The sequence below is a fragment of the Chelonoidis abingdonii genome, chromosome 2 (genome assembly GCF_003597395.2).
Source record: "Chelonoidis abingdonii isolate Lonesome George chromosome 2, CheloAbing_2.0, whole genome shotgun sequence".
Lineage (NCBI taxonomy): Eukaryota > Metazoa > Chordata > Testudines > Testudinidae > Chelonoidis > Chelonoidis abingdonii.
The window spans coordinates 160,584,981-160,642,122 of record NC_133770.1 but is presented as its reverse complement, the minus strand read 5'-3'; the positions used below and the strand labels follow the sequence as shown (position 1 = coordinate 160,642,122).

The 57,142-nt window shown below is 43.1% G+C and overlaps 2 protein-coding genes across 4 annotated transcripts in view; both read right to left on the bottom strand.

Annotated features, from left to right (window-relative positions):
- The window catches only part of LOXL2 (lysyl oxidase like 2), a 90,939-nt gene extending 83,532 nt beyond the window's left edge, over positions 1-7,407 (bottom strand). Inside the window, exon 1 of the mRNA XM_075062753.1 lies at positions 7,268-7,407. The gene's annotated coding sequence lies outside the window, so the exon portion shown is untranslated. The remainder of the gene's footprint in view (positions 1-7,267) is intronic.
- Positions 7,408-28,417: 21,010 nt separating this feature from the next.
- Positions 28,418-48,408, bottom strand: ENTPD4 (ectonucleoside triphosphate diphosphohydrolase 4). Of its 3 annotated transcripts, none has more exons than XM_032782491.2 (14): positions 48,292-48,408; positions 45,444-45,554; positions 44,825-44,947; positions 42,707-42,901; positions 40,943-41,148; positions 39,114-39,264; positions 38,916-39,019; positions 37,476-37,535; positions 35,256-35,410; positions 33,293-33,459; positions 31,550-31,874; positions 30,946-31,031; positions 29,946-30,107; positions 28,418-29,582 (listed from the first exon to the last, which is right to left on the bottom strand). In XM_032782491.2, the coding sequence occupies exons 3-14, from the start codon at positions 44,830-44,832 to the stop codon at positions 29,354-29,356; spliced, it is 1,848 nt and encodes a 615-aa protein (XP_032638382.1). In that variant the 5' UTR covers positions 44,833-44,947; positions 45,444-45,554; positions 48,292-48,408; the 3' UTR covers positions 28,418-29,353. The 3 variants fall into 3 exon arrangements, with proteins under 3 accessions (XP_032638382.1, XP_032638383.1, XP_032638384.1); XM_032782492.2 differs by having other exon boundaries at positions 45,444-45,528; XM_032782493.2 differs by having other exon boundaries at positions 35,280-35,410; positions 48,292-48,407.
- Between the last annotated feature and the right edge of the window lie 8,734 nt (positions 48,409-57,142).

The window sequence follows — 57,142 nt, the reverse complement described above, 5'->3', positions numbered from 1 at the left end:
GGTGACAGTGACAAAAGGCAAAATGGGCTGCATGGTTGCCGTGCTATGGCGTCTGCCAGGGCAATCCAGGGAAAAAGGGCATGAAATGATTGTCTGCTGTTGCTTTCACAGAGGAAGGACTGAGTGACGACATTTACCCAGAATCACCCGCGACACTGTTTTTTGCTTTGGGATCTCAATCCAGAATTTCAATGAGTGGGGGAGACTGCAGGAGCTATGAGATAGCTGTGGATAGCTACCTACAGTGCAATGCTCCAGAAATTGACGCAAGCTTGGTACATGGATGCACACGACCAAAATCATGTGCTTAGTGTGGCCGTGTGCACTCGACTTTATACAATCTGTTTTAAAAAATGGTTTCTGTAAAATCGGAATAATCCCGTAGTGTAGACATACCCTGAGATACAATATGGGGTGAACAATGCATAGGGCTTGCAAATGCAGCATTTCCAAAGAGATTACATGCCACCCTGATAGGCTGCAAAGTGCCGCAGTTTGGAATTTTTCCATAGGCAACTCCTGCTTGAAGCCACATGCCCGCAATTTACCTGTAACTGGATCCTCTTGGATTGGATTCAGTTTTGATCTAGTTATAGCTTGGTTAAAAAAAAGATAATGGTTGAGATCAATGTTATGTATTCCCATCAAGTTCACACCACTATGGCTGGGGGCACCTCAATCAACATGTCCTCAGACATGCTCTCATATGGCATCCAATCCCACTGAAATCAATGTAAAAGCTCCTACAAGCTTCAAAAAGATGCAAGGTCGGGTCCATGACAATAAAAGTGTAGTGCTCATTACAGAATTGAGCCCTGGTTTGTTGGATGCTGCAAGCTCAGTCTTGTCTGCAAACCTTTCAGTCAGTATTACAATATATTCAGCTAGTCATCACCTAAAATGAATGCAACTGTTCATATGAAAAAAGCCAACAGATGTTAGCAAGTAGCGTCGGGGGTTTTCATTTGCTTCAGTTCTGCCTGAACTATCATTAAAAACAGAAAACAGTTGACTGCCGGATAGCTGTTTTAGCAAACCCAGGATCTCAGACTGCTGCAAACTGAATAGGTCCAACTGATAACATCTTCCAAAGCAAAAGAGGATTTAATTCTAACACCACCCATCCACTGTGAAGCACAGATGAGTCTTGGGCATAGAGAGACTCTTGTGCTTCATCAGAGTTTTGCAGGGATGAGGTAACAGACATCGTGCTGTTCTATGGCACAAGCACCATCTGACTTGTCTCAGGATCTAGCTTGGCAAAGAACATAGGATTGGAAAATTACAAAAAGCTTTCTGGCCTCAGCTGCACATTCATATGTTAGGTAATGGTAAAAAAAAAGCCACTGACTTAATGAAATATGTACAACGCGGGGGGTGGGGAGAACCACACCCACAGAAACAAGACGGAGCAAAGTACTCTGCCGGAAGAGAGAAGCTGGAGGGATAAATGTATTTACAACACACACAACTTTTCACAACAAAGAAAAAAGAAGCCTGGGATTTCCCCTCGCCAGCTTTAGACTCAAAATCTGTGAAGAGCAGCTCTGGTGACTAAAAATGCACATTACCATTTTTCACGAGCCAGAGGTTCAACCACACAACTCAGCATTTAAGGAAGTCAAGTGACTGAACCCCTTTGTACCACCCAGAGAAATTCCACAGGTTCATACATTCCCACTGTTCTAGCATGCCCTTCAAATAGCCATGGCTCTCACAGTGTTTGTGTTACCAAGCTCACATAACTGAAAAGCCCAAAGAAGGGGCTAGGACGGGTGAGAAGCATAGGATCTCAAACTCACTCAGAAATTGTATGGGAACAGAAGCACTGCTGTGAACTGTAGTTGCTCAGGCTGGTTTTGACAATACCATCGTGGCTATTAGCTTCAATAATTAATTTTGAATTCCCTAATCATCCCTGAAGGTTTTCTGTTTCCTGTAATGTACCTGGCCTGAAGGGTGGGGTGGAAGTATGGAAAGATAACAAGAATGTGAATCTTAGCACCATGGCATCAGTTAGCACTAAAGTTCTCTCCTTTCTCTCTCTCACTGCACTAAAGACACTTAGGGTACGTCTACACTGCACGATTATTTCGAATTAGCTTAATCCGATATTACAAAACAGATCTAATAAAATGGGTTTAGCGCGTCCACAGTGGGATCACGAAATCGATTGTTGCGGTCCATGTCCAAGCTACCATCGATTTCAGGAGCGGTGCACTGTGGGTAGCTGTTCCTCAGCTATCCCATAGTTCCACTTCCGGGTTGAGAGCACAGTGCCTGATGGGCAGAAACATTGCCCCGGGTGTGCTGGGTACAGCCTCACCCCTCCCTTTGTGAAGCAGCAGGACAACCCTTTTTGGCGCCTTTTTCCCGGAGTGCGTTGAGCAAACGCCATAAGACAGAATCATGACCCTGAGTATCACCAAACGGTCATCCTGCTTTGTCAACACCTCGTACTCTCTGCCAGCCATTCAGTACACAGAGGTGACATTTACATACTCATGCGGAATTATTTTATTTTACTTCTCTTTTCACGTGCTGAGGGGGGGGGGAAGAGGATGAGAAGCCTGTCGGTGAACCACGCAAGACACGTGTATTAAGTGACAGACATTGGGCGCTCAGCCAAGAATTGCATAATGGTTTTCAGAGGATGCTGTGGAGACTGTAGCTGTATCCTCATACCCCCTCACCTCCCTCAGCATCCGTTTGAGTCTCTGCTTCCCGTTGCGGTTCGTCACGCACCGCTGTGTATTCCTGGAGTTTTATTTTCAAACGCTTTGGCATTCCTGTTCTCTTAATGGAGCTCGGTGATAAACAGACCCTTTGTGCTCACGCATTACCAGCGATCGTCTGTATCTCCCGTTAAGGTTCAACGCAGAGTACTTTTGCATTGGAAACTTGCATCACCACCAGGCTGTTCAGAGCTGGACACATGAAACCAGGAAAATGTCATTTCTAAAAGTCTTCGGGGCTTTTCCTGTTACCGGCACTCCGCATCCGAGTTCGGATTGCGGATACCAGAGCGTCAGTGTGCACTGTGGATACCTCTAGGAGGCCAATAATGTTCGATTCCGTCCACACGAACCCTAATCCAAGTTATCACTTTCGATTTAGCGCTACTCCTCTCGTCTGGGAGGAGTTCCGAAGTCGATTTAAGGAGCCGTTTAACTCGATATTAATGACGACGTCGTGTGAACAGGTACAGCGTTAAATCGGTATATCGGCCATTAAACCGATTTAAAGTCGCAGTGTAGACCTGGCCTTACATTTGCTCTCAGTTTTAGCCCTTGCTCTTTTTTTTTTTTTTTTTTTTTTTTTTTTAAAGATTCTCCTTTACAGCTAAGTAGAAAGAGTTTTTGTTCTGAGAACAGAGGGACAGATGTCAAGCCCCTCCCCCTGCCCCTGCACTTTCTAATGTGTGTTTTATTTTGGCAACAAATCTTCATTTTTCTCACCTCTCCAATTTGTTAAACAATGAAGGTTGAAGCCGAATGGAGAGCAACAGCCTCCGTGTTACAGCATGACTGACTTTCGCATACTCCTAGCCAATACTGGTTCTTGGCTATCCTACAGGTCTTGGTGACTAAATGGAAAATACTGTATGAAAAAAATCCAGCAACAGATATGATACTTATATGCTACCCTTCTAATACACATTGAAAATGATTAAGCAGAACTAAACTTTTGAACCCAACGTTATTCCAGTATCAGGGGATAGCCATGTTAGTCTGTATCTGCAAAAACGAGTCCAGTAGCACCTTAAAGACTAACAGATTTATTTGAGCATAGCTTTCATGGGTAAGTTCTATTTGAGGAAGTGGTTTTTTTACCCATGAAAGCTTATGCCCAAATAAATCTATTAGTCTTTCAGGTGCCACTGGACTCCTTGCTGTTAATGTTATTCTAGTTATTTATTGTAAGTTCCAGAAATATCTTATGGTTTCTTAAACTTTAGGACAATTAATCTGCTCAGACCCCTTATTCATTTTAACAGAAGCAGCAGCAACTTGAACCATGAAACTTATGTTTTTAGTTTATTAATAATACTGCCTAGCATAGTTTTCATCAGTAGATCTCAAAGTGCGTCATAAAAGAGTTCAGTATCGTTATCCCCATTTTACAGATAGGAAAACCGAGGCGTAGCATGGGAAAGCGACTTGTCCGTAGTCACGCAGCAGGCCAACTGGGAATACAGCCCAGGTCTCCTGAGTCCCAGTCCAGGACTCCATTCCTTAATGGCATGTGATTTGCTCATTATGAATAAGAGGCTACAATAGGGTAACACAATGAAATCCATAGCTGACATGCTTGGATTCATCGCAACAGAACATGTGCGTGCATGCACACACATGCTATGGATACACAGTGATTTTGTGGAATGCTAGGAAATATGAAATGCCATTTAAAAAAAAAAAAAAAAAAAAGGAAATCCCTGCATAATGCTGATTTGGTTTAAAGTACCTGAACCATCAATAACACATGCAGTCGCAGAACCGGAATAGTGACCTGGTATTTAGAGATGCATACATCTTTCTGGTTTTCCATTATGCGGATATCTAGCCCGTGTCACTTTTGGACTTTCACCCCTTGATGGAACAGCCCTTAATATTAATGGACATGAAGGTTGGGGTTTTCCATGAAGCCCAAGGGAGTTGGGAGCCTAAGTCCCACTGAAAATCAATGGGAGTCGGACCTAACTCTCTTTTGAAGATCCTAGTCTGGAGGTTTCTCCACTTAATAAGCATAACCACAGGGAAGAAACAAAAGAGCCAGCTAATACATTATACCACTGAATAAAGATATATAGTATTCTGGAGATCACATGCACAGGGATGATGTATACGGTCGCTCCACAATGCACTACAGTTTTCTGTCTGGGACTTGGTCTGATTTTTAATCTACTTTCCATATTTATTTTGCCATTGACTATTTGCACACTGTATATTTATAGATATCTATCTACATCCTCAAACGCTGGATTAAATCAATCCTTGGTGGAACTCTATTGACTTCAAGGGGCTTAGGCTGGACATCAATTTCACTCACAATATATATTTACACACATTCACAGTATACACCGTACCCAGGCACACACCCCATTCCTAGAGCATTTCACACTTCTATGCAGTCACACCTTTCATCCTGAAGTGCTTTACAAACAAAGACCGATGAACTGTGCAATCATGCCACCTACTACTGAAGAGTAGCCATTTCTAGGGTGGAACGTGGCAGCTATTCAACAGTGTACAGCGACACCATGCAAAAAAAAAGTTTAGGATAAGAATAATGAATTAAACACAAAGCTGGAAAGCTAATTTAGGGATGGAATGAAATTCAGACAGGAAACCTGGAGGTTAACAACATACAAATAGTTTCCAGGAAACTCTTATGACTGTGTGTGCCCTAGAGATCAGTTTTATTTCATCATTCAAAAGACAGCACCTCCAGCAGCAAGAACTGATCATTTAACAACATGAGTGGGGGGGCATGATTGTCTCATCGATTGAGTGCCACATACTAATCATTAAGTCAAACTTTCTGCAGCAGTTGGATTTCCTTAGTAGTACTAACCTGGACAGCCTCTGCTTAGCTTGTCAGATTTGACCAAGACCATAGCACAGGGCTACAGACCTCATTCAGATGTGCTCTTATTTGCTGGTAGCCAAGAAGTGCCAATGATGGAGAGGCTCGATGTTAGCTCTCTCTGTATCGTATGTGATCTTGACGTCATCCTGTTACTTACCTCCACCTGACCATCTCAAATGTTACAGCCAATGTTAAAAAAGAAAGCCCTTTTCTCATGTTCATGTAACACTAAGCAAGCCCAGATGAGATTCATTATTATGCAGCAACAACCAGCAAGCATACTATCCAGAAAGATGTGGTTTCTGCTTAGATTTTCTACTGTTACAATAGCTCATGCCAATATTTGCACTGTCTGATTTGTAACAGCACCTTAACCTCCACCTAAGCAGCACTATGTGGGTGGTATAATGTGGGTGCAATTAAACCAATGAGTGGAAACCCTAAAGCAAATTATTTTCGGTCTCCATCAAGCTGCAGTTTGAAAACAGCGCAATGTTGTCTTTAGCATCCCAGGTAGGAATTGGTTCATAATTGGTTTTCTCCCTATACTCCCAGATAACTGAGGCAAGTATTGCTTTAAGCTCACCTCTAAACTATTTGATCTCAGGTTCTCCTCTAGCACTGAAGACAGTGACATCTGTTGTATCAGCTAAGTAGTAGCCACTAGTCTGAAAAGAGAAGAGTAGTTTGCTTCTTTAACACCCTAAGCACAGGGTCCATATAAGAGCAGCATTCATTCCAGAAAGAGGTTATCACAAGTTTCAATGCTGAAACTTTGTTAGCTTGTATTCAACCGTGCATCTAGCGTTACCTCTAACTCCACAATTCTCTCTCATGATACAAGTGGAAAGTCATCCTGAATCCTACTGGGACTGCTGTGTGAGCTCGGGATAAAATGATCACTCTAAAGAACGAATTGTTCCGTGCAAGGACCACACTTCAAAGAACAGAGTGTCGGCTCAGATTTAACTGAATCTTAGCACAACAACAGAAAAATCTCCTCTTATGAAAATAGATCTCAGTATGTTTCACGTCATCCCTGGATGGGGAATATTTGCTTTTAAATGTTTCCTTTTGAGAATCATGTATTCAGGCAAGAGAATTTGAACTGCTTCTGAAGTTTGGTGACATTTACACAGGTTTATTGCATGGACTGTAGCTTCCTAGACTCAATCAGGCTAACAGTGTTACAGAAGCTATGCTGTCTAAACTTCCAGGCATTTAGCAACACGGCTTTTCCACTTCATTAGTTCAGTCCCAACTCATCCCTGTAAGTGAACAGGAGAGAAAGTTTTACCTGACCACAAACATCTTTGCCAAGTGATGGAAAAATTCTGCAGCTTTTAAAAAAAAAAAAAAAAAAAAAAAAAAAGAAGAACAAGTTTCCAAAGGAATACAAGAAGATCTGTTTTACTGGGTCTCTCCCACCCCTCGCCCTCCTTTCGAGATGTAGATGCTAAATAACCAACTGAAGTTAGAGAAATTATATTATAATAAATAAAAGATGTTCAAAAAGTAGTGAGGAGCCAGGTTGACTTTCAGCCTTGAAAGAGGCTATTTGGTTGGTTTAAGGTGGCTGTCAAACAACAAAAAGAGTCACACACACAAATCAATCTGGCATTACTTCTGTAATAATAATGCCACTCTTTGGATTGCAATGCAGCAGGACAGCACTTACCTGGAGATGCTTTGGTGGGAGGTGACCTCAGTTCCTGCTGCTCTCTTTGCACTGAAGTGGCTCTTCTGAGCTGGGAGTGCAGTTCGAGGGTTCCCCTTTGCTTTGGAAAATACTCTGCAGCCAAGGAAATGTGCTGCAGAAATCCTGGTGCTGCCTCTTCCTGGCAAATTTCACTGGAGCTATCCAAGCAAACCCCTCCCAGAGCCCACCCCTCCAAGCTCAGACACACCAACTAGGCTGATGGGTGATATCATGGGCTTTTGCTGTAATCTGAGAGCTGTGGCATTCCTTGAGCACTGCACTGAAATTATTTGCAGCCAAGGAGGAGAACAGGGAATGTGAGCTGCTTTCCAGGAGGCCCCTAAAGAACAGACCATTCAGGATCACTACCATGTATTATTATTTAAGAGCTATATTGCTGTAGTGCCCAGAGACTCCAGTGGGGTTCAGGGTCCGTTGTACTGAGTGCTGTACAAACACATAGTAAGACATGGTCTTACAGCAAAACATCTGTTATAATTACCTCCCTTTCTAGGGCTTTAGTTTTGCAACATTCCTCCTCCAAGGCTGTTTTCTGTGTAGGTCTCATCTCACTTTGACCCTTTCGGCATTATGTTCATCCCTATCTAGCACCTCCAGCTCTGTGCTGTTTTTCACCCTTTTTCATAGCAAGGGTAGTCAAATCTGAGGCATGTGCTCACAGGCTATATATCTCCTGGATCTGCATCATCAGTTACTCCAGAAAGTCTGATGCCCTGGGGATTAGCCAAGTCTCATTAAAGCTGTATTTCCCCTCCATCAAAACACTGACTCCTGCAGATACAGGAACACTAAAAAGACTGAATTCAGAGAGAGCCTCAGCCACTGAATCCAAATACACCTGAGAGTTGGGGGAGGAGGTGTTAAAATAAAATGTTGCCACTATCCTCTCTCGGGCCAGGCTATACCAAGATCCTTGAACCCTGGAGAGGTTTAAATTCAGATCATCTCATTTGCACAGTTCTCAGTTGTAGCCTTTGATGACTAATATTGTGTAGAGCTGGTCAAAAAATTGTGACGGAACAGTTTTCCATCAGTGTAGTTTCACTGAAATCAAGTCATTTTGTGGGAATACGTTGATTTCATCTAAGTTTCTGATGGAAGAAAGTTAAAACATTCTGTCGATAATGTTAAAATGTTTCATTTGGACTTCTATAATAGAACATTTTATATTGTACCCTTTCAACCTCATCACTCACTCACTCACGCCCGTCACCCCAGTCGGGGTATGGGCCGCCAACCACAGATCTCCAGAGTCCTCTATCCTGGGCCATTCGCTCTAGCTGGTTCCAGGTATAGCCCATTTTTTTGCTATCAGCCTGCCTCACGTTCCATGTGCCTATGGTAATCCTCCTGGTTGCAAGACAGGTAACTGGCTTAGTGGCTTCCTCACGGCTTTCACCACCTAGTGTCATGCATCTTCGAGTTGACCCTTCTTTTTCCAGGGTAAAAGTCTCTGTTGTCTCTGTTGTTGGCGTTTCTGTAGCAGGTTGATTTTTTACAGGGTGGAGTTGCTAGCCCCACGCCCAACCCTCCTCCTTTATCCTGACTTGGGACAGGCAGATGGCCCCAAAGGACAAAACAACAACTTTTGGAATTTCCGTTCCATGGGAAATTTCACCATTATGTCTTGAACTGGAACAAAAATAATTGATATAGTAGTATATCCCATAGAACAGAAATCCTGTTTTCTGACCAGCTCTGATACTGGGATTTTCCAAGGAGACTAGGGGTGTTTAAGAACTCAAAATCACACTGAAAGTCAATACTGACTCCTCAGTCTAAATGGGTATAGGTAGGACTTGCAAACGGTGACCTGCAGAAAAAGGACTAGAAGTCGAGAACTAAGAGCCTGAGCAAACAACCCACTAAGTCTGTGGGAGACTTTCCATATACTTCAGTAGCTTTGGATCAGACCCCAAAGTATTAAAAGACCTGCTGGCAATCCATTCCAACCCCACTCCACATGCACAGCCCCTGCCAGCCCAGGACTGCTCCCTACAGCTCATTCCCCAAGAGTTTAGTCCCCCTAGTTCTATATTAATTTCCAAATTCATTCACTTATTCTGAAAAGTTAAAACACTTCACGCAAACCTCTGATTACATTTTCAACAGTCAGCCTATAAATGTGTGAGAACAGACTCTTACATCAGATTTTTGCAATTTCCCGGCTTCTTGTCAATTAGCAGAGCCCCTTCATTTCTAAAACATTATTTTTTTAAACCAGATATGGCCATTATTCCTTACACAGGGAATACCACCAGTGGCCTTGCAATCGGGTCAATCAATTGTCTGTTCCTCATCCATATTCAGGAGTATTATTAAACTACCCATTCTAGCTGTTATTGGGGGCTCAGGTCAACCCGCAAAGCATCATCAGTCTCTGATTAGGTCTCTTATCCTAGAGCAGGCCTCTGAATGTTCTTTAGCACAATCATAAGCAGAGAGAACATATTGCTCATTTCCACCACGAAGCTTTAGTCAGCCAGGGAAAGTCTGTTAGAGTGATTTTAATATTAACTGCTGCCTCCTTAAAAACTAAACTGTGTCAGCTTAGATCTTGATATTTTGCCTATTACTACAAGCAGATTCTTATCCACAAAAGAGATGTAGTATGGATGACAGTAAGGAAGTTTTCCCCATACTGATGGGTCAATGTGCCTCAGACTCACACCAGTAGGGGAAATAGCTGGGTTCGGTCTCTACGACCCATTCGATCCTTGGCCTCTCTGTTAAGTAAGCAACAAGGGAAGCAATTATTTAAATTGGGGACCATCATTTTGTTCTGTGTTGGTAGAGTTCTAGCACAGTGGAGCCCTGGTCCATGACTTTGGCTTCTGGGTGCTAAAGCAACACACAACGCAACAAACAAGAACAGTGCCAGCTGCCCAGTTGCTAGTTTTATGACATGGACCGTCAGCACCAATTCATTTCACACCCTGGATACCAGAGCAGCCCTCAGATGGTGGTAACTTGGTTATAGCTTGGGCCAGGAAGCTCTGTGTTCTCATACAGCTACACATATGTAATATGTATTTCATAACACTCCCCCCCCGCCCCCAATGGGGGTTTCTTGCTTACACTTAATGTTGATGTTCAAAGAAATCTGTGGGGTAAGTGCAAAATTGGCTCAGCTGCATTCAGAAAGAACAGACCCCTAAGGAATGAGCAGCATGAGCCAGCAGCCAGTGAGACAGATGGTATCAAACTACTACATAATTAGGAAGAATACAACCAGACTCATGATAAACTGTACCACCCACTGGTGGATGGAGACTTCTCCAAGCTGACCTCATTCTTCTCAGTGCAATGGACATCTCTCCACCTTCGTCAGTACTTTGAGCTCACCCACTCCTCTCCCATTCTCTTCCCAACTAGTTGCTGCTCTGTTCACTGCTCATTCTAAATTCTATTACCATTACACCACAACTTTACCCCTTTACCTGCAATCAAGCAGCAAATATTGTTATGGACACCTTATGCTGTAATCATATTACATTTCAGCAAAGTAGAGGTGGGCCTGGTTAGCATTTGGATGGGAGACCTCTGACGAACCCCAAGGTTGATGCAGGAAGTGCTCTCTTTTTGAATAGTCAGCACTGAACTGATCACCCAGCAGCATCATACAGGGTTATGTGCTGAAGAAAGGAGCATCTTTCATATGCAATCTGTGTTTTGTTTTTTTAAAAAAAAAAGAAAAGCCATGACACTTTTCTTTTAAAGTGTAGCTCTTTTTGGTGCAAGGCAGAATGTGAGCAAGCAACGAGTTAAACCCAGACCAACAACCTAGCCAAGTTAGAGTTAAACCTCTGGCCTGATACGACAAAGTTAAGAAGAGTTTAAGAAGGAAAGTAGAGCAGCATGAATCAAGGGCATGTCAGCAAGATAGCTGAATAGCTATGCTCCTGTGGACCCCTGATACTGCCAATTTCCACCTTGATCATTTTGTTCCCTTCAGCACTGGGAACTGGTAGTCAAGAAGTGAAAAATAGTGATGATATAAACCAGCAATTCAGAGTCACCAGTGACTAGAGTGCCACCTCGTGGTCTAAAGCTCAATGTGGGGGCTCAGCTCACTAAGACGGGACTAGTGAAGCAAAAATGTATCTCAACACAAGCTCTGAATGGCAGACCTATTTCATGCTGTCAGGAAAGTGAAGTTAAATTGGCCAGAGGATGGAATGTGTGAGCATTTGCTAGCTTAGGCACACAGAAATAGGACTGTCCACAGCAGGAAAGTTTGCAGCATGCCCAAGGAGGTGTTAGTGCCGTTATATACGGCGCTGGTGAGACCCCACCTGGAATATTGTGTGCAGTTCTGGTGTCCCATGTTTAAGAAGGATGAATTCAAACTGGAACAGGTTCAGAGACGGGCTACTAGGATGATCCGAGGAATGGAAAATCTGCCTTATGAAAGGAGACTCAAAGAGCTTGGCTTGTTTAGCCTGGCCAAAAGAAGGCTCCGGGGGGATATGCTTGCTCTATATAAATATATCAGGGGGATTAACGTTAGGGAGGGAGAGGAATTATTTAAGTATAGTACTAATGTAGGCACGAGGACGAATGGGTACAAACTGGATATTAGGAAGTTTAGACTTGAAATTAGACGAAGGTTTCTAACCATTAGGGGAGTGAAGTTCTGGAACAGCCTTCCGAGGGAAGTAGTGGGGGCAAAAGACTTATCTGGCTTTAAGACTAAGCTTGATAAGTATATGGAGGGGATGTTATGATGGGATAGTTTAATTTGGGCAATTGATTTTGGATTATCGGCAGATAAGTCTGCTCAATGGTCTGTGAGGGGATGTTGGATGGGATGGGAACTGAGTTACTGCAGAGAATTCTTTCTTGGGTGCTGGCTGGTGAGTCTTGCCCACATGCTCAGGGTTTAGCTGATCGCCATATTTGGGGTCGGGAAGGAATTTTCCTCCAGGGCGGATTGGCAGAGGCCCTGGAGGTTTTTCGCCTTCCTCTGCAGCGTGGGGCATGGGTCGCTTGCTGGTGGATTCTCTGCAGCTTGAGGTCTTCAAATCACAATTTTGAGGATTTCAATAACTCAGTCATGGGTTAGGGGTTGTTATAAATGTGTATGGGTAGGGTTTTGTGGCCTGCCTTGTGCAGGAGGTCAGACTAGATGATCATATTGGTCCCTTCTGACCTATGAGTCTAAGTACAAAGAGGTCACGTGAGGATATAGGAGGCAAATGCCATGTAAACATCCCGCTTAAGAAAGTTCTTGCCTTTTATCTAAAAGGAGATGTTCAGACAGAGCTCAGTACTACACTTAAGGGCAAAATGCTGAACGCGTGCTAACTTGTTGGGCGTTCCACCTTTAATTTTTGTATCTCGTTAAGGCCCAAGACAGAGACAACTCACAAACGCGGAAGTCACTCTCACACAAAATGCAACTGATTACAGGAAAGAAATGCTATTCAGAATTTCTTTTCATCATAATAGTTGTCACAGAGAGAAGGCTGTTTATAGTGGCTAAACCAAGGTCCAGCAAAACTCTTTGGAACACTGGCTTTGCCAGGCCTATGGTCCATCCAAACCTATATCATTTCCCCCAAAGCAATCCCTACCTGCTGCATCAGAGAAAGGGTAAGTTGCCATCTAAAGGATGTTTACAAAATAACCTGTCCACAGTGGAAGTTTCTCCCTTAGTCCTATCACTTAGTGATTGGCCTATGTCCTGAAACACAAGGATTAACATCCCTTATATCCCATCTAGGGCAACTGTTGCCTAACAGAAGTGGTTAGGTAAGTGAAGGACAAACAAAATGAGAGTGAAAACTTTGGGGTTGCTCTAAAGCGGATGTAGCAGTCTTATTTTAATCTATCACCACCAGAACGTTGGTCCATCACAACCACTGGTAAATTGTTCCAATTGTTAATTACTCTTGCTGTTAAAAATTTGTGCCCTATTTCCTCAATTTGTCTAGCTTCAACTTATAATTAAACAAACACACACACACACACACACACACACACACTTCCAGCCATTGGATCTCGTTACACCTTTGTCTGCTAAATCAAAGAGCTTATTAACCAACTTTTGTTCTTCATTTAGGTATTTAAACACTGTGATCAAGTCGCCCCTTCATCTTCTCTTTGTTAAACTAAATAGATTGGGCTCCTTGAGTGTATCACTACAGGGCAGGTTCTCTTATCCTTTAATCATTCATATAGCTCTTCTCTGACCCCTCTCCAGTTTAGCAATATCTTCCTTCAATTGTGCACACCAGAACTGGACACATTATTCCAGCAGTGTTTGCATCAGTGCCAAGGATTGCTTTAGCCTTTTGGCAACAGCGTCACACTGGGAGCTCATGTTCAGCTAATTGTCCACCTTGACCCCTCCTCAGGCCTCTCTCAGAGTCAGTGTTGCCGAGGATAGAGCCCCTCATCTTGTAAGTATGGCCTGCATTCTTTGTTCCTAGATGCATGACTTGACATTTGGAGATATTCAAACATCGTGTTTGCTTGCACCCCGTTTACCAAGCAATCCAAATCGCACCGTTATCAGTGACCTGTCCTCTCCATTATTTACTACTCCTCCAATCTGTGTGTCATCTGCAAACCTTGGCAGTAAGGGTTTTATGTTCTCTTCCAGGTCATTGAAAAAAATGTCAAATAGTGTAGGGCCAAGAACCTATCCCTACAACAGTAGAACATACACACTTGAAGCCCAGTTTTTAAAGATGGGACAATGCAACTGCAAACACAAAACACAACCGCATGCACACCCTGTTACACAAAACTTACCACGTGGATAAGTAAATACCAGATTTGCATCAGCAGTCATGGTCTTTGCTTGCAGAAATTAGGTACACACCATTGGTTCTCTTATCTTTGATAGCCGGTCCCTTGATCATTCCTCTCCAATCTTCAATTCATTCTCAACACCAGGAGGGATGATTTAGTAGTCTAAACCCTGTGTTTTCATTATCTAGACTCCCTGGAGCCACAGGTTCAAATCTCATCTAGGTCAACTTGGCCCCTCATATCACAAAGCAGATAAATTGAGTTCTGTGCAGGTTACTTTGTGCACAGATTGCTTGGATGATACCTTAAGAACAGAAGGAGCTACGTGCTCTGTAGAAGCATTAAAGAGGCCGTGGCACTTGTCATGAGAGTTGGCCCTTACAGAGAATGCCTATAAAATTTAAATTTGAGAATTATATCCCTTCTTTAGAATTCATAGCATGGTTCAAGAAAACTAGAGGCGGGATCTAATTAAATTGATTTTAAGATTTTTGGGGTTTTTTTTTTTTTAAATAGAATCCTCGTATATTTTTATTAGTCATTATTATAAAGGAGTGATTCACCTATGAAGCGAAGCACTAAATGGTCTAAGCAAATCCTACTGAAGACATCATGGTTTATTTCACCCCAGTGCCAATAAAATTCAACAGGACCTTAACAGAAGAAGGTAGTGGTGGCTTTGAGCTGATCTCCCTGACCAAATATTCCCGTCCACCCAATATTGTGCAATGTTACCTTCCACCCCAGAAGTGGCTGCATTTCATCAGTGCTGTCTGCAAATAGACAGTGAGGCACTTTGGAATTAAACACACTACTAAGTAGTATGGGTCTTTTCTACACAAGAAGGGGAATGGTTTTTTAGCAGACTGTTTGTTCTTTCACTACACATAAAGCTGAATATGCTGGAGAGTTCAGATACAACTCTTCCACCTAGCAAAGAAAAATCCCAGAGGATTAGAAGTTGTAGCTGCTGTGCAGAGATTTTAATTACAGTGCTATTCTGATTCTGCAGCTGAGCAACAGAAAGAGTAAAACCACACCCCTAACTAGATAGCATTGTTTTGTTGCTGCTGTTTTCTTCGTTTTTAAGGCTTAATGCAACATCTTTTCCTGCAAACCACTGACATCTGGTTGCTTGTGCCTGAACAATCTTTCAAAAGATAAATAAGGGGTAGGGATGAGTTATGAAAACCAAAAAGTCTGCTCCCCAAAATGGAAGAATGGTGAGGTTTTGTTTGCAGAAGGAGTTTGCTGAAAATTCAGGCTCTGCCAGCCAAGGCGCAGAGCATCCTCATCTCCTACTGAGGTCACTGAGAACCAAGGACAGGTGACAGGATTTGGCCCTTTGGCTGCAACCAAGGCCCAGTCCCGCACGTGTTGTGCATTCAAAAAATCCCATCCATTCCCCAGTTACAGGACAGTACCATGACCTCTTCGAAAAAGTGGATAGTCGGCGAAAGAGAGAGTCCATCTCACCTTGCAACATGGAGAACTTGAAACCGTTTTTGACGTAGAATTGTCATTTCTCAACCAACATCATTCACTGTAAAACAATAATTTAACAAATTAAGTAATTCAATGTAACATGAGGTTTAGTGCAAAACTTCTGTCTCATCTAATATAGTCTAAAGCTCCCCAGGATCTCCTAGTTTAACTGGAAGCACTTTTTAGGAATAGAAGAACTCATTTTGCAAAATCTTAAAGTGATTATTTCTAGATTTAGGGAAGAAAACAAACACTCAACATTTTTGAGGTTCTGCTTCAAATTGGCTTTGGCAAAACACATGTCCTAGGCTGCTGCTGTACTGGAGAGGAAGGATGATCTTATGGTTATACTACTGCATTCAGGAAATTTAGATTCAATTCCCAGCTCTGCCACAGACTGCCTGTGTGACTTGGGGCAAGTCACTTCAGCTCTGTGCCTCAGTTTCCATCTATAAAATGGGGATATTTCTTTTTGAACTGTCTTGTCTGTTTAGCCCATAAGCTCTTCAGAGCAGGGACTCTCTTACTATGTTTTGTACAGCACCTTACGCAACAGCGGCTCTCAACTCAGTTGAGTCCTCTTGGTGCTACCCTTAATAATATTTTGTTTTTTAAAGCTGTATTCTTCTTGTGATCCTAACAGCCTGGAAGAATTAATTCCAAACACCCTTTATTGCTTGCATAGCACAGGCCTCTAGTGGTTAGAGAGAGAGAGATTTGCTTTAAAATTAAATTTCCACTGGAAAACAATGGCTAGATTTCAGGGAAATAAAGATTTTTGAAAACCACAAAAGTTCTGCCAAACCCTGAACTTTTTTTTTTTAATTAAAGTCTAAGAGTTGCACACAACCCCAAGTGCCATTGGGTATTCCAACGGCAATATTTGTAATATTCTTCCAGACAGTGAAATTAATCAATTGCAGAAAGCAATCAGCTATAAAGTAAAACCACAAGCCATGGGAAATATGGCAATAGACATAATGCAGAGGGCACATAAGCACTAATAATAAAACCAAAACACAATAAAACTGTTATTCTGAAACAGATTTGAAGGCAACAGTTGCAAGACTCCAAACCTCTTATCACTCCTTGAATACCTTGGCATGTGTCTGAGCCAAGCCTCCCCGCTCAGGATTCTTCTGGTAAGCTCATGGGCATTATGAAAACACACTGTACACTGATGAAAACAGCAACTCCTTTGAAAGGCACAGCCTCTGGAGTATCGTGGCCTTTAATCAAGGAAATGAGCTCCATGTAGGCATTAAAGGAGACTTTTTATTCTAGGGCCTTCCAGAGACAAGGCAATGCTGGTGGAAGAGAAATTTTCTTGCGATCACTTACGCAAGAGAGGGGCCTACATGCAGGATCTCTCATCAGCAGAATTATTTAAAAACAACAACAACAACAACGCATATTAAGAGTGCAATGTGGCTGCAGAGGAAATGAAAACCAATAATGTCATAGTTTTGTCAACCTTTAATGTTAAAAAAAAATAAATCACAAGTTAAGTTCCAAAAAATATATTATATAAAAAAATCAGAAACTGGCTTCTGGAAGGTAAGCTTTGATCCATACTGAATGACGACTTTGGCTATTAGGATTATATGGTAGAAGACTGGAAAATCATTTGTTGGCAAAACAGGCCCCGGGAGTGCTATGTGTTTTGTTTTTTAAAAAATGTGAAGACACTACAATCACGTTTTTCCTTGGGAATTTAGCACCCCTTTCATGGAGATCTTCTAATGGTGCAAAGAGACAAATTACCACTAGGTGGAAACAGTTCTCCGTATAGCAATAATATCCTTTTGTATGTGGAGCTTTACATTTCAACACAACAAACCAAAAATTAAAAGTTGTCTTACACCCACTGGGCCAAATTCAGCAAGGACTTAAACACTGACTAAAGCTGCTTTTGGGGGTTGATTGTCCTATTCCAGCAAGAATCAGAGGTCATTCCACTGTAGGCAATGCGATTACACCAGCGTGAGAATTGATGAGGGAGAACTATCAGGCCCTTTGGGTGTAAATTGGTCAAAAACAGGTGCAAGGGACAAAGGAGTGCAACCTGCACCTCAGTTTGCAAACTCGAATTTATGGGTGCAATGTAGAGCTGTATCCAGTTCCATCAAGGTTAAATTTGAATGCAGGAGCATTGGGGATGATGCAGCATGAACTAAAGTTATGGTGGCAGCTTTTTCTTCCACTTCCTGTCAATTTCTTGTTCTGCCACAACCTCTCTTTGCCTCCCTCCGTGTGTAAGTTGCTAAATTAGTTTGACACCTACAGGAGACCAAACTGGTGTAAGTTACACTGCCTTGCTACTTCCAGCACTGCTTATGTCTCTGCTGAATTTGGCTGAGACAACAGGCTTTATTCCACGCTGCATGGGTAATTCCATCACCACGGGATGAGCATAAATGTACGAGTTCTGGAACATGCAAATTCTCCCCTCACCCCAAAAAAGAGTTATGTGTGCTGAGGAATTTGGTGCAGATTCATCCTGACAAGCACAGATCACACCTAAACTAGGAGAGTCTCTGCTAATTGTGCTTTTATGCAAGAGTCTGAACTTGTAACAACTAGTTCAAGGCCTGGTAAAGGATTGAAAGACACTCCTTGGAAAGGACACCAGCAGACTGTAGGGAGCTCATGCTGATGTGAAAGTGGGCTGAGGGATGCAGGTGGGAAACAAAGATGTAGAAGAGCATTGCGGGGAGACTGGACCAGTCCTGCCAGATGCTGAGCATCCTCAAATCCTATTGAAGTCGGGGGGAGAGGGGAAAAGAGGGGCTGAGCAGCCTTAATTTGCACTGAGCTCATCAAGGCTGCCTATACCAGCCTCCTCTCCCCCTCCAATTTCTTACCAGTGCTCACACCAGCTCAGTTCCACTGGTGGGACCACTGATGTAGGCAAACTACCAATGGTTGTGAGAGTTTACTACCATGTCACCTAGACCTGCGCTGAGCAAACTTAGAAGAAATGATAGTAAAAATGCCTGCTATCCCTTGACACTACGTTCACATGAATATTCCCACTGGCAGAGCTGTACCAGTGTTAGCAGCCGCAGAGCACTCTGAAGAAGAAACGGCTCCTCTAGACAAGGCCAGCGAATGGAGGGTGTTCAGCCCCTCAGAAGGTCAGGCCCCTAGAAAGGTGGAATTTATTTTCCGTAAGCTCATTCTCCATCTTGCAGGCCAATTCTATCAGGGAATTGGGGGCCAACAGGTACAGTCCATCTCAAAAAGCAAACAGAGCCTTCGAGATCCCTGCTAACATCCATCTGAACTGCCTGCAATACTAAGATTCTTGATAGTTACGAGGGAATAGTCTGTGTTTCTATGACACTTAGTACAATGGGGTCATGGCTCAGCAATGCTACAGCAACGCAAACGAACACAAAAAAGGTAAAACCCAACGGTAAGCAAGTGAAGAACAAGAGCAGATAACGCACAGAGATACCAAAGACCGACATCCTTTTGATCCCTCAACACTGATCAATGCCTTCGTTTTCTCTCTGTCGCCAGTTTGTCTTTTTCACTCTGCGTTTATCTTGGCCAGGTAGGTGACCAATTCATTACATCGGAATAGCAGCAACAAGCATGGACGTGTCCAAATCTGGATAAAGCATCTTTTCAACATGTGCAAACCCTCTGGGGATCCCAAACTTTGGAATGGTTCTTCAGAGCTGAATGACAGCATCTTTGAGGGCCACCTGCCCACAGATGCACTCCTTGTTTTGAGAAGAGCATGTGTGCATTTGGGGCTTGGGGGAGAGAGGGGAAAAACAAAAAAGGAAGCCAAACCACTTTATAGGATGCAAATTGTTTTAAAAGTTCTATCTATGGTACTTATCTGGCCTCTGTCACCCTAGTATCTGAGGATCTCAGAAGCTGTGATGTATTTATACTGCCAAGACCCCAGTAGGGTAGGGGAATTGAGGCACAAAGAGGCTAAGTGACTTGCCCAAGGTCACACAAGAAATCTGTGATGGGCGAGTGAAATGAACGTGGGTCTCCAAAGTCCTAGGGTATTGCCCTAACAACTGGACCATCCTTCCTCTCAAGCCTGTCACTCTGTTCACTAGACTTTCCAAAATGCTCAGCACCTACACTCGGGACTAGATATTCAGAAGATTTTAGCTCACATTTAAGCACTTAAATAAGTGGACACATTTTCAAAAGGGCTCAACAACTTGAGTGCAGGGCTCTTCTGAAAATCTGGTCACAGATATCACAGTGGGAGCAGCTGAGTTGGGTGCAATCGATCCTTACTCTTTCAGGTAATAGAAACTGTGTTAACACTACTGCGACCGATGGCTAAATATTCCATTTCTCTTCCCAACAGACAAAGAACATGGAGACAGATTGACACTGAACTGCCCTGGTTTCACCACCTCCGCAGTAAGACAGTATCAAAATTAAGTGGAAGATGATTCACTTTTAACATGTCAGTAACTGTCAATTTCTCCTTCCACTCGAAGAAGAATATCATCAATGGAACTTTTTGTTTCACTTATTGGTTGACTTATCTGTAATGGAAAGAAAAATGGTGGGTTTAGGTGTCTAATTTGGGATGCCCTAAAGGGGCCTGGTTTGTAGAGAAGCACCCTGAAAATCAGGGTCTTCAAGGCACCTTACCTTGGTCACCTAAAACTCAGGACACCCCAAATCATGAGTCACTTTTGAAAATTTAAGCCAATGTCCCTGCCCTCAGCAACTTACAGATGCCATCAGCGGCTGGGGTAGGAAATGCTGGACACTGACTGGGACAACTATGTGGGAAAGCATCTGTTGCTCTCCAAATTGAGGGAGTGGATCAGAAAAACAAAGCTCTCAAGAACAGAGGCAGAATACTGCTGTGCACCCAAGACTGTTCCTGAGAGAGAGGAATATAGCAAGTCACTGCTGGGTACACTCCAGCCTTTACTGAGCTTCATGCATTATTTACTAGCAACAGTGATAGGAACAATGAAGCAAGAAGGAACAGGGTGCCCCAGATCAAGTTTATCCTCAAGCTGGTTAAAGCTATTGACTGTCCCCTTCACTAAGTGCTGGAGAAACCTGCATAATTAGGAAGGCTCTTTTGTTTCCACATTCTGAGGGCCCCAATCCTTCAATCTGGGTAAAATGAATGGTGTTGTTTGAAAAGCTGAATGTTTCCCTGCTCCACAGGTATTTTTCAAATGGGGTCCACTTTTGTCTTCCAACCACTTCGTCCATTAAGAAGACACATTTAAGAAAACGACTGCACCTTTCTGCATCTCGTTTGCTTTGCACATGTTTCTCCAACACAGCAACAAAAAAGAGATGAGTGATACATTTAAGTGACCGTGAAGCTAAAGGCTTAGGTGTCACTCACCTGCCCAGCCAGGTCACCGACAAAGGTCAAAGATCAATGCCCTCGCCTCTTCTTTGCGTTCTTCCCACATGCCTTACCAACCCTAATGGGCCCCGGGAATGGAAAGGGTGAACGGGAGAGGTAGGAAAAAGAAAGCAAACCTTGTTATCATAAAAACACACACAAACAGATCAACACAGCCTTTGTCCCCACACGGTCTGATCACAGGGTTAGAACTAAAGTGAAAACATAGCTAAGTCTCTTAAAGGTGTTGCATTGCACTCAGGTATTGTTGCTCAGGGCTAGTTTCTAGGTAGCAGTACAGATGTTTCAGGGGGTTGGGAGAAGGGAGAGATTAGCATGGTTTTCCTTTTTCTTTTGATTGTGTATTTGTGTAGACTTAAAAGGTCAGGCAATCTGCAAAACCACATTGCTTTTGTCCTTCTCTTTCAGGTTGGGTCACAACAACTACTTCTAGTAGAAAAGAGAACTAGTAAAAGAGGATGATCCAGTTTATACCGATAAAAGCATTATATCAGGATCACATGGCCAGATGTGCCAGCACTCAACTCCCCATTTAGGCACTTGAATAAGAGCCAGAGTTGCAAGAGTGCTCAGGACTCAGCAGCTCCCATGGAGATTTACAGCCAGATTTTCAAACTGGCTCAAGAACCCCCAAGCTCTTTTGTAAACCTGGTTATGTATTTTGGGGCTTAGTGAAGCTCTTCTGCAGCTCTGGCCCCCCATTGGGGGTGAGGATGAGCAGTTTTGGCAATCTGGGCCCATGTCCCAAAATCTTTTGGGGGAGGTCATAACAGTTGAAGAAAGCCACCCATCTGCCGTCTATGCCACTGGTTCTCAAACTTTTGTACTGATGACCTCTTTCACATAGCAAGCCTCTGAGTGTGACCCCTCTTAAAAATTAAAAACACTTGTTTATATATTTAACACCATTATAAATCCTGGAGGTAAAGCGGGGTTTGGGGTGGAGACTGACAGCTTGCGACCCCCATGTAATAACCTCACAACCCCGAGGAGTCCCAACTCCCAGTTTGAGAACCCCTGGTCTATGCTATACAAAGAACTTGCAATGAGTTCTTACGAAGTGATCAGAAAGAGGGACTTGTGCTAAACTGTATGCTGCTAAATTATAGAAAAGATGCAAAAAGAATGGTCTCACCAATGTCACACTCACATTTACAAATATTAATATAAAAAGGGGAATGAATGCATTTTAGGGAGCTTGCACAGTAAATGCTAAAATTGCAAAGAAAAATCATGACCCTAGCAAGATCCTCACTGACCATTACCTTTTAGTCACCTAGCTTTTTACTCGGCGTCCATTTCTTCATCCTTGCACAGTCAGAACTTCAGGAGACTCGACACCGGTACGAAGGCGCACCAGCACAGATCCAGTTGAAGGACCGAGGCCTTTGCATGGGTTTTGGCTGTTTAGGCCCCAGTCCTGCAGTGAGCTCCATACAGACATCCCAATGTGCTACAGAGACCCTTGCTTTCTAGGGGCCACAAGTGGAGAACTCACTTTGGGATTGAGTCCTTAGGAATTGTTTACATGGGGAATTTGACTGGAATAGTTCTTCTGCAACAACTCCCCACCCTGGAGGTTCTTCTTTTGGAACTCAACACATGGAGTTATTCCAGAATAGCTCTTGTGCTTTAGATTCTCACTCTGCTTATTGTAGAATAATTTCCCCGTGTAGATAGGCCCTTAGGTTGTCTGGTCTTTGGAGATATGGACTGTATGGATGGCACCCACCCTGCACACTAATTAAACAAATGTCCTCACATTTCCACACAGGACTGGGCATGGACTCCCAGCTGTTGATTTTTTTAAAAAAAATCCTCAAAGAACTAAGTTTGCTCATGTCAGCATCCCAACTCCACACCTCTCAAGAGCAAGGTAAGCCAGAGGCCTTAAACCTATGTATCATTCTCTTTCCAAATATACAGGCTGAAGTAGATACTTAATGTTTTTACTGCAGAGCCTAGGAAACTGCTGGAATCCCTTCCCTCTGCCCTGGCTTGCTCATTATTCCTCATGGAAAAGCACATACACAACTTCTGTTTCTAGGCTGCTGGTAAATCAGGTAAGTTTGATAGTCAGCTCTAGATCTTCTTCTGTACTGTGCACCTCACTGCAAAAAAACCACAAAACCATTAGCTACCCTGTACACAGGATTACACTGGTGTTCCACTGCATGTGCCCCAAGCAAACTAGTAAACAGTGTCAGCACACAGAGCAGATCTGATAGCTCCACAGCAAAAAAAAAAAAAGGCAACTGAAGTCTCCCAGGACTCCTTCCTAAAGGGCTTATTCTTGAGACTTGGAGTATTTCAGACAAACATAGCAAAAAGATCCTGAGGGCTGGGATACAACCTCTTGTGGGTCCTCAATATGGGGCTCTCTTCTGAGGCAGCCATCCTCCTTACTAAAACTGCTGTTCTCTGTAGGCAATTTGAGAACTGATTGTCCTTCAGTCCCAGCCCTGCTTCTTCACTGTATCTTGTGTGAGGTCTATGCAAAGGGGTTAACTCCCTGCTTGCTGAAAACAAGTAGAACTTTTGTTGTGCACAAAAAAACCCTGTTGCATGCAGTTCAATATACTCCCGGTTCTTTTCTAGTTGCTTGCTCCCAAACGTATCACCGTCAATGACTGGATGTATTGCTAAGCTTTCTGATTTAAAGAACTATACCCCACACCCAGTTCTTTTAGGTATAACTAGATTTTAATCAATGAAGCAACAGGGATTTTTAAACCATAATGTAGCAGAAGCCTGCCCAAGAGACCAGGAGGCTAGGAGCAATTTGAGGAATCTATAGTTTATTGATCCTTGAAATACATCCCCCCCTCCCCGTTTATGGCTACGTTTAGTGACTTCCTAAGACTAGGACTACATTGCAAACTGATCCCCCTTGTGCACTGACAACACACAGATGGACAGGTGAGTACCTAACAAGATTTCTTTTAGCCCTGCAGGATTCCTGAATCAGAAGGATGCCTGGTCTGATTTTCAAAGGTGCCAAGCATGTCCATTTCCCCTGGAGTTCAACACAATTTGTAGCAGCTCAGTGCTTGCTCATCTTAATCAAGCCTCAACAGCTGAATTTAGGAGCTTTTGGATGCAAGATAAGCTCTTAAGCACAATACAATTTACTTTAATGAGGAAGTTTTTAGCCCACAGGCCTGACTGATCTGAAGTGTTTTGCCACGTGCTGTTTAAATTTTCAATGCTTGTAGTGAAACAGAGCCTTTCAAGGGCTGTGCTTTCATTGTGGTAAGGAACAATCAATTGCTATGTCATCCTTACTTTCCTTTCCCACAAGATCCAGGAGACCCGAACCACTGGCATCTCAGAGTCACTGCACTGCTGACACCTTTGGGAACAAGACTCAAGGGGAGAGAGGCAGGTCCACCCATTCTGGGTGCCAGAGACTCACGCTGACCAGCTGAAAATTTTTATTTTTTTTTAAATTACTGCCACTGGCTTTCATCTTTCTGATCCCTGGTTTGAGCCTTTGTTTTTGTTACTATAGGACCCCTGTTCAAAGACCTAGACTACAAAGTAATCTTCAAATAAACATATAACAAAGGATACCTGAAAAAGTAGATCAATTGCTTTCATTAAACATACACTAGTATTCTCTCAGAGATTCACTTGTTTTTGACAATTAATGAAACAAGAAAATGCTGCTTTCTGCTAAAAAGAAAGACACAAAAGTAATAAGTTGAACTAAATTTGATAAACAGTTGAACTTTCTACAATGCTATAATATAAAATAAATCCTCCTTCACTTTGCTATACCCATCACCTATCCTTCACTCATTTTCATCTCTGTTCCTCCCACCTTCCCTATTCATCTCATCACTTCAACACAACACCCCTGCTTCCCAGTTTTGGAAACCAATCTGGAACGATCAGATTCAACACATTGCTTTCCTATATAGCCCTATGAACTATTCACCATTTCCTTTATCCTACCCCCATCCATCCCTCCAGGGTACATTATCCACAACTAGTGTAACTTGTTCGTACAGTACCCAGAACAATACAGGCCTGATCCCCCATTGGGGCCTGCGGGCATTACCATGACACCAGTTAAGGTGCTAAAATAGCACCACCAATTCTCATCATAGCTTGAACTACTGAATCACACTTTTGAAGCTGAGACAACGCATTCCAGCGCACGGGTTCTCAACCTTTTTCTTTCTGAGTGCCCCGTCCATCTCCCCTAGCATGCTATAAAAACTCCACAGCCCACCTGTTTTTCTGCATATAAAAGCCAGGGCCAGGGTTACAGGGTAGTTGCTCAAGCTCTGGCTTCAGCCCTGGGTGACGGAGCTTGGACCCCCAGGCTTCAGCCCCAGGCAGTGGAGTTCAGCTTTCTGCCAGCGGCCCCAGCAAGTTGAATGCCAGCCCTGCTTGATGGACCCCCTGAAACCTGCTCATGCCCGCCCCAGAGGGCCCCAGACCCCTGGTTCTAGTCAACAAACTCATTCCCTGCTCCCCTGATGAAGAATTGTGGGAGCTTGGGAAAGCTATTTATGGCTTATTTTCAAATGTTATGGAGCTTTAGGGCACCATCCCTCTTTGAAGCATGTGTGTAAAAAGCATCTAGTAGAACAGGACCTCAATCCCACCTGAGAATTATCTGTAAAAGTAAGTGTTGAGGATAAAAACCAGATTGTTAAAACCTCACAGAAGAGCACTGTTTAAAGGGAAACATACTTAGGCCCTGAAACTCTCCCTTCCAACTTTTTGTTGCTGTTTTTACAAGCGAAAGTCACCCCTTGAGTTTTATATTTTTGCATGCTGAATTTGAGACACTCTATATCTCCCAGTAAATTATCCTTGGCATACCCCATACCAGTCAGACTGCAAACTTCCTCCCCACTTCACCACTAACCTCAACCCACATCCGGAGGGAGCCCTTTACCAAAGCATGCTTTTGTGCTCACTCAGTTCTCGGCATCTCAGAAGGAAGTACAAGCTCTGCCATAATCATTCGGGTAATCGTCCTGATAACCATTATCAGGTCAATGAGTTTGTACTAGCATTCCAGACATCAGAAGCAAGCGATTAAGCCACTTGCTGCTGTGGAGGGATATTATCTTATGTATTCATTTAGCTAGCAATCAGAAAAATACCACAATTGAAAGCACATTTCTACTTCAGGTGGTAAAATGTACAGTTTCATGTCATGTACTACTCCATTTTTTTAAAGCTATCTGTTCTTACTCATCAAAGGTTCAGTTTAAGCCTTCATTACAATTCCATTTCAAAGTGGCAATCATCCATCCAACTACGGTGGTAGTTTTCAAACCAACCCTTCCAGCAATCAAAATACAGCTATGCCTGCACAATCAGAGGCATGGCGACAACATTACCATCTACAGCAGATACTGGTAAAACTAGACTTGCACTGTAAAGCATGGATTTTAAAGTTAAAACAAGGTCAGCACTGACAAGTCCAACACAAAATTCCCAGAACAGAATGGTCAAGCTCTTTTAATCTAGGGTGACCAGATGTCCTGATTTTATAGGGACAATCCTGATTTTTGGGTCATTTTCTTATATAGGCTCCTATTACTCCCCAGCCCCGTCCCAATTTTTCACATTTGCTGTCTGGTCACTATCTTAATCTGTGCTTGGGCCTCTCTTAGGCCAAAATTTGAGAGGAATTACAAACCATAAATCATTCTAATAGATTAAGGACAGAAGAGATCATTACAATCATCTAGTCGGACCACCTTCAAAACACAGGCCTATCAAGCCCCTATCTAGTGGTTGAGCAAGAGCACATCTTTTAGAAAGACAGGCAACTTCTGCCTCTTTGTGTGCACTTGAATTACCTGGAAGCCTCCAACACCTTGATGCTATACAGCAGGAGGCATAATTTGGCCTGAGAGGAATAAACAGGATGGTCATCAAGCTAAGATCTGGGCTACAACTCAGGAGCTATGGGTTTTAGTCTCTGCTCTGCTCCAGACTTCCTTTTTGACCACAGGTAAATCATTAGTCTCTGTGTTTCAGATTTCCATCTGTGAAACGGGGATAATTCCTCTCTGCCTCATAGGGGGGGTGTGATAATAAAGTTAATAAATATCAAGTACTCAGTCAGATACCATGTCTGTGCTATGTAGGTAATCTACAATATATAAAAAAGGCACAATTCCTTGTGCTGGAGATATGAGAAACTCTTTTTGTGAATTTAAGTGCCAGAAAGATTTTTGCATGAGGATTTAGCCTAACTTCTCCTTAAATCATTTCCCCATCTCCTTTCAACTCCTTATAAGTTGTACAGCTAAAAATCTGTGTTTAAGTCTGGAAACAAGGGTAAAATGCTACTAACAAGCTGGGCTTTTTACATATAAAGAAAACTTGTTATTGAAATGGTATTAGCTTTAGAAGGTAAAATCTCCTCAATAACACTTACAGTGATCAGTTATAAAGCTTGAGTCCCAATTCTGGAACTGTTCACTCAAGCAAGTAGACCCACTGGAGAAAGCAGAACTACACTTGTAAAAGTTTATAGGATCAAGACCATAACATACAGAAGCAGCCAGTCCCACACTCATTGCAACCATTAATCAAATTCCTTTTCCAAAGAAGTAGCATGCTTTAGGTCAGCATACAAAAAGTAGCTCTGGAAATTTAGCAGAACATTCAGATTGCATCAGGTCAGCGTGGTCTTTGGGAAGCCTTTTGCTGTAGATCTCATCTATGTTCTAAAAACTGATTGAAACATTATGCTTACTATGCAAGCTGCTGCTTTTCTGGAGTAGCCAGTGTTTTAAATGCAGCACACATTGTAGTAGTTAGCTACATAGTGATGTCCTAGTCAGACCTGAAGTGTAAAATACTTAGCATCTCTGTAACTTTAAGATATGGGGAGCTTTAAGAGCTCTACTGACATTAATTATGCCTCACAACAGCCTCTGTAGATAGATATTTGATCTATTTGGAAATTCCTAACAAACAGCAAGCTGTGTTTACATGATTGAACGGTGGCCACGATACAGGCATAAGACAGATCCATCCCGAATAATTTTTCCAGCTCACTGAGTGGGGAAACTCTTCATCCACCAATGAAGTGCAGCAACTTCTGGGATGGAGCTTAACCCCCTCGAACAGCATATACAATCATGCCACAACAGTTTAAAACAGGAAGTGAAAACATACAAAGTGTTTAGATAGGCAGAACATAATTGCCAGAACTTGGTCAGAGAACAAACCCAGAATGATCTGAAACTTGACAAAAACCAAAAGGAAAACCACCCACAGATCTGTTTGCTCTTAGTTAAAAAAAAAAAAAAGGGGGGGGGGAGGGGGAGAAGTTAGCTCTCTTGAAAAGTTATGAGCGGGGAACACTGCAATATTGAGATTTGCATAATGTTTCATAAACACATTTATACTCATCATGGCAGGTGATTTATAACAGGCATGTTAGAAGCGAGAACAGGCATGGTTTTATATAGGATAAAAAAGTTTTCATCAACGAGAGGTTCATATAAATGCCACTTTTAATCATGAACAAGTTTGCTTTCAAGTAAAACTAATATTGTTTTAAATAAAATATAAATTAACAGGTAAGTTATACCAGGAAAGAACAAAAACAAAAGACAATGTGCACGTGTCTGTTCCACTAGGACTAACTGAAGTCTGTGCATTTTCCAGTCCTTTCAAGCTTATGAGAATTTCAGGGACATCTCTGGACCATCATGAAATGAAGGATTAAAAAGAAATCACTTTGCCACCATAACTTTGCTTCTGAGACATCAAGGCGAAACCTGTAATGACTAAACGAAGCAATGATTTTAGTTGTGTTTTGCATAAACACAGCAGTAGCCACAGTAGATGTTTCTCTTCCATTGCAGTATTTCACCACTTAAGATGTCAGCTTTTCACATTTTAACAGGTCTGTTTTTTACTGCTTCTAAAAAATCCCGCACTTTCTTTTTCTTGATTTATGAGATTGAGCGTTTAGAAGTTGAGTGATATCAACCATGGACTTGAACAAAAATATGCATAGCTATATCCACTCATCCTAGTTAGTAAGTGATATTTCACAATTTTACTGAAGGAAGAGAAAATCAATCAATCATTCTGTTACCATAAGCTGCCTCCATTTATTCATTTACTGGCATCAAGTCTTGACTTCTCCTCCCCTTTAACATGAAAGTGCATTTACTTTTTTAAAGTAATTTAAAAAAAAACATTTTTGGCAGATAGTCTCTAGTCCACTCGGTGTAGTCTGACCTCAATTTCCCATAATCTAAGTTGTTTCCAAAGCTCTTGCTGAGTTCAATACTGCTGGGAGAGGTTTCCTCATATGATTCTGTTGGGGAGGGGAGGACAGACAAAAAAAGGAGAAACCCTGAGGCAAAAAAAATGGCTTGTACTTTAAAAAGTCTAATAAGGAGGCTCTTCATCCTAGTATTTCATAAGGCTCCTGGAATCTTCTGTGGCGGGAGGCCTTCCTCAATCCAGAGAGAAGCGGATGAACCATTGCGCAGCATTCTCCAGTGAATCCGTCTCAGCCTCAGCAGATACAGCACAATGGACAGCAGCACAATCAGAAAACAGACGAAGAACAAGTAGTGATTGTAAACAAAGGAGAAGCCCCTCCAGTGGGAATGATTGCCTCTGAAGTTCTCTTGCTGGATGTCTCTGAGAAACAAAGGGGGAAACACGTACAAAATAGGAAACAGGACTTCAATCCTTCAGCGAGGCAAAAAAAATTGTCTTTCAATCATCTTACCACAAAAACTGAAAGCACATACAGTAAACACGTCACCGCAAACATTACTGTAGTTGAGCTATCTGGCTGACTTGCGGGCATTTGTGTTTATCCACAGAGATATTTACTAGACATGCTTTGGTTTAAAATAAGAACCCAGGCCCTACGTACTAGTGTTTTGTATGCTAAACTTGAAGCAATATTTCCTCTGCTCCTGTTCGCAACCTGCTTTCATATCAAGTCACCCCACCATCCAAGACTTGCACCTAGCCATTTGCAAAAACAAGCAGTACCTTAAAGGTAAAAATCGTGTTCGGTAGAGGATGGCTCCCAATGTCCATTGCACTTCCTTATCATAAACCTGCAGAGCAGTTTTTAAATTGCTGTAGTTGATGGGAAAAGAGAAACCACCGTGGAACACTTCATACATCCAGGCAGACTTAAAACACTGATACCTACAGAACAAGCAGAAAAGGCTGGTCATTTGATTTTTCATTTTTTATACTACTTATACAGTGCCATCGGGTCACACAGTACTTGCATATACCAGATTCAGATCCCTGCTTTGAGGGGTTTAGAGTCCACTGTAAAGACAAGAATATAGACAGCTCCAGGCCCAATGGTCTTCTCGCACATTAAGACAGGTACAGAGAAGACCTAGCGTATACATAGGTGACAGAGGGTTAACCGATCTCTTATTATTTAAGCCCACTCTTCTCCGCCGATCCAATACTGATGTGGGTTAGCTGTTTTGGGCCTCATGGGAACTGGGGGTTGGGTCCCCCCCTCTCCCCTTTTATGAAGGGATGGCACCAAGGACGAGACTGGAAAGCAAAATGGAAGCCGTGATTCCTAGTCACCTGCTCCAATCACGAAACTACACTGCAAGATAACACCGGTCCTGCCAACCAGTGACATACCGAGATACCGCCGATTCCATTAAAAGTTTTATAAAACTCAATAAAAATGCATTCCAAGGTTGTTCCCTATACTCCAAGAGTTGCATTACTGTGTCGCTAAAGAGCAATACTGGTTTCTTATAGCGGATGCACTTCTTAAGCTTCACTCAACCTGATCACAATGCGTCCCTTCTGGCCTGGGAATCTATATAATTCACATTCTGATTTCCAATGCTTTTTTAAAATGAGACCCACCTTGTCTCTCTAATATCCCGGGACTGACACAGCTACACCTACGCCATATATAACAATGTTTTAAAATAAGGCATTTGGGCAGGACGCTTCTCTTCTGGCAACTCTGCATGAATGATTTCTGCTGTGCAAACATACTCACTTCAATCTATGAAGATCAGCATGTGATGCATAAAGACCATGGTCAAAACGTTCCTGCAGGACAGACCACTTAGTGGCACAATAATCCTTAACAAAATAAACAAACAAAAAAAAAGGCTCTGTTTACATATTGAATTAAGCAAAATATACTATGCCAATGGATAACCAACTTTATAAATCATTAAATGTAATTTAAAAATAAAAGTTAAGGGAAAGGCTGGCAAAAAGTTAGTGGGTCACAGTTGGTTTGAGTTCTGGTCCCTTTCTGCATGATTTTAAGCACATATGCTGCGTGACAGATAAAAACTAAAGAGACTGTAGTTACATTTTTAAAGTATAAGAGTTCTGCCTGAATTTTCTACAGCCCCTCTGGAGTTCAGCTCTCAAATTCTGGGATGGAACTTGCTCACCCTAGAATCCCTCTACTATTATGTAGTAGCGAATCGTTCTAATGAGAAAACCCTGATGAGACCAGACAATGAGCTACTGCCAGTTACATACGTAAAAAGGAGTTTGGATTCCAAAGGAAATGCTTCATTGCCTCAGTTTCAGAAGTGGACGCTGTTTTGAATCACTGAGAAGATTATACCTCAAGAATGCTTTACCTTTGCAGCTTTAATAAATTTAGCAGCATTGTAGTCTCCCCCCATACGCAATACATCTTCGGTACAGTAGAAGAACTCAGAGAAGCCATAAAACTCGCTGTTCTGGAAGTGCACTGCAGGCTGATAGATGCCGTTTAAAGAGGTCTGGGTTTCATTGGTCTTATTCATGAGGGGTTGAATAATTTCACGACACAGATTAAACTCTCCAGTCCCTCGCATATACAGTGTTTGTCCATTCTGTCGGATTTCATCCTCAACCTCTAGAGGCAGGCAAGGGTCCAGGTAGGGAGACTCAGAAGTCATACCAGTCTGTTTACCCAGAAGTCTGTCACAAGATTAAGCACAGCTGAAACAATCACAGGTATAGTATGCTCAAAATCCTATTTTGGACAAAGATGCATCATCAAAACAGACAGAATGAAGACCAAGTCATTCTGACTTGAGCCAATTTTGGCACCTACTTTTACATTCAGAATACATCAAGTCAGGCACACTATGCTAAATCTACCAGAGTTACAAGCCATTTGGCCTGGAGACAGACAGAACAAAAATCCAAGCAACTGCAGATTTTTTGTTAAGGTTTTACGCTAACTTCATGAAGTGCATCTAAAAAACGTCATGGTGCAGAGCAGGCTTTATTCACAATCCCGAAGCTACCAGAAATAACAGCTGCATCTATAATTAAAGAAACGTTTATTAAAAACAGTAACTGGAAGTTGGCACCAAAAAAAAAAAGATAGGTGCCGCTAAAATGGCTTCTAAGGCCCAGTCTACAATGGCCGGCATTTTGGATCAAGGAGGTGTCAACAGCAAGGTGCTGTACTGTAACTCCCCCCTGTGGACACTGCACACACAAACTAAAATAAACAAAGTTAATAACTTAGTGCAATTTGATAACATAATTGGTTAAAAGCATCCTGACTGGTTAATAATTAAGTCACAGTGTTTTAGTATCATGGGCTGCAAAAAGCCACAGGAGACACATTGAAGAGCTACTTGTGGCTCGCAAGCTTCAGTGTGAGTATTACTGCTCAGGATTGAGGCAGCGTGGGATCTGGAGGAGATTTCTGTTTTGAGAGTGAGTCAGAATTTTCCCCCAGCCCCCAAAAAGAAAACAATTATTCTATTTATCCAGTCAGACATCTGGCACCTGCAGTTAACTATACAGCTAGAACAGACTGCTTGGCTCAGTGAAGTGTGAGCACCTCACATGGGCTAATTCAAATAAACTTAAAATGCTCCCAGGCCCTCCTGTGGCTGAAGGAATAATTCCTCCACCAGCACTCTCAACAGTAATTTACACTACTTGTATAAAAACTGACTGTTTCCGAGAATGGAGCTTGCAAATAATCTGCTAGAATGGTTCGTCTTGGGAACACCGAACACTTTGGATCACCAAAGCAGGCTTAGGTGGTTCTCCCAGTCCACCCTTTCTTCCCTGGAGCTGGATAGTCCCACAGCGCTGACAGTAAAGCCATGCAGCAGCATTAAAGCACTTGAGTCCTGCTTAGCTAGTCATTCTCTGAACATCATACATCTGCAATTTATGGAGACACAAACCTATTTCAGTCCATCAAGGTTCCAGCGTAGTCAAGTTAGGGAAGGAGTAGTAATAGTATTTAAAGAGGGACAACATACCACTCAACAATTTTAGATGTGTCCATTTGGGGATCTACATTTTGCTTGGGTTTTCAGGACAGTTTAAGCATTTATGACATTAAAATCAGCCACACAGCAAATTACCTGTTTCTAAACATTGTGTTGGTAAATATACTGTCCTCATATCTCTGCCGTGCTGCATTCCCACCAAAACCAAGGAACGTCGCTACGTACACTCTGTACACGTGCTCGGTCTGATGAGCATCACAGCCCAAATTGAACTCTGCAAGTAAGTTTTTGGCTACTTCCTCCTGTAGGCACCCAAGTGACAGGAGATTAGAGAGACTTTTGTAACACAAAGCAAAGCTAGTCACTACAAGCCTGTGAACACCAGAGTGCTACAGGCACTGAAGTGTCATTTCAGATCAGATTCTCACAGCTTCTCAGAGACTCTACATTCAGCCACTCTCACTCAGATCTCCTCAGACATGTCCCAGTATTGCTTGTCAAAATTTCTGAAGAACTACAGAGAAAACACCAGTTCCAAAGACACTTTGGGCTGGTCTCCACTAGGAGGAGATTGAAGCTGCTGCAATTGATGTAGCAGGGATTGATCTAGAGGGTCTAGTGAAGACCCACTAAATCAATGGCAGAGCACTCTCCAGTCGACTCCAGCTCTCTGAAAAGGGTAAGGGAAGTCGACCAGAGTGTGTCTCCCATCGATTCAGAGCAGTGAAGGCACTCTGACAAGTCAGCCTAAGCTATGTCAACTCCAGCTACATTATTCACATAGCTGGAGTAATGTAACTTAAGTTGACTTACCCCAGTAGTGAAGAGAAGCCCTTCATGCAGAAGGTGCCAAGAGAATCTACATAATGGTGCACGAGGGTTCCAGCATCTGCAGTAGCAGGCTCAAACACCACAGGCATTTTCTTGGTACACATTCAAGAGGGTAGAGGGAGGACCACGGTATCACAAAAACTCTTTAGATCTAACATCTGACCACAAGTTCAGATAGTATAAAACTATATGCTAGTAAACAATTCTTTACAACTCCTTGTACTATCAAATTCATCTTTAGTTCAGAGGACAATTTTTTTTAAAAAAAAAATAGCACAAATTGTCAGGTTCCTCTCCCTGTTCAATTTTTGAAACTCTTATACTTTAAGTGCTTTGTCAAAGACTTTTAATAAAACAAGGAGCTCAGTGGTATATACTTCAAAGATTAAGATGATCCCCCACTAACAATGGTATTGAATTCCAAGTTTTTAAAGAAGTCTCCTATCAGATTTCCACTCCAGTATCCTCTTCCTACATATGGGCATATCCCATAGATGCGTGTAGGGAGAGGGGGAAGTATATTGCAGTAGATCTTTTGAGTTAAGAGGAGAATTCTGCCCTCTATCTGAAGAGGCAGTGCTTGCTAACACAATTGTTCAGACGAGGAAAAATTCAATTTCACAGACTGCTTAAATAAAAATTGTTTAATTTTAACAATGTATTGTGGGTCTAAGCCTGTGTTTCTTATACAGTCTCTCCTCTGGCAAATTTCCCAGGAAGTCAGTGAGAGTTTGCCTTATTCAAGACCTCAGGATTTGCCCTAAAAATCAAATATATACTTTTGAGATTAAAATAAGTCATATTGTTCCATTTGAAATTTAGAAACAAGTTAGTTCTCATATTTTCCACAGTACATATACTGTGTCGGGCACATAACACATTGTGTTTAATACAGTGACCTGTTACTTTGATCAATTTCTCATGTTCTAGCTTATCAAGGGAAATTACATGACAGATAAATACAGCTTCCTTCTCATGTGGGAACTACACAACTTTTAGCATGAAAACTCTTAAGTACAAGTCTGCTTAGAAAAATCCAATTAAGTGAAATACTTGTACAAATGAACATTCCACCATGCTTTATCATCAACTTATTTTTTTTTTTTTCAAATGAACAAAACACAGATGAATTGCTTAGCTGATGAGCGACTCGTGGTCACGTCTTCTCTTGCCTGGTTTTGGGATGTGATGTAATGAAACAAAAACCAATGATAAGCGTTAAATACAAGGGGGGGAAAAAATGAAGGAAAATTGTACAGATAATAACCTGCTGTGAAGAGGCAAAGCTTACAGTTTTTGGGACTTCATATGCTATCTGGGTCGACACGCCGCCCATGTCAAGAATACCCACTGTCCGCTTACGAATGATGGCTTCCTTGTTCTCACTGGTAGGAATATGTACCTCCACTACTGCATCATCCTCTGGAACACAAAACGGATATCTGGCACTACTGAGAAATACGTTTGGGATGGGATCTTAAGCAGTATTAAACTCAAAGAGAAAGAACACCTTCTACTGAACTGCTGTGTTGCTAATGACAAATTAATACTGAACATGAATCACTAGACCAGGGGTCGGCAACCTATGGCACATGTGCCAAAGAAGGCACGTGAGCCAATTTTTAACAGCATACTGCTGCCTGCCGGAGTCCTGAGGAGACACAGCCAGTGAGGAGCAGAGCCTGTGCCCCCCCCAAGAGAGTAGCTGTCTCAACGGCCTGCCCGTGGGCTCCCACGTCCCCTTATCCAGCAAGGAGACCTGCACGGGGGTGTGGAGGGGCCCGCTCACCTGGGACGCCTTGGTACAGCTGGCCATGGCAGATTGGCAGCGCGCCGGGGCAGCAGGTTCACCGCGGGACCTGGTCCCAACTCCTGGCAGCAGGATGCAGGGATGGTGGAGGTGGGAGAGGCCAGCGGCAGCAGCAGCTCTGGCTGCTGAGCATCCCCAGGAGGAGGCAGCCGGCTGCGACCAGGGACTGGTACTTCTGTTCGTGAGTTGGGAGGAGCGGAGAGCCCTGCGGCCCGGCGGCACTGAGCACGTTGCAGGTGTGGGCGAGCGGGAATCGGTGGTGGCCAGAGAGCCCTGGGGCAAGGACCTCGCATACGGCGGGGTCATGCGCCGCCCGGAGCGGCTGCTCCAGACACAGCCAGAGGGGACTCTCTCACCGGCGGGCGCTAGTTGTGCTCATGCAGTGTCCCATGGGGCCCCGAGTGGGTGAGCCGGTTGGGGGCTGCAGGAATGGGGGGGGCTCTGCCCAACGCCCCCCTACATGCACACCCAGCCCTCTGCCCTGAGCCTGTACCCCTCCTCACACACACTCAGCCCTCTGCTTTACTCCTTCACCACCACCTCCCCCACAATCCCAGCCCTGGCTCTGGACCTCCACACATACCCAGCCCCTCCCTTGCCCTGACACCTGCACCGCCCTCACATGCCCCCAGCCCTCTGCCCTGACTCTTGCACCCCTCTAACATACCCAGGCCCCCCACCGCCATGCACCCCCCACATCCTGACTCTTGCACCCTCCCTGTATCCCCACCCTGAGTACCAAATGGGAGCTCTTGCACACACACCTCCACATTCCCACCTGCACCCCTCGCACCAGATGGGAGCTGCCCAGGTAAGTGCCCCACACCCAAACCTTCTACTCCAACCCTGAGCCCCCTCCCTCATTCTAACTCCTGGCCAGACCCTTCACCCCCACCCCTGTGCTCAGTCCACTCCCACCCTCAGCTCAGTGCAGAGAGAGGAAGAGAATGGGCCAGAATCAAGGAGAAGGTAGGTACTCACTGTATGTGGGCAGGGCCGGGACCCCAGACCAGCAGCGGGCTGAGCGGGTCTGGCAGCCAGGATCCCGGCTGGCAGGAGCCAATGGATGGAACCCCTGAGCAGCAGTGAGCTAAGCAGTGGTCTGGGGTCCCAGCCACTGGTCCCGCATGGCCCACTGCCTGTCTGGGGTTCTGGCTGCCGGACCCTTGCCAGCCAGGGTCCTGGCCACAGGCCCCACTCAGCCCGCTGCTGGCCTAGGTGAACAGAACCCCAGACCAGCAGCAGCCTGAGCGAGCCAGTGGCATAAGATCAACATTTTAAATGAAGCTTCTTAAACATTTTGAAAACCTTGTTTATTTTACAATATAACACAACACAACAATAGTTTAGTTACATAATATATAGACTTATAGAGAGAGACCTTCTAAAAAAAGATTAAAATGTATTACCGGCACACGAAACCTTAAATTAAAGTGAATAAATGAAGACTCGGCACACCACTTCTGAAAGGTTGCCGACCCCTGCACTAGACTAGTCACATGAAATTTAGATATTGCTCTTTGCACAATGTGTGACTGATGTGCTCCAGTATGCATATTGAGCCTATCTGAAGACACTCATTAAAAAAATAATTTTCTGGCACTTTACTGTCCCCCCAGACCTCATGTGTTGAAAATATAACAGAAGTTGCTTCTAAAATATAATTAATATACTTGCCATCATCAATATGTTCAAATCGTCCCAATACAAAATTGATGCCAATCCATGCATATACGCCTAGAATCATTTAAAAAAAAGTTTGTAAAAATGTTAGGCCATCTGGTAGCTTTTTAAAAACCTATTACAGTTTAGTCTCCCTCAATTATCTTTATGTTCATTTCATTTGTTAACGATTTGAAGCATTCCTTCAAAATTTAACAGTTTTTGTCACTTAAAATATTCAAACAATTCTCAAAATCCTAGCTAATTCATTAGTTTAATCATTCAGTAATTCAGTCATTCTTTAAGGCATGTTAAATAAAAAAATTCAGAATAAAATGGGAAGATCTTGTCAACTATAAGTAAGGCTATGTTTTAGTCACGGATATTTTTAGTAAAAGTCACGAACAGGTCACAGGCAGTAAACACACATTTATGGCTTGTGACCTGTCCATGACTTTTACTATATACCTGACTAAAACTTGGGAGGGTTTGGGGGGATGTCGGCTCAGAGGGACAGCCCGGGGGGCGCTGCGGGTGCTATAAGTGCTCGGGAGAGCGGCAGGGGTGGCGGGAGGCTCCCTACTTGGGTCCAGAGCTCCGCTTGCTGCCTCTGCTCTGGCTCAAGCCCCGGTTCTGTAGCTCCCATTGGCTGGGAACTGCGGCCAATGGGAGCTGTGGGGGCAGTGCCTGCCAGCAGAGGCAGCACAGAGCTCGGAGCTGAGGGAGGGGAGTTCCTGTAGTCCTTCTGGGAGCCCACCTAGGTAAGTACCACCCTGCACCCTAATTCCCCCCCCCCCGGCCCCTCTCCCCCAAAACTCCTGCTGCTGGGGGGTGACACTGCCCCAGCAGCAGCTGGTGCGACTGGCCCAGGGACTGCCTGAGCTGCTCAGGTGGCCCCTGGGTCAGGCACACTAGCAGCCGTTGCAGAAGTCACAGGAAGTCAAGGAATCTGTTACAAACATGGAGCCTTATCTATAAGCCAACTATACTTTCTCTACAGTGAGCTTGTATGTTTCTAAAAAGAGTATTTTTTTCATACAATCATAGAAATACTGGGCTGGAAGGGATTTTGTGAGGTCATCTAGTACTGCCCCCTGAACTGACGAGGATCAAGAAAACCTAGATCATCCCTAGGTAATCCACAACCTTCCTTGGAATCCTATTATATCAGACTCTGGCTGATGTCAGAAGTAAGAGAAAATGGACACACATGCCTGACAGCTAAATAAGGAAACATTCGTTATTTCTCCTGATTTTAGATGACATTTTACATAAGTTATTGGTGCATTTTTTGCTTTTGACCAGAATGTAGAACAGTTGCTGTTGAGACATAAGATGTCTTAGCTTACCAAGCATTTTGGCAAAGAAAGCAGCCAGAAATAAGAATTTAACAAAACGGGACTGGAAAGAAACAAAAATATTTTAAAACTGTTTTCTTCTACAGCATTAGCTTACCTTCCTGTTTCCCTGAAATAACTTCTGCATGAGAGTCCGAAAATAGAAAATCAAAACGCACAGGAATATCAGTGAGCAGATCTTCTAGTATTGCCTTCTGCTGGCTGCAAAATTACCAACATTTTGAACAATGGTTAAACTACTCAGAACACTAGGATCTTTAAACTAAATAGTGAAAGAAATAAGGTACCTATTCACCTCTCAGGCAGGATTCTCATCCCTGCAGTACAGAGAATATAGAGAGGAGTTTCTTTGTGTTTTGCACGGGGCACGTGTTCTGCAGCAAAGTTCAGAAGTGGAGAAATATAATCGCTGACTCTTTCAGGAGAGCTAGCAAACTCTGAAATGCCTGGAGAAACACATAGATGAACGAGAAAGTGCCAAGTGAAGGCAGAAGCTTCTTTCACATAAAACATCAAACTTGCTTTTAAAAAAAACAAACTCACAGGCTTTGAAGTTTTGTTGTTTTTTTTAATACGTAAGTCAGCTATTTGCAAATGCTAACCAGTTTTGTCAGAAAAGGGCTCAAGATCACTTAATGTGTATAAGGGAATTACTTAAAAACTAAAAAAAAAAAAAAAGATTTGCTCTACTAATAATTTTCCAGCTAACAGTCAATTCAAGGCACAAACCAAGTACAAAATACTACTCAAGTATCTATGCTATATAAACACCCTCATAAGAATTGATGGTAATTTCTTTTTGGCTGGAGCAATATAAGGTAGTGACTTCTACAGTTCTGAAATGCAGTTTACCTCACCCTACAGCACTTTGCAGACAGTAAACCTTATAAACCTGAGAGAGAAGTATTTCCCACTCTGAAAAAACGGAGGTAACTTCTGTACAGAAGTTAAATGACTTAAGGTCACCTAGTGAGTAAACTGCAGAGGTGAGAAGATAACTCAAGTCTGACTCCAATACTAACCAATAGCCACAATCTATTCTTCAGCCCATTATCGCTTTTATGAATTTGTCTCTGAAACATTTAAGAAAAACCAACCCACTACTTGTTTACCAAAATAACAGAAACAAAACTGATTATAACTGAGCAGAACTGGTTATTTAACTGACAACTCAAGCTGTAATGCTTATAGGTACCTCCTACCTCCACAATGGCAGCATTGTAACTGTAAAGCTGAATAAAGCACCTTTCAAACCAAACACAGATGAAGTCGATGGACAAGTGCGTTATTGTAGCTCTCCATTTCATGTTCTTTGGGAAGCTACTGCAATCCAGCCATTAATATATGTATGCAATATATGTAAAATTTTATATGTAGCAATTTTAAATTATCTGTGGCAAGAACTGCTTTATTGATATGCCTAAATATGAAGTATATATTACTTCTTAATTTACAACTGCATCTAAGAGATTTTAAAACAGGGGTTCTCAAACTGCGGGTCGGGACCCCTCAGGAGGTCACAAGGTTATTACATTGGGGGTTTGCGAGCTGTTAACCTCCACTCAAAATCCTGCTTTGTCTCCAGCATTTATAATGGTGTTAAATATATAAAAAGTATTTTTAATTTATAAAGGGAAGGGGTCACCAGTAAGTTTGAGAGCCACTGTTTTGAAAGATGTACATAGGTTGGTTGGTTGTATTTCAACTGACCGTTTAGGCAGCAGGAAACGGTTTTTGATTTTGAAGTTAAAACCCCTATTTTCTCATGCAAACCTAGCGTGATTATTTTTATGATTGGAGACGGGAACAAGCTACATTATGACAATATTTCAAAAAGCTTAATTTTTGGATGGTTTTTAAATTAAGATAATTTTCATGAAATTGCAACACTGTTCTATTTATTACTCTGAGGCCCTTATAAAAGGGTGTTTAGTAAATACACCTAATTATTCAATTATGCCTAGAAACCAGTTGTATCTACTGGACTCCAAAAAAATCAAAAAAGTAGTCAGCTGCCTTCTGAAAAATGAAACCTTGGGTTTTTAATGTAAATCTTGAATATTGGTTTTGGGTTAGATAGCTAGCTGTTTAGAAAAAATTACTCAACATTAGGGGTTTTCATACCTGGTTTAATTTTCATAACCACTGGTTTTCTGTTTTTGTCCCTCATTTGTTTGATGTCCAACAGATCATGCGGGTTGCCATTGTGTCTTGGCCAACAATACACGAAGATCCTAGACCCACTGCTGCCACAGTCTACCACGATGCCATAGTTCAGATTGGGATTGTTGGTATCTGTAGCTTCAGTGTCTGTCACTCGAGCAAGGTATCTAGAAGCAAAAGTAGCTAAAGTCTACTGGGAATAAGGTTTTGCTTATATATTTGTATTACAAATGTGATTTGATACACCAGACAAAAAAATATCAACCACTTTTGCCTTCTATTAAAAGGACCTCACAATTTTTTATAGACATTAAGGCACATAACACACTGTGAGATTTGCAAGCATTATCTTCATTTTACACAGGGATAACATGAAGTATAGAAAAGAGAAAGGTCTGCCCAAAATCATCCAATTGCTGGTGACAGAGCTGGAAGTGGAAGCCAGGAATTTCTGACTTCCAGTCATAAATGTTACCTACCATACACTTCTCCTTCCACCTTTTATATGTGGGGATAAGGACAAATCAAACATGCTAAATTATTGGAAAGTTTAATAGTTAATAAACTAAAAGCAATTTTAAGTGAGGAGAGGTACATCTAAAGAGAAACACGAGTGAAAATATTTAAAAATATAACCATACAACATATAGACATTCACATACAGTTGATTCCCCTTATTAGCAATCTCTCTGTTGCCAGCAATGAATTGCTATTATCTGAAGGTTGTCAATAAACAAAAGACAGATGTGCAGAGCTGCAACTATGGGAGGAAGCACTGCGACATGCATGATATGTCTCCTTGCAGCCCTGCATATCTGCCTATGGTTGGGAGAGGAAACTGTGGACAGGGCAGCAATGGGGAGGGTTGTAAGGCTGCAGCCAGAGAAGGCATGTCCAAGCGCTTCCTTCCTTTGCTGCATCCCTGCAAACTTTCCTGAAGCTGGGGCTTGGTACGCCCCTGCACTTCCTTCCTGGCTGCTGTCCTGCAAACTTGCAGCCAATGAAGGAAGCACTGGGATATGCCAAGCCTAGGTTCCCGGTATCAGGGCAGGGCATAGCCTGGAGAGGACAGACAGGTATCGTGCAGCCTTTCGGGCCCACAGTGCTCCCACTCCCTGTGGAAAGCCCCTGCAGCTTCCCCTTCCAGCTGCAGGCAGGTTTTTGAGACTGCAGCCAGGGATGGCATATGAAAAAATTGTCACTAAGTTGCATGCCTGTTACCAATATCTAAATCCCATTAACATTAAAGGCAGTGGGACAGGACCTGTTCCTGGCAAAACATTGCTAATACCTGGAAGTTAATATCCTGATTGTTATTAAGTGGCATCCATTGTATATGTAAGAGAGATATATAAACATATACAATTGTCCAACAAGCTCAAGGTAAGAGAACCAAAAGGATATAGTGTATAAAAAGTTCAGACCTCACTTATAAGCTTGTTTAGGAGTTTACACCTTTGCCTTCAGGGTGTTTACAAAAAACAACAAATGTGAAATTACCCCAAAAGTGATATACAAGGTTTGGAGAGAGGAAAGATTATTCCAACACTGATTTCAGTGAGCAACATCTTACATAAAATGCTTTCAGTCAATTTATTTCTCCATGTGGCTTTATACACACCAGGAGATCCAATTACTACCCACTGGTTCAACTGTTTGAAGTGATCAACATGGAACCCCTGAGTTATGTTCATTTCCTGTCCTGAACATTATATTAGTCCTCACCTGTGAAACTTTTTATCCCTGTACGAACGCCCATATTTATTCCGGATTACAAGGGAATAATAAAGCAAGGAGACGGAAGCAAGAAGTATTCCAATGACAATAATTTGTCGCAAAGTGGTGTTCAGTATACGAGGACACCCCACTGGGGAGATGCTGAAGTGCCAGGAAGCAGGAAACAAACAGGAGATGCTGATTCTGTAATTTATAAAGGAGAAAGACAGCTTGAAATGCATCCTAACAGCAGGGCGCTATGCCTTCCCAAAACTGGTTAAGAATTTGAACAAATACTTAAATGAACTTCCAACTTTAAAGGTACATACAAAGGACCTGCTCCTGTTCCTAATAAATTACACTAAACTCAGTGGGATCAAGATTACACCTTGAATGCTCAAAGCTAAAAGTAGTATCACAAGTTTAACAGCCAACAAACACCTTTCTGTTGGAACATGCATCCTTCAATTTCAGTCAAACAGATCTTTTTTCCCCATCTTAAACTACCAAAATCTTAACATCGCGTAGGCCTCCGACTCAGGTTTTGCTTATGTTTCAATGACATCCAGTGTTAACAGAGGTGAACAATAATTGCCTTTGTAAAATGCAAACCCAAATACTTCAGCTCTATGATAGTACATGAGATTTAGGTAATGAAACTGAGTAATAAACAAACAGCCTTACTTCCCTGTACAAACAGAGCAAAAATGAAAAACCCCAAAAGACAGACAGTAAGTACTGACTTATCACATCAGATTACTTTTTGTATTAGCCACACAAGCAATGAAATGGAAACATGTTTTTTCCCCTCTCAGATTTTCACAACTAGGCAAGCGTTTGACACATCCAGCATTCTAATCCACTACCCAAACTTTACAGTTCTTTAGTTCTGCTTCAGAAGCCATGCATAACAAGTTTTAAAAGCTGCACAACAAAAGCTTCTTTCATAAAGCTCATTAGCACAAACATAGAATGAGTTTTGAGTATAAAACTGTTAAAACCCTTTCTGATAAGAACAGCTCTATTGGGTCAGACTAAAGGTCCATCTAGCCCAGGGTCCTGTCTTCCGACAATGGCCAATGCCAGGTGCCCCAAAGGGAATGAACAGAACAGATAATCATCAAGTGATCCATCCCATTGCCTATTCCCTGCTTCTGGCAAACAGAGGCTAGGGACACCATCTCTGCCCATTCTGGCTAATAACCATTGATGGATCTATCCTCCATAAGCTTATCTAGTTCTTTTTGAAACCCTGCTATGGTCTTGGCCTTCACAACAGCCTCTGGCAAGGAGCTCCACAGGTTGCCTGTGCGTTGTGTGAAAAAATACTTCCTTTTGTTTGTTTTAAACCTGCTGCCTATTAATTTCATTTGGCGACTCCTAGTTCTTGTGTTACGAGGAGGAGCAAATAACACTTCCTTATTTACTTTCTCCAGATCAGTCATGATTTTTTAGACTGCTATCATCTCTCTCCTTCTTCATCTTTTTTCCAAGCTGAAAAGTCCCAGTCTTATTAATCTCTCCTAATACGACAGCCATTGACCCCAACCATTTTTGTTGCCCTTTTCTGAACCTTTTCCAATTCCAATATAGCTCTTTTGAGATGGGGCGACCACATCTGCATGCAGTATTCAAGATGTGGGTGTACCATGGATTTCTATAAAGGCAATATGATATAGCCTAATTTGCATTTTAATTGAGCTATATTAAATGCCACTGTAATTACTTTCCTTTAATACCATTGTTTCATGGAACTCAAACTGCTGGGCTCTGGAGGATGGTGTTACAGTGCAAGTGCTTTAGAATTCTAACACCTCTATTCTGCATTTATTCTTAGCTTTGCATAATCATGTTCAGCAGAAATGTGATCCAAGACTCATCACTTTTTATTTTCAGAAGAGTTTCCAAATAACTAACCAATTAATCCTCAACATTTCTGTGACGTGGGTGGTATTGTCCCCACTATAGAAATATGGGGGGGGGGAGAGGTTAAGCTGATGCCCAGATTTAGAGGCACTCAACCCTCAGAGCTGGGATTGGAGTTCAAGATTTCTAGGGTTGCAGTCCTATATTCATCATATTGCAACTCTATCTGTTTGATATTGAGGATTAGTTTAAGAGTCTCACCTTCCCATGTTGGGATATGCTGATCAGGGTGGCCAGGCAAATTAGCTTGTGTTCTAGTATCATCCAGACATCCCAGATTTATAAGGCACATGGATCCTCCCCAGAGCCATTGTTCTTCTATTCCTGTATAACACAGATTTTAGTTATGTTAAAAAGTGATGTTGTCACCAAGGCCTCAATCCTGTAATTCCTGAGCCCGAATGAAGTCAAACATGTATTAAGATTAGTTTGATGTACTCCTTGCAGCACATCTGGTAGAGAAACTCATTCTGAGGAGTTTATCTTTAGCTCTCGTAAATCACCAACAGGGATGCCAGCTCCCCAAATACAAATATTTCCAACTGTATTCTTCTTGGGGATTTTTTTTTTTTTTTTAAATTTTCTACATTTCAAAAAAAAGCAATAAATCCAGACTACATTTTATTAATATTCTTACTTAAATGATTTCTTTCCAATTAATCCCAAAGCACTTTACAAATATAGACCCCCAATACTGCAATAGGATCTGCAGTCGGTTGATGGGATCCTATATGGATGCATGGGTATACCCACACAAATCACACTGTGAGATTGAAGCCCTAAACATATACTGTATGAATTATATGCATGGATCACTTACCCCTGAAACGCAACCACCAATGAGATGGAACAGCAGCTGTAACAGTGCACAGCAACACCATATAAAAAGCTCAGGACGGATGATGCTGAAGAACAGTGCATCAAGTTTGAACTGCAGGGAGAATTTAAGGACAAAATCTGAGTAATTAAATTGGAATTTGACCCACACCAGCATTAACACTTTTCAACACAGAAAACCTACTAGTTTACAAAAATTTCTAATGTGTTATTTTTAACAATAGTAGATAAAAATCACATAACTGAAGGAAAGAAAAAAAAGACACCTTTTTCAGTTTACTTTCCTATTTGACAGCATCTTTCATATCTGTATAGGCTTCAAACAATAACAATGGAAAGAAACTTTAGAACCATGTAAATATAATTCTGAAACCACAAACTGCCAGGGAAACTATCAGGCATATGTAATACCAGACTACTTGTGACTTCTTTTGCTTTATAATTTTTAAGCTTGTCTAGGTTTCATATCAGCAATGTTCCTTTATTAAATCATTAAAAACTTACTATTTCAAAATAATTTTGGATGTACGATTCTTATTTATGGTCACACATGCTCACTTTTACTTGAACCATCATCTCAGTCAATGACTATGTAAATCCAGATTACAAGTTAAAAAAAGCATTGGAGTTTCTGAACCAGAAATAAAAATGATTAGGGGGCTGGAGCACATGATTTATGAGGAGAGGCTGAGGGAACTGGGATTATTTAGTCTGCAGAAAAGAAGAATGAGGGGGGATTCTATAGCTGCTTTCAACTACCTGAAAGGGGGTTCCAAAGAGGATGGATCTAGGTTCTCAGTGGTAGCAGATGACAGAACAAGGAGTAATGGTCTCAAGTTGAAGTGGAGGAGGTTTAGGTTGGATATTAGGAAACACTAGCTCGACTAGGCAGGATGGTGAAGGCACTGGAATGGTAACCTAGGAGGTAGTGGAATCTCCTCCTTAGAGGTTTTTAAGGTCAGGTTTGACAAGCCCTTGCGGGATGACTGAGGATTGGTCCTGCTTTGAGCAGGGGCGTGGACTAAAATGACCTCCTGAGGTCCCTTCCAACCTTGATATTCTACGAAGTAAGGAAGAACTATTTTTGAAAGAAGTTCTGAGGCCTGGATCGCTAGATGCATTTTCAGCTCAAAAATCCACATAGCAAATGCAACAACCACCATCACTGCCTTGAATGCTTTTTTTCAAAATCTCATTTACAAAATGACACACCAGCCAGCCTTAATTATTCTATCAGATATGCTATAAAACAAAGATGCTACAAGACATTTTGAGAGTTAGGTTAGCGCAACAGGCAATCCTCTGTTAGTGCTGCAGTCAGTAAAACAGTGTCCTTTAGTTTGGAAAAGAGAAGACAGAGGGAACATGATAGCAGTTTTCAGGTATCTAAAAGGGGTTCATAAGCAGGTGGGAGAAAACTTGTTCATCTTAGCCTCTAAGGATAGAATAAGAAGCAATGGGCTTAAACTGCAGCAAGGGAGGTTTAGGCTGGACATTAGGAAAAAGTTCCTAACTGTCAGGGCGGTTAAACAGTGGAATAAACTGCCTAGGGAGGTTATGGAATCTCCATTTCTGGAGATATTTAGGAGTAGGTTAGATAAATGTCCATCAGGGATGGTCTAGACAGTATTTGCTCCTGCCATGTGGGCAGGGGACTGGACTCTCAAGGTCCCTTCAAGTCCTAGAGTCTATGAATCTATGAATACTGTGGAAGCCTGGAATGAAAATATTTCAAGGTCTGCATGGCCTTCAGCAATGGGAGGCAGATAAGCGTTACTGACTCAGATGACAGAATTTAAATTCTGTATTCATAGAGGGTTTTTTGTTTGTTTTCCCCTTTGAAGGAAAGTAACATGGTGCAAACCTATAGTGCAGTGCAGTCACAGTGCAGTGTATGGTTTGATTAGTAAGGTAAGGACAGTAGCTCAGGAACATTGCTTAGGGCAAGTTTACACTACCACACTATTTTGGCGTCACTACCCCAATGCAGTTGCACCTCTGTAGCACATCTGGTAAAGACATGCTATGCTGACAGGAAAATGCTCTCCCGTCAGCATAATGATTCCACCTCCACAAGAGTGTCCTTCTCACCCCTCAGTGAGGGAAGTTACATTGACTTCACCCATAGTGTAGACCAGCCCAAAATAAATAGGATAATAGTGCCAAGCTCTTATATAGGCCTTTCCAACCTTTTCACAAGCAGCAATTATAACCTATACTCATTCCATCACAGAGAGGGGAAGTGACTGGCCCCAGGTTGGTCAAATAGTGAGCTGCAGAGCAGAATCAGGACAGACCCCAGCAGGCTTAGCTCACAGTGCCCCCCCTCCCCAATTCCCTAGACTTCACTCCCCTCCTAGACTCAGGATGAGAACCCTCGAGACCAGACTTCTAGTTCCCTCCTGCTATAACCCCCTTATCCCATCCTAGAACCGGGAAAAGAACCCAGACGCCCCAGCCCCCTCCCGCACAGTATAGAACCTAGGAGTCCGGCCTCCCAGTGTCGCCCCCCCCCCGCCTTCTAGAACCAGAAATAGAACCCAGGAGTCCCCAGCCTAGCGATGGAACCCAGGAGTCCGGCTTCCCAGTCTCCCCCCTCCCCGCCCCACCCTAGAACCGAGAATAGAACCCAGGAGTCCCAAGCCAGGGATGGGAGGAACCCAGGCGTCCGGCCCCCGGCCCTTGCTCTAACCATCGGACCCCACCCCAGCCCGATGCTCAGGTGAGGGAGGAGAACCGAGGCAACTCCTCCCTCCCCCCCGCTGCAGCCTCCTCCCCCAGGGCCCACCCGACCCCAATGCCCATCCCCGCAGCGCCGACCCTGCTCGTACCTGCTGGTCTCGCTCCAGCTTGGCTCGGCCCCGGCGCCACCGCGGCGCATAGCTACACCTCAACCATTCCCACTTCCGGGTCCCGCACGCCGGACGTGACGCAGGCTCGCCGACCGTCTCTCAGTAAACCCGAAAACCAAGGGAAGAGGAGAAAGGGCAATGGGCTGGGCTAAGGATTGGTTGGATGAGACTGGGGGCGTGGCTAAAGGCTGGGGCGGGGCTGAGATGGGGCTAGCTTAGGGCAACAAGGCATGATGGGAGTCTGGCTAAGGCAAAGCATCATGGGAGTCTGGCTAGTACCAGACATGATGGGAGCCTGGCTAGGAGTGGGCTGGGGGCATGGCTAGGGTCAGGTATAGTGGGAGCTTAGTTATGGCAGGGCAGCTGCTGTGTAAGGGATCCAGGCAAATAATTAAGCGGATATTTAACTGTCCCGGCCTCAGGTGGGGTTCATGCTGGGCCAGCTGGGGCTGTTCATTGACCTCCCCAATGTATATTTATTTAGCTTTCTAGAGTATTGAATTATTGCAGATTTCCATCATAATTAAAATTAAAAATTAACACAGACCCCTTTTAAATGCAATGTTTATTTTGCTGCACAAATAACAGAGGTTCTTCCAGCTGCATGTGCATTAACAGACCACGACTGTATTTAGCTGAAATCTTTGGCACTACTTATAAATGTTCTACGTGCTTAGGAATCAGTCCTATAACTTCACACCTAGGACACTGCACACGTACAGTACTTGTAACCCCAAATATTTAAAAATCATCAGTGTCAGGACCCAAAAATATCATGAGATTGGTTTTAAAATCATGAGATTTTTAAAAAATGGGCTTCTTTTTATTTACGTTCTGGATTCTGGTACTTGGATCACATTTTCAAGCTTTTCTGTGCAACCATAGGGGCTAGAAATGTAATGGTGTTTTTAAATGAAAACTGAGATTTTCACATAATCACTCCACTCCAAGAATTGGGACTTTAAGAAAAAACATGAAATATCACACAAGACTCCTCAAATGTTGCAGGCAGGTGGCACTACACTTATAAAAACATTGCACATTTAGGGCCCTGATCCTGCAGCCATCACGCTGAGGATTGTGCACTTTGAAGAACACTGCAAGTAAAATTCTGGCCCCATTGAAGTCAGTGAGGGTTTTGCTATTGACATTAGTGGGGCCAGGATTTCATCCTGCATGCTTTGGGCCTGAGCCTACAAAGACTTCCACATCAGAGTTGTTTTTGTGGCAATGTATTTGCAGATTTCAGCTCACACTTTTGAAAGCTTTGACTATTGATTGTTTTAGTTTTGCATGTTGACTGACAGACTGGAGCACCTTTCAGTCACAAATCTACATGCGATCTTAACAAAGGCATTGTCCTCACAAATGCACTTTACTCACAGCGCTGTACAGCTGCAAGTGTAGCCATACCCTTAGTCTTTATGAACACTTAGTATTGGTCTTTATCTGCAAATCCACCCTTGGATAAAAACATTAAACAATTTCACATGCAACAGACATACATGGAAATGTCAGTGGATGCAGCTCTATTGTATTCCACAGTCTAACTAATAGATCATTAAAATGGAACCAAGAAACAGAACACTGAAAGACAAAGATTGCCACTGTAGTGTCTCCTGAATCTTATTGTCAGAATCAGGAATGGTCTACTAGTTACATACTCCTGCCTTAAGTGCAGGGGACTAGACTAGATGACCTCTCAAGGTCCCTTCCAGTCCTTCTATGATTCACTTCTATGATTCAGCCACTCTGCCTGGATCAACAGGCCTTTTAGTGAGTCTTTCCATTAACACTGGACCCATCACAGATGTCTGAGTTGCTAATAGCATAAAGTTCACACCCATAGGCAGCAGGTTATATATGTTTGCGGTGCTCAGGCTCCAGCAATATTCAGGGGTGGGGGCCCTGCTCCAGCAATATTTGGAGCTGGGTCTCTCCCCCGGCCCTGCCTGGATTGGGCCCGGGCCCCGGCCCCGGCCCCCATGGGTCTCCCCCCATCGCCCCACCCCGCCCCGTCCCTGCCTGGAGCGGGTCCCAGCCTCCGCCTTCCACCCCTCCCCTGCGTCCCCCCTCCGCCACGTCCCTGCCTCCTCATGCTGCCAGAGAACGGCTCCCGGAAGAACTGCTGTCTGCTGCCCCAGGGTCCTAGCGCCTGCCATCCGCTAATGGCAAGGCAGGCTGCCCTTACCCTGCTCTTCTGCCCTAGCCCTGAGCCTCTCCAACGCCCCAAACCCCTCATCCCCAGCCAGAGCCCTCATCCTTCTGCACCCTGATCCTCTTCCCCAGCCAGAGCCTCATCCCGCGTGCACCTAAGCCCAGTGCACCAGCCAGAGCCAGTCACCCCCCACACCCAATCTCCTGCCCCAGCCACGAGCGCCTCATCCCGCCTGCACCTAATGCCTCATCCCCAGCAGAGCTCATCTCCGCTGGCACCGAATCCTCAGCCCGCAGCCAGAGCCCGCATCCCCCTGCACCCATAACCTCTGCCCCAGCCCAGAGCCCCCCCACACACGAACCCTCAATCCTTCAGCCGACCCATCCTCATATCCCACTGCACTCGAGCCTCTGCCCCAGCTCTGAGCCCCCCCGCATCATGAACCCGCTCATCTCGAGCCCCAACCGCATTCCTCTGCAGCTGAGCCTCTGCCCTCAGTGTGCACCGCCTCCCCCCTCCTACACAGCCCCACCCCCAGCTGAGGCCTTGCACCCAACAACTCCGTCGCAAAAGCCTGCACCCTTCACGCCCTCCTGCACCCACCCCTGCCCAGCCAGAGCCTGCACCCAGCACCCAAACTCCATCCCAGAGCCTGCACCCTGCACCCCTCCTGCACCCTAATCCCCAGACCAGGACCTGCACCCCAGACCTCCTCCCCTGACTCAAACTCCCTCCCAGAACCTTAGACATATGGGGACAGAGTTGGTGGGGGCAGGTTCTGGGCACCACCAAAATTTCTACAAACTTTCCTCCCATGTTCACACCCCTGGCTGGAATGGATCTGATAAAGTGTGTCTGTTTTCTTCACATCTATTTACTGGTAATGCCAGGGGCTGTTCCAGCCAGGTTGGGGAGCCTGCTAATTATAAGAGAGCTAAAATATTTTTGCATAACATTTAAAATGTGCCTAAGTGGAGATGCTGTTTGTCTTATTTTGATAACAAGTGTCTTGAGGTCAATTTTTGTGTGAAACATGCCTTTGAGTAATGTTAAAATTTACAATATACAGTATAAATTCCGGTAGGGATTATACATGTCAACAAAAGCTCTGTCTAGTTTACAGAATTATTTTAAACACTGTTCTCATATAGGTCCCAATCTGACAGACACCTCCATGTATGTGAGTAATCCCACTCAGTGGTTATATATCATGCAACAATATTTCAGTTCTCTGCTAATTAAATTCACTTGTATAAATGTTGATGGGACTGGGACCATTATTTGGTCCTATCTCCAAAACTGGCCACAAAGGACTGGAAACCATTTTAGCTGGAACTTTATTTAAACAAGTTGATTTATGGGTTCAGTTGGTTTCTTTTTTTACTTTAAATATCAGGAATATCAAGTCTCATCTTCCCTGTTTCTGCTGAAGGACTCATTGGAACAGGGGTCGGCAACCTTTCAGAAGTGGTGCACCGAATCTTCATTTATTCACTCTGATTTAAATTCTCACCTGCCAGTAATACATTTTAATGTTTTTAGAAGGTCTCTTTCTATAAGTCTGTAATATATAACTAAATTATTGTTCCATGTAAAGTAAACAAGTGTTTTAAAATGTTTAAGAAGCTTCATTTTAAATTAAATTAAAATGCAGAGCCCCCTGGACCTGTGGCCAGGACCTGGGCAATGTGAGTGCCACTGAAAATCAGCTCGCGTGCCGCCTTCAGCGCGCGTGCCATGGGTTGCCTACCCCTGCATTGGAAGATCAGAGGACTGCAGTAGAAGCTTTTTCAGCCCTCATTGGAGGATATGGGGTTTTGAATCTTTCACAAAAGATGGATCTACACTAGATTTCTTTTTATAGCTTCCACTGATGCAGCTCCAGTAGTGGTATCAGCAGTTGAAGTTCCAGTGTAGACAATGCACTGGCATCAAGACTAAACCTATCCAGATGGTTGTATAATGGGCTGGGGCATCAGCCCAATTTCATCCCCCTGGGGACTAGTATAAACCCATTTAAATGCAAAACCAAAATCCAGCCAGGTTGTGGTCATTAAAGATCCCAGTGCACTTTCTGGATGTGTTTGAATATTAACCCTGCTACTAATTATTATTATTATTATTATTTTATTTATTATATTGCCGGAATGCCTGCCCAAATCATAGTTTAGGACACCACTATGCTAGGCAGTGTACAAACATAACACAAAAGACAGTCTGTGCTCTGAAGAGGTTGCAATTTAATCCGAGCCAAATGCCAACCTAAATTCACTATACAATTTCAGATTGATAAAGGCGTCTTCACCTCTTGCACTAACACATTGTGTAGAGTGTTACTGTGCTGTATCAAACAGCCATCATGTTCTGTTTCAAAGGTGGCTACATGTCAGTGGTGGATTCCTAACTATCTCTTGCTTACATCCGAAGGAATTTGTGAGGTTTAATTAATGTTCTTTGAGATCCTCAGGTGAAAGGCACTATAGAAAGGCATTATTAACCTGCTAAATATGTTTTAAATTTACAATCAATATAAAACATGTCAGTGCTGACAGTTTCGGGGCAGTGAAAGTTTCCTTGACATGTGTGAATATCATGTTTTCAGTCAAACACTGTTTCTATTCTTACCCATTTGCATGACTGCCTGGGGCAGGACTGTGTACTCAGCTGCTTTTCCATCTTTGCTGGGCAAGACATTGACACAGTGACCTCCCTCTGTTTTTTCTGTAGTGTCTCTAAACATGACATCCTGGCACTTTTACCCTCTCAGAGACACTTTGGCAAATCTCCTCCACACTTGGTCAATTAATATGAAGCTTTCTCACTTCCCCTTGCTCAGCATTGGAGGTCATTATTTATTTCTTAAAGGCACAGTATCCCTGTAGTATACATCTTACTGTTTCTTTCCCAGTTTTTTCCTATTCACAAATCCATGCTGCCTTACCAGTGTGCACAGTCTTCCTCAACAGGGTCATCTGTAGACTGAGAGGCAATGCTGGCTGGTGAAGATGGGTATGAGAAATTGATATATAAAACTAGAGAGACAGTGTTATCTAGTGGATAGGTCACTGGACTAGGAGAACCTAGTTTTGTTTTCAGCTTGGCCATAAAACTCATTTTGTAACCTTGGGGTAGTGATTTCACCATCTGTGCCTCTGTTTCCCCTCCAGCCCTTTCTCCATCTTGTCTACAGGTCTGTCGCATCTTACGCTGGGGTTACGTTCCGCAGTCAGCGCGTAAAGCGAAAATTGCGTATAGTCAAAATTCCATTGAGTGTAATGGTGGGTGGAATTGCCCTCACTACAAGTACAGTATTAAATTGTTATTTTTTTTGGTTTGGTTTGTTTTTGCCGACTGCGCAAAGCTGAATTCACGCATGTTAAATGCACGTAAGAAGAGAGAGACCTGTATTTAGATTTATGTTGTTCAGGGCAGGGATTGTGTGTATGTGTAGAACATAGTACACATATGGCTTGCTCTAGGCTGAGATCTCTAGGTGCTATTGTAATACCAATAAATAACAATAATAAAAATTCCACTTAGATACAGTTTATAGCAGGGGTTAAAGATCATAATGTATCTGATTCAAAATAGGGCAGCAATGCACATACTACGTATCTTTTATTGATGAAAAGATAGGACTGCCTTCATGGCCTGCTATCCTTGGTATCTCTGGTATGACTGCCTTCAAGAAGGACTATGTAAATATACTAATACATAGTGAGAGACCCTACCCAGTGGGTACTAGAATGAGACCCATCAATTCAGACAGACCACTGAACAACCATCAGATACTAACAATTTTAGGATACTCTTGACATAGTCTGGAATTGAACCAATGACCTGGAGATTGAACACCGTCTCTATTTTCTAAATAGCCACCTTTAAAATCATGGTGTAGCTAGGCCACTTGCTATGGGGCAACAGCGGCTTTTTAACCAAGGTTCTGTATGAGAGAAGGGATAACCTGTATGAAGCCATGTGGTTGCAAAGGGGAGGGATAGCTCAGTGGTTTGAGCATTGGCTTACTAAACCCAGGGTTGTGAACTCAATCCTTGAGGGGGCTACTTAGGGATCTAGGGCAAAAATCAGTACTTTGTCCTGCTAGTGAAGACAGGGGTCTGGATTCAATGACCAGTAGAGGTCCCTTCCAGTTGTAGGATCTAGCTATTTCTCCAGTCTTTTTCTTAGGGGGGAGAGATAGCTCAGTGGTTTGAGCATTGGCTTGCTAAACCCAGGGTTGTGAGTTCAATCCTTGAGGAGGCCCTTTAGGGAACTGGGTAAAAATTTGTCTGGGGATTGGTCCTGCTTTGAGCAGGGGGTTGGACTAAATGACCTTCTGAGGTCCCTGCCAACCCTAATCTTCTATGATTCTAAAGAATTTTCCAAAGGTTGAAGCCCATCTCCCTCAAATCTGCCACTTGAAGTGGGACAGAGCCACATGCTGCTGTGTGGCTGCTCAGCTCTACACCCTTCATGCATAAGGCACTGTTGCTCATTAATGTATTGCAAGTATGTCTGCAGCACTGGGTGCCAAGCAACAGTGAGTTGATAGATGCTTTTGTAAGGTGATACCTCACAGAAAGGATTTAGCCATAGGAACTGCTTTGTTAAAATTAGTTTCTGGAATTCCTCCCAATCAGTCACCTGGAAAATGTCTTTTCAATGCAGATTCAGCACCTACCATATTCATAAGAGCTTGTATGTATTCAGCAATGGTGGTTACATGAGGCCCTGAGTTTAGGACACATTAAGGAAGAAACTGCCATATATGACTGTGTCACAACCTCAGCATCACTCTGTGTTTCTTTTTCTTAGCCTGCCCTGCCCTGCCCCTCTTTGTTGACTACTTTGCAATTTTCTCCTCTACCACCAGCCTTGCTTATGTGAAAGAGTCAAACCACAGAATGGACTGGGTTTGCATGTGGACCACACAGTAACCCTCCATATTGTTCAGCAGCAGGGTTTGCACTGAGGAGCTTTAGCACTACAGCACCGAACACGACCATCTGAGCTAAAGGAGTACCATTTGGTGGTAGCAGTAGTAAACTATTATCAGCCACTAGAAGAGAGGGTGACACAAACTTTGCCATGTTCTCCATTGTCTTCTGGCCTGGTCTAATTCCCAACCATGGCAGATAAACTTGGGGAAGGGGCTTTCTTCCTATCCTCTCCTGACCCTCGCCTCAGTGACAAGTTCCCTAGCCCCATCTCATGAGATAGCACAACCTCCCTAACCAAACCTTGATTTACATTAAGAAAGGTGAATTCTGTTCCTAACCCTTGCTGTGCACATAGGAAAATAAGGTCTGGGGCTAAGTAGGTAACAGCCTCATAAGGTTTTCTCTCCTCTGATCCATGCTGGTAGGAAAGACTCATGATTCAGCAGCAATGTTTACCTAGCTAAAATGTTACAGTCAGTGGTCTCTGGTAGTATAAGTGGTCCTATTCTCAGCTGTCCCTGGGGCCTTCTCTGTCTTCCAAGAACTTGTGTTTCATTCCAGCCCCTAGTATTATGCCATGATGAATTAACCTGCTAACACAGGAGCTACAAAACAGACACTAGCAACTTTCTGACTATAGTTGCTGGAACAAAGTTAGAGAGGAAATGTCCAAGTTCACTTGCCTCTTTAAACTATTACAGTAGTATAATTCTGCCCTCAACCCTTACTGTGCAGTTAGAAACAAACAGACTAAATTCAAGGATGGGCCCAGGAGTCTGGGTTTTCGTTGTGCAAAACCTCATCAATCATGTTTTAATTTTACAAATCCCAGGATCTAAACCAAAAGGGGGCCTAGGCTCCAATTTATCACCACTGCCTGAGTAGGAGAGGAGTTCGGGTGAAGGGTCCTTGTTTCCTTCCATTTCAATAATAAGCCATTAGTTTTGCAAAACGTCAGCCATCAGCTTTCAGTTTCACAAAATCAAAACATGACCTATTTTGGATCTAGGATTCCTTTTTTTTTTTTAATCAGACCACAGTTCAGAGGATTGTGAACAAAAAGTTTCAGTTTTGGCCCATCTCCTATTACACAGTAAAGGCCAAACCCTGCTCTTTCTCTCATGTAAATTGGGCGTAACTTCCTGATGTCATTGTGAATTTACATCAGTATAAGTGGAAACAGAATTTGGCCCTCGGTGACTTGAATGAGAGCTGCAGATGCCCAGCTTGTCTGTAAAATGAGACCACTTGGATTATTATTTATCATTATTATTATTATTATTTGCAGTGCCTAGAGGTCCGAACCAACCTCGGCGAGTCATTGTGCTAGTTGCTGCACAGACACATAGTAAAAGACAGTGCCTGCTCCAAAGAATTTGCGATCTAAACAGAGGTGAAAGTAAGCTGGTACGGTCCGGTATGGCATACTGGCAAGAGCCACTACGCTGTGCCAGACTGGACCGGCTTCTGCGGCGGTGATTTAAAGGGCCCAGGACTCCAGCCGCTGTGGGGAGCCCTGGGCCCTTTAAAGCGCTGCCGGATTTAAAGGGCCCGGTGTTCCACGGCGGCCAGAGCCCCGGGCCCTTTAATTTGCCCCTGAGTCCTGGGGCTCCCAACCACCTCTGCAGTTTGAAAGGCCCCGCCTCTTCCAGTTGAAGCCATGCCCCCGCTCAGGACTCCAGCTTACCGGTAAGTCCTTTAAGTTACTTTCACTCCTGTATCTAAATAGGCA

What these genes read in the sequence shown, in the direction of transcription:
- ENTPD4 (XM_032782491.2), bottom strand. An exon ending in GGTTATGAAAATTAAACCAG is followed by an intron (nt 39,265 to 40,942) that starts GTATGAAAACCC and finishes GTGTTTCTCCAG; the next exon opens with GCATTTCAGAGTTTGCTAGC. An exon ending in AACACAATGTTTAGAAACAG is followed by an intron (nt 31,875 to 33,292) that starts GTAATTTGCTGT and finishes ATCTTGTGACAG; the next exon opens with ACTTCTGGGTAAACAGACTG.